Source organism: Rhipicephalus microplus, chromosome 1 (assembly GCF_043290135.1).
Source record: "Rhipicephalus microplus isolate Deutch F79 chromosome 1, USDA_Rmic, whole genome shotgun sequence".
NCBI lineage: Eukaryota > Metazoa > Arthropoda > Arachnida > Ixodida > Ixodidae > Rhipicephalus > Rhipicephalus microplus.
In genome coordinates, this window is record NC_134700.1 from 113,367,677 (window position 1) to 113,439,765 (window position 72,089).

The following is a 72,089-nucleotide window of genomic DNA, read 5'->3' on the forward strand; positions in this document are numbered from 1 at the left end:
CTCTGCTTTCTGAATGCCATGTTGTTCATCGCAAGACCACGGCATGGCACCCGCAGACTAACGGGCTCACGGAAAGATTTAACCGCACCCTTGGCAATATGCTCGCCATGTATGTGACATACGATCATACTAACTGGGATCGCATTCTTCCATTCATCACGTTCGCATATAACACCGCGGCACAGTCTACCACTGGATTTTCACCTTTCTTTATTCTTTATGGACGCGAACCATCCCACACCATCGACACTCTCCTTCCTTACCGTCCTGACGCATCCAAATGCCCATCTGTGTCCGAAGCTGCCCGAAATGCGGAAGAGTGCCGTGAACTCGCACGCACCTTTACGTCACAAGAACAATAGCGCCAGAAAGAAAACAACGCCGACTCTTCACAAAGCCCCAGCTTTTCCCCGGGATCACTTGTATGGCTGGCTGTTCCTTACCAAACCCCCGGCATTTCCACAAAACTCGTTCCAAAGTACGAGGGCCCATACCGCATTTTGGAACAAACCTCGCCGGTGAATTTTCTCATCGAGCCACTTTCCCCATCTGACGACATGAACCAGCGTGGACGTGACATAGTCCACGTTGCCCGCCTTAAGCCATATCATAGCCCTCTGCCTCCAGACTCTTAGGTCGCCAGGATGGCTCTTTTTCGGCGGGGGCAAATTGTGAAGAAGAAAACGCATCGTTGGCAAGCAATATCGCAAATCGTCGCCAGCCACTCCAGGGACAGCAGTCCGCTGGCACTGCTGCCCCTATGGCCCCGCCGGCGGCCACTGCTGTTCCTGAGACCCCGCCTGCTTCAGCTGCCACTCTCGCGGCCCAGCCTGCTGCTGTTGTCCCCGGAGGCTGGCCTGCTGTGCCCACAGCTCCTGTGTCCCACCTGCTGCGACAGTAGCATTGCCTCCAGCGGACCCGGCCTACCAAATCATCGCCACCCTGCTGCACACCCTGCGGTCTGTGGGAGAGTCACTTCCTCTGGACCACCCCCTTCGAGCCATCTGTTCACAGGCGGGAGGCTCTCTGCTCCCCACAGCCAATCATGGCTAGCTCCCCACTTGGAACGAGCCGAGGCCACCGCCCAAGCGTTCTTCAGTGGAATGTCAAATGGCTGGGGCGGCGGAGAGACGACCTGGCAGAGCACCTTCTGTGGAGCGATTACGACGTGTTTGCACTGCCGGACGTCTATGTCCGGGCGGAGGACCTTCGCCTGCCGGGGTTTGTTGGATACGGCAGCAGGACTGGCTGTACTCTGGCGACCTGCCATGATGCCCCCTGCCTGAACGACGGCCACCAGCAAGGGCGTCCTCGGTGTGCTGTCTACGCCAAGCGGGAGCTCCCGCAGGCAAAGGTGAAGGTGGCTGACCTGGTTGGAGGCCCCTTTGAATGCTGCGCCGTCCGCATTTACATCGGGGGGGGGGACACCACTCTGGTCAGCATCTACGTTGGCCGGGCCAGCCCTGGCACCCCAGATGACTCTGGCAGCTGGCGCATCGCTTGGGCAGGGAGTTCCTGCTTTGCGGGGACGCCAATGCCCAACACCCAGCCTAGGGCGGCCGCAGGACTGACGCTCGAGGCAGAGAGGTGCGTCTTATCCTCCAGCAGCTGGGGCTGGGGATCCTGAACTCGGGTGCCAACACCTTCCTCCGTCGTGGGCACCAGGCCATCAGCACTGCTATAGATCTCAGCGTGGCCACGGAGGGTTGCCAGTACGCCTCGTCGCCATTCCCGGACACCTGGGGCTCGGACTACCTGCCCATCCTGCTGTCCCCCTTCAGAGGTAGGGCTCCACGGGACCGCGAGTACTGCGTGGTAGATTGGCAGGTCTACCGGCGGCTACTCAAGCAGGACACGAGCAGCGGGGACCTGTTGCAACTGGTGGCCTACAGTGCGAGGGCAGCAACAGTCAATGCAAAGGTCCAGCAGGGGCAGCCCATCCCGTACATCCGGCACCTGGCTCTGAGGGCGGCGTGGCGACGTGCAAAGTGGCAACCCCTGAACAAGGCCCAACCGGAGCTCTGGATGGTCTTCCGGAGAATCGATGCCGTCTGCAGACGCCACGCACGCAGGCGCCGGAATTAGGGCTGGCAGGGCGTGTGCATCTCAATCAACCGCTCGCGTGATGGAACCATGGCCTGACACCTGCTGAAGTGCCTGCTGATGGTGCCCCAGGCGTTGAACCAGGGACTGTCCCTGGCTGTTCACCTGTCCATCACGGCTGAAAACCTGGCAGAACGGCTGGCTGACCAGTTTGCTGCCAGAGACATAGCCCAACTGCCTGCTGCACTACTGCCTGCTGCCCTCCCTTGCCCTACCTCCTGCCATTATCCCAGATGGGTGTGTGCACAGGTGCGGGAGCTGTGCGGAGAGCCCATAGGGATACACGAACTGGTGGCGGCCCTCGAGAGGACCAAGCGACGAAGTGCTCCAGGGGCCGACGGCATCACCTTCCAGATGCTCCGCAGCCTGGATGGAGGTGGCCGTCAACGACTCGTGGAGTACTACAACGATGTCTGGTGCAGCGGAGGCTTACCCGAGTCCTGGAGAACTGCAGTGGTGGCGCCAATCCTGAAGCCCCGGAGGAAGGCCACGGCTCTCTCCTCGTACCGGCTAGTCTCTCTCACCTCCGCGCCCTGCAAGGTGATGAAGAGGGTGGCTCTAGAGAGACTGGAGTGGATTGCCGACCACCTGGGCTTCTTCCCGGAACAGCAGACGGGCTTCAGGCGACACCGGTGCACGGCAGATTCGATCTCGGACGCCGTCGCTACCCTCGAGGACGCCAGGAGCAGCGGGGACGTGGCCATGCTGCTGCTGCTGGACGTGGAGAGTGCCTTCGACGGACTCCCACACGTGGCGGTCGAGGCGGCCCTGGACTGCTTCGGCATCAGCGGGAGCCTCCGAGGCTTCGTGACCGCCTTCCTGTCCGGGAGGACCTTCCGTGTCCGTGTTGAAGGGGCAATCAGCCAACCCAGGGACATCACTGCTGGTGTCCCACAGGGTTCAGTACTGAGCCCCTTCCTCTTTAACATGGCATTAGCAGGACTTTCGGCGTCCCTTCTAACAGACACCAGGTTCCCGGCCCGCTGCTCCGTCTACGCAGATGACGTGGCACTCTGGGTCCGGAAACCAAGGCGGTCCATCCCAGCCATCAGGAGATCACTGCAGGCGGCCCTCGATGCAGTGATAACCTACCTCGGAGGCATCGGGCTTAAGGTCTCTGCCACCAAGACCGAGGCCCTGCTGATTAACCCGCTGGCGGCAACTCGCACCCACGTGAGACGGCTGAGGATTGGCAACCGCAGCCTGCCTTGGCGGCTGGTGATGAAGTGCCTGGGGCTCACCATCGACCACCAGCTCACGTGGATCCCGGCTGCCAAGGTTGCAGCCACCAAGGTGCGGCGCACCCAGGGCGCCATCAGCAGGCTGCAGCTGCGTGGGCGTGGCTGCTCCACCAAGCGGGCCCTCCGGCTCAACCAGGCTGCGGCGTCCTCGGTCCTCCGGTACGCCTTCTCGCTGGTGAACCTGACACCGACCAGGAGAGGCCTGCTGGAGCGACTCCACAGGGGTGCATTGAGGGCCATCCTGGGACTTCCCAAAAACTCGCCAGTGGCAGCGACTCTCGCGGAGGCGGGAGAGTGGCCCCTGACGTTACGTATGCTCCAACGTGCGCTGGGCTACATCAACCGCCTTCACCACTCCACCGATGGCAGGGTCCTCCTGGAGCGTCTCCGCAGTCAGCCAGGATCACGGATGGGAGGCCTCTGTCTGCTGTACCACCAGATGGTCCACCTCTGCTTGGAAGGGGCAACCAAGCGACGAATGCCTGCGTTCCAGGAAGCTCCAGGAACAACTGGAGGGACGGCTGCAGGTGTTCACGGACGGATCTGTGATGCCGGAAGGGACCGCAGCGGCCGCATGAGTAATCCCGTCCAGAGCCAACATCAGGTAGTGCAGGCTACCCTTCCCGACGAGCTCCACGGCTGCGGAACTGGCTGGACTCCATCTCGCGGTAGACCTGTTGGCCGAGGACATCCCCCTTGAACCGGCCGCGGTCCTGTGTGACAGCAAGGTGGCCCTGCAGACCCGGGCCAACTTGCGCTGTGCTGGACTGACGGCCTGCCTCCTGACAGCCAAGGTTCGGGCCCTCACCGACGCCGGGGTGTCCGTCTCCTTCCACTGGCTGCCCTCCCACGTGGGCATCGCTGGAAACAAGAAGGCGGACACACTCGCCAAGGCTGCCCAACAGCCTGGCACCCCCTACTCCTGTGCCGTGGTGGCCAGAGACTATTTGCAGGCCCGTCTCAAGAGGCTCCTCGTCACAGTCCACCCAGACCTGAGGGTGGCCAGCGGGCGAGGACCAAAGCCTCTCCCAGAGACGGGCCTCACCAGGAGAGAATGGGCCTCCCTGTTGCGACTGCGGACCGTCTGCGTGTGGACAGCGGCCCGCCGCCACGCCAAGGGCCTCTGTCCCTCCCGTCCTGTAGCCGTTGCGGAGACCCAGAGACCCTCGAACACCTCCTCTGCGCCTGCCTGGCTTAGCACAGGAACACCTGAGGGCCTACGCATCCTACAGGAGACAGGGTCTGCCCGTCTCCCCCCTGGAACACCTGCTGTTCCCGTCTCGTTCACATCTAGCAGCACTCCGCAGCCTGCGGAGTTCGTGGAGGAGTCAGGAATCGCTGCCTACCACTGATCCCAGGAGCCGTGCTGCCCTTGCCCTTGCCTATGGTCTGCTGCTCGCGCTGAAGCGGACCGGACATCCCTCCTTACACACCACACAATATTTCTCCTATCCTCTTTCATCCCCCACCACCCCACCCCAAAGGCACTGCGCCGTGTTGCCTGTAGGCAGACAGAAATTAGGTCCCTTCTTCCTTTTTCTCAAGAACCACTAACAACACCCGCTGGGACGCGAGTGGGTCAAGTTGGCAGTCTGTGTAGGGTGACACTTTACAGGAGGGGGGCTTATAGGAGAGGGCCTGGTCCGGCCGAGCACGGTCGTGGTCAGGAGGCAGCGCGCAACACCCGCGGCTCACGATGGGCTACTCATCCCCAGCGGGGCCACTGACAGCGTCGTCCAAGTCTCGGGTGCACACCGGGGCCAACACGCCAACGGGTGTCTGGGAGGGGGCTGGGGGGCCCCACGTTGCTCAAAAGCCCCGGGAAGCTCAGGCCCCCATCTCGTACCGACGGGGGGACGAACGGCATAGACGGGGACGACCGTGACGAAATGGCCTCGAGGTTGCCCGACGCCGCCTCCGGCGACATGGCGGCGGCACCGCCAGTCATCCCGGGCCCAAGCCCTCCCATCCGGCGGACGAATCCGCCGCAGCGCCCCACGTGCGCAAGACGGTGTCCGCCCCGCGGCCCTGGGGGGAGGGAGGCCCCGGGGGGCGCGGGCCGCGGTCCTGGGCACGGGCACTTGCAAGCGAGAGGAGGGCCCGCCCGGCCTCTGCGACGGGGAGCCACCCGGCCGGACCGAATCCGACGCGAGGTCCGACAACGAGGGAAACGCAAGAGCGGCCCACGCACAAGGGCGCCTCCCAAAACACTCCTTCGTTCCACGGTGACCCCCACAACGCCCACATTCGGCTGAACAGCCCTCAGCTCCACGACCAAAAGATCCGCATCGCCTGGTGCGGAGCATGGTGCGGAGCACGCGGTCGCCACGCGGCCCACCCCACCACATCGCGCGCACACCCGCCCTATGCCTCCACACTCGAACACGACCAGGCGCCCCGCAACGGCCGCAAAGTTGGGCACCGGCCCACTCACCTCGACCTCCACGACTCTGACGCCGTTCAACTTATTTTGCCGGGTGGCCACAGTAGCAAACGATGTGCCCCGCACCTTACGGTACTGTGCTAGGGCGTTGCCAAGTATCTCGTCAGAGAGGTAGGCGGGGTATCGGTAGACGTTGACGTACGTGACCGGCGGCCCAACGGCCTCAACCGGTATGCTTACTCCATTAACCTTGAAACCTTCCGCCACCATTAACTTTGTTGCCTGGCTGGCGTTACGTGTACAGACGAGAAACTTGGCCCCGCCCATATGCTGCCTAACAAGAACACTATCATTACCAGCTTCTAATTCAATAACGTCTATAAGGTCATCAAGGGATACGTCGCCGTCCGGCGCTGTGAAGAGGAAGCAGTTCTCCCGCACTGGGAGGTCAGTAGTGGCCGCCAATTTGGAGGGGCTGTCGCCAGCAGAAGGAGCATGACTTGTAGAAAACTAGTAGCATGCAGTCGAGCTGCTTGCTGGTATATCTGCGGCTAAGCCTGCGCAGACGCCGCTCGGGAACAGGTGGAGTAGGGTGGGCTGCAGGTGGGCTCCGGGATAGTAGCGTGCACCGGCAACCGTGCTCCTCCTGGCATAGGGGTGGGGGCTCCGGGCTTGAAGGCCCGCGACCCAGAGGTGACAGTCACTCGCACGAGGCGGCGAAGCCAGCAGGACCTTGTCTGACCTTGAAAACTGGGGCCCCAGAGAGGGGGTCAACGTCGGCGCGCGCGAAGTGACCCCTAACAGACTCGTGACTCCATTAAACACACTTGAACCTTTGGTCTTACCCAAAAGCCGAGAAGCGGTCACGCCGGCACCAGGGAACTATGCCAGACAACGGGTCGCACTCGGTCAGCACCCATCGCGGCGTCTTCTGTCATTCTGATGAGGTGCAGACGACGGTCGAAGATTACGGTTTGCTTCTTGCATATTTTAAGGAGCCATTTGAATAAACAGTAATGACCCACTAATATGCGTTGGCCTGTTAAATAAAATTGAACGTAACTCTGATTGAGGATAAAAAAATCTCAAGTTTGATCAAATAAACAGCAGTTTTAGCACAACAAGCATTAATCATCTTTACGCCTCCAGAGACGCTACCGCTGCGGCCAAATAACGGATGGCACACGTTTTTTCCAACGCTATTCGTCTTCATGCACTTGTGCATGTATTTTCAGCGCCACATTATGACGTTCCAGTCAATAAAGAAATTACAGCGCAGTCACTTTCCATGCGCAGGCTTCGCATAACATCGACTGCGAAGGTACATGCGATCTACTAATTGTTTTTTTTCTGCGATTCGGGAAAGGATGTTTTGCATATTTGTACATTTTGATAGACCATTTTTTGTTAGTCGAAGGTATTTCTTTTTTATGGAAAGCAAGTAGCGAGTTAAAACGCACCCGTCCTCTCGCGCTTATGATACCTTTGTCTTGAAAAAAAAACTTCGTGGGCGAAAGCCTACACGATTTTACAGACTCAGCTGTGTATAGAAAACTGTCATGTGAAAGCTCAGGCAGTTTGAAGACACTGTGCGCTTTCATGTTCACACATCGTTTTCGGACGCATCGGTTTGAACACTTTCAGCTCCTAGCTTCATTCTAGCTTGTGTTTGTTGTGAATAAGTTTACATGCTGAGGGCATAGGAGGTCTTCTACAAGTCTAAAGTTCGCAGCAGCCCATACAATTATCTAGTAAATGTGCATAAATGGAAGTGACGAACTAAGGCGCTGAATGCTGATGCAGCAGCAAGCAAGCTCTCTTCATATTTGAACCCTCTCATGAAAACTTTTCAGCGTTTCTGTTGTGGATCTCAAGCAGGGTGACAGCGGGAATCCTCAAATGGCCACGACTACAATTTCCGATTTAATTAGACCGAAACGCGCGTGCACGCAGTCTTTGCTTAGGTTAAGAATCTTGGTGGTGGAATGAGAAATTTTTTGTTGTATGTATTGATGGTAGATATCATACGAGCGAAAATTTTAGAATAACTCAAACGACAGTGAATTCCCTTGAAAACATTGAAAACACTCGACAATTAATTGCGGGTAGAGTTGGACAGCTAAAAAAGAAGAAAAGCAAACATTATAGAAGGTTCCTAACTGAAACGTTCTAAAACACCTAAAGCACGGACGTCTACTGACAAGGTATGTTATTTTTATAATAAAATTCGTTTCCGTAGGCTGCACCTACCGACATCAACACTTTATTGATGTCAGGCCATTGCAGTACCAATACTAGCGATTTGTTACCTGACATTGAAATGTCAGGTAACAAAATTTCAGAAATAGGCGCTTGTGCGTCACCAAAACATTCAAAGAGGGCGCTTGTGTGTCGCCAACCTATAGATGAGCCACCAGGATTTCTTCAATAGGATAGGTGGGGGGGTGAGCAAGTGAGTACATCCGGGGGCCGTATCAACCGCTATTGTCCACAAGCTAGGGTCCTTACTTATAGAACCGCCCCTGCGCTAAAGTGCGGAGCGGGCATTGCTGTTTACGTCACGATATCTTGCGTAAGCATTTGAAGAGAAAATTTGGACGTCACAGCACACTCGGGGTGCATTTGAAAGATAGAGTTGTTTTAGAAGATAGTATGATTCGATAAAGCTTGTGAAATTGAGCTTGTTTGTGTGTTATCACGATTAAATAGAAAAAAAGTGTTTAAGTGAAGGACAACCAAGACCGCATTTTAGGTACTTTGTATTAAATTTGCACCATTTCTTTGCAAACTTTGGCGACTTTAAGGGTATCTATCTATCTGGCCGCTCGCGTTTGTGTGTTCTCGTCCGAACACGGGGTCTGGCACCAAATCCCGAGGATTCAGAATCAGATTCCAGCTACCTGCCTTCGCTTTTAGGTGCCAGGGATGGAATCGTCAGCCATCACAATTTCACATTATTTTACCTAATTTTCCGTCCACCAGGAGCAATGGTAGGCACTCTTCGCAGCTCGCAACCGGGAATACAGCTCGGGATAGTGAGCTGGGCGAGAAGGGTCGCCGAAGCACAGCAATGTGCGGCCATCTAGAGCGGCCCGAGGGCCCGTCGTCATCCTGCTTCCACTTTCCCTGCCACACCTTCCCTCAAGTGATTCTTCCGAGGATAAATAATGTCCCTTACCTACCTCAGGCATATCTTCTTCACCCACAATGTGAAGACATAATACGAATAGAGATAGCGCAAAAACTTCGAATATCGCAATTTTCTCTCCAAATGCAGCCTTGGGCAGGTATATTTTGAGGGCTCTGAGCAACTCTCACTTAATGCAAGAAAACGACACATCGGAAACCATATCGGAGAACCCCGTTCTGAGTAGCTTGCACTACTGAGAACGGGGTTCTCAGTAGTGCACAAGTGTTTCAGCGCACAAGTGTTTCAACGGGGGTATAGATCTTCCTTTGGATTCTAAAATAGGGGGAGAGCGCGAACGCAGTCCCCCACTACCAAAAATTGCGTGCCCCATCTGCCCCAGTTTGGGGAAGTGGCAGGGGTCAGCACGAGCGCAGTGCAATGCCTGCGCCTCTACCTGGGGGCAACAAATAGAACTTTATTGACTTCTAACCAAGGACAAAGTACATGACAAAAACATCGAGCTTCACAACTACAAAGGGCGCATGTACAATCAGGAAAGCACCACTACCGAGGTACAATGTATGTGGGGGAATGTACCCCTCTATTTACTGTACAGCGCGTGGCTCTCCAGCAGGCTTAATCATGCGCGGCGGTAGGCCTTCTCACCACGCGGTTGGTGCAAGTAGCGACTTAGCGCTGTACAACTCTAAGTTTTATTTCTTTTTTGTAGGCTGTAACAATGCAGCTTTCGAACACGGTAAGTACATGCCCGGAAGTAGATAAGAGGCCTTGAGGCTGGGGGGCGACGGGGGTGTTACAAGGGAGCGGGGGGGGTCTCTTGTCTCCCCCGAAATAAGGGATCAGCAATAATCTGCGCGTAAAAACTCACTGAAGGCGCCAATCAATGAAAAAGGCGCTATGCAAAAATTAACTCAACTGTCGACCCTCACACTTTGCCCGAATCGATTACGAAGAGCAACGACAATGGGGTGAGGAAATGAAAATGGCGACACACACACACACACACTATATATATATATATATATATATATATATATATATATATATATATATATATTATATATATATATATATATATATATATATATATATATATATATATATATATATATATATATATATATATATATATATATATTGTTAGATGGCGTCCAGTACCCTCAAGACTCTTCTTTATTGTCTCGCGTATGTGCCCCACAACCTAAACTGGAGTGGTGATGATGAGTATGTACAGATGTAAAGATGGAACGAGTAATGATGCTCACATTTATTTTCCCCGCGCACTTGATTGGCCGACCCGGCCGAGACTTAGGCGGGAAAGGCGTGAAACGTGAACTATCTCGGATGCACGGTAAGGACGGTCCGAGGAACCGTCGACGGGAGTGACAAGGTAATTGACAGATGTTCGTTCACTAACAACGTAAGGTCCGAGAAAGCGTGACTGAAACTTTTCACACCATCCGGCTGTACGAACAGCCGTCCAAAGTAGTACTTCATCTCCAGGACGGAAGGTGACGTCTTGACGAATGCTGTCATAGCGTTGCTTGCGGTCTGGTTGACTGGCCTCCGTGTTCATTTGAGCACGTAGCCGTGCGTCAGTGAGCCTGGAGACGAAATTTTCTGGCGTAGTCGTGGACGTTTTTTCGTTACATTGAAGAAAGAGGCGTCAATAGTGAATGTCGGCACACGACCATAGACGAGGAAGAAAGGTGAATACCCGGTGGTTAGTTGAACAGCGGTGTTGTGTGCAAACGTTACGAACGGCAAGATTTTGTCCTAGTTATCGTGGTTCGGTCCGATGTACATGGATATGATGTCGATTAGAGTCCGGTGGAATCGCTCTGTCAGGTCATTTGTCTGCGGGTGGTAAGCGGATGTGGCCTTATGAACTGTGCCACAAGTTTTTAGGATTTCGTCCAGAATTGTCGACATGAAGGCCTTGCCCCAGTCACTCAACAACGTGCGAGGTGCACCATGACGCTGCACAATGGCTTCTAAAAAGAAGGCGGCAACGTCTGAGGCAGAGCTAGTGCGTAGAGGAGCGGTCTCCGCGTATCGTGTGAGGTGGTCGACGGCTGTGACGATCCAGCAGTGGCCCGCTGGCGTTACAAGAAGTGGTCCGACGAGGTCTATTCTCACAACGACAAGAGGTGTATTGGGACATGGATTGGGTTGTATTAATCTAGCAGGAGCAGAAGTTCGTCGTTTCCGGCATTGACACAGTGCACAAGAAGCGACATAATTAGCCACAAAGGTAGAAAGATCAGACCAGAAGAAACGGCTCCTAACGCGGTTGTAGGTCTTCTGAAATCCCAAGTGTCCAGCTGATGGATCGTCGTCGAGTGCTTCGAGAACTTGTTTTCACAGTGAACGGGGAAGTACTGGCACCAACCGATGCCCATCCGCATTGTAAGTGTAGCGCTGCAGGACATTGTTGTCTAGCTTGAGCTGCCGTAGCTGACGACGTAGTCTGGGATTAGGTGGAGAAGGCGAGACATTCAAGTACCCGATGATGCGGTTACAGTATGGGTCGTCACGTTGGCACGCGGCAAACTGAGCGCTGCTGTTTAAAGATAGTGGCCCAGAAACTGCCAAAGGTGATAACGTGAGTGCAGAGGGAGCCGCTTGATCACGTGAGGGGCATCGAGGATGCGTGGTTGGAGATAAAAGTGGCAAAGGGCAGCGAGAGAGAGCGTCGGCATCCTGATGCTGTTTGCCAGACCTGTACACAACGTTAAAAGTGTACTCTTGCAAACGGAGTATCCAGCGACCGAGTCGCCCAGACAAATTCTTCAGTGAGGACAACCAGCATAGGGCAAGGTGGTCGGTAATGGCAGTGAAGTGGCGTCCATACAGATAAGGTCGAAACTTCTGGATGGCCCAAACGACAGGAAGACATTCCTGTTCTGTTGATTGATTGATTGATTGATTTGTGGGGTTTAACGTCCCAAAACCACCATTTGATTATGAGAGACGCCGTAGTAGAGGGCTCCGGAAATTTTGACCACCTGGGGTTCTTTAACGCGCACCCAAATCTGAGTACACGGGCCTACAACATTTCCGCCTCCATCGAAAATGCAGCCGCTGCAGCCGGGAATCGAACCCGCGACCTGTGGGTCAGCAGCCGAGTACCTTAGCCACTAGACCACCGCGGCGGGGCTCCTGCTCTGTTGTCGAGTAGTTCTGCTCTGCAGGTGTTAGTGCGCGGCTGGCATACGCAACTACTCGCTCACGTGAAGTGTCGTCGCGCTGGAGAAGGACGGCACCGATTCCGTGGCCGCTGGCATCTGTGTGAAGGAAAGTGGGTGTGCTCTCATCGAAGTGCCGGAGGACGGGGTCCGATGTCAAAGCACGTTTAAGGGCTTCGAAAGCACACTCGCACTCGTCAGTTCAAGTGAAGGCCGTTCCTGACGCCAGAAGCTTGTGTAACGGCCCCGCAATGGCAGCAAAGTGACTGATAAAGTGGCGGAAGTAAGACGCCAGGCCCACGAAACTTCGCAATTGTTTTTGATTGCCCGGACGTGGAAAATTAATTATGGCAGCAACCTTGTCGCGGTCGAGTCTAACGCCATCTTTGCTGACAAGGTGACCCAATACTTTGATGCTCCTGCTGGCGAAGTGGCACTTCTTTGTATTGAGCTGAAGCCCAGCGTTCGAAATGCACGTAAGAACTTCGTCCAAACGCTTAAGGTGCTGAGGAAAAGTAGAAGAATAAATTACGATGTCGTCCAAATAGCATAAGCAGGTTTTCCCCTTTAGACCACGTAAGACAGTATCTATCATGCGCTCGAATGTTGCTGGAGCGTTGCATAAGCCAAAAGGCATGACGTTGAACTCGTAAAGCCCATCAGGCGTTGCAAACACTGTTTTCTCCTTGTCTGCTTCGCGCATAGGTATTTGCCAATACCCGGAGCGAAGGTCAAGGCTGGAGAAATATTCTGCGCCTTGTAAGGAGTCCAGGGCATCATCTATGCGTGGCAACGGATATACATCTTTTTTCGTTATCTTATTTAGCGCTCTGTAATCAACATAAAAGCGGACAGAGCCATCCTTTTTCCGGACCAACACCACTGGAGACGACCAAGAGCTGGATGAAGGTCGAATAATATCCCGTTTGAGCATGTCGGCGACGTTTTCCTCAATCATTTGCCGTTCCGCCGAAGACAGACGGTATGGGCGGCGGCGCACAATGGAGCTGCCTTCGGTTTCGATGCTGTGCTCTGCAACAGATGTGCGGCCCAAAACTTTGGAGTGTACGTCGAACGAAAAGCTGTGCTTTTGGAGAAGGTCTAAGAGGTCTCTCTTTTGATCACCAGTGAGGTGAGGATTTAAAGCAGCAGTGGTTGCCTTGGTATCGGTTGTAGCAGGCGAAGGCGCTGATTCTGCGTGCAGAGGAACCAGCGAAAAGGGCTCGCTGTCAGCGAAGCTGCTCACAGCAGTGCCCTGGGGCAGCATCACTGGCGATGAAGTTGGGTTCAAGGCGGTGACCAATGCCTTACCATCGTTAAACCGCAGAAGGCCGGGTGCAATGGTAAGCCCCGCAGGTTTGGAGGGAACTGATGAAGAAATGAACACGTCACCGTTAACTATAGTATCCGAAGCGATCGTGAGACTTCGTTCATCTCCTGGCAAAATGAAACAATCCACGGCAGCAATGAAACGGAAGCTGTATGGATCGACATCAGATGAACTCTCCGTAGCTGACATATGAATTACTCGCTGACGACACGATATGAAAGCTGATGCCGAAGAAAAGTATTACCATCCAAAAATGACTGTGTGAGTGAACAAAGGAAGTACAAGAAACTGAATGTGATGAAGGATGCCATCTATGGAAACGCGGACTGTACAAACACTTGAAGGCTGAAAAGGGACTCCATCTGCGCAACGAAGGGGAGGGCCATCGTATGGCGTCCTAACTTTTTCCAAGCGGGCACAAAAGTCTGCACGAATTACGGAAAGTGATGCGCCTGTGTCTACTAGCGCCTCTGTCTGTATACCTTCAACATACACCAATAAAAGATTTGATGGGCGGTCTGGAGGAGTTTGACGCACTTCGAAAGATGCAGCTTTCCCTCCCGAAGCTGCACTGTTTAGTTTTCCAGTTGGCGTTCGGGAATCGAAGTAAAAGGTCGAAGGGGAGAGGAGGGACGCCGCATCGGTGAAGGTGAGCGATGACGTGAGAAACGGGAACTGCCAACTGAGGCAAAGTTCTGCGGTGACGGCGACCGGCATGTGCTGTTCTGATACTGTCGGCGATAGGATGGTCCAGTTGGGTAGAAGTCGTCCCATTCATAGTCTCCGTACCTTCGTCTTTCGTCTTGTTGACGGCGTCGGCAAAACCTTGAAATATGACCACGGATGCCGCAATAAAAGCAAGTTGGTCGTGTAGTGCGCCAGGTGTTGTAAGGCTGGGAAGATGGTCGCGGTGCGAGCGAGTTGAGCGAACCATGCACATCGGGCGCTGGTAGCTTCATTGGGCTTTGCTGTGGTGCAGGTGTCCTAGCAGCAACCTGAGCATAAGTTGGCATGGCCACCGGATAAGAGGTCGGAACAGGTGTGACAGTCATCGAGGCCAGGCTTTGGTGGGGCGCAGGCGTCGTTGCAGCAACGTGAGCATAACTTGGCATTGGCACGGGATTTGAGCTCGGAACTGGTGTGCCTGTGATCAAGGCCAGTTCCTCCCCAACGACGTCGCGTAAACTAGCAGCAGGTGGCGTCGTTCGAATATCAAGGTGGCGAGGTGAAGCCTGTGCATGAAGTTCCTCGCGCATGATAGAGCGGATCAATGAACGCAGCTCTGTTGTGTCATGACTCGAGTGGGATCAGGCATATCAGGTTGCACCCGAGTGGTTTGAAGCTCCTCGAGGCGCTGACAGGTAGCTACACCATCAGCGACGGTCTGGGGATTTTTTACCACAAGCGCATTAAAACGACCGTCGCAACACCTTTCAGCAGGTGGCGCACGCGGTAGTTTTCCGCCATATGGTTGTCGTTGCGACGGCAAAGGGCGCGAACATCTCCAATGTAAGAAGTGTAGGACTCGCCGGGGCGTTGAAAACGTGCACCAAGCCTTTTCTTGGCAATATCCGAGCGCACTGACTGGTTGGCGAAAATCTGGCGGAGTGGTCGCATAAAGGCAGGCCATGTCAAAAAATCGGTAGCGTGGTTTAAAAACCACGTTTATGCGACGCCGCTCAAGTAGAAAGCAACGTGGGTGAGTTTCGCCGGCTCATGCCAGTTGTTGATGGCACTCACGCGGTCATACTCCTCAAGCCAGTCTTCCACGTCCTCACCCGGAAGCCCTGCGAACAGCGGAGGATCCTTTTGAGGGCTGGTGACCAGGTGAGAAGGGTTTCTTGGCAGTGGGAGCGGTGGCGCAGCTGCTGCGCTGGGCTGTACGGATTGCGACATCACCGAACCCAGGTCGTTTAAGCGGCGGCCTGAACGGAGCTCCAGGGATGTGTTCTAGAAGACGTTAGGGTTGTCCGAGAGCGCGAGAGGACGCGGGAATCGGGTAGCACTCTCCACCACTTGTAAGATGGCGTCCAGTACCCTCCAGACTCTTCTTTATTATCTCTCGAGTATGTGCCCCACAACCTAAACAGGAGTGGTGATGATGAGTATGTACAGATGAAAAGATGGAACGAGTAATGATGCTCACAATATATATATATATATATATATATATATATATATATATATATATATATATATATTGTAGTAAGCGAGACTGACACAACGCCCGTTAGCCGGGCAAGCTGTTTATTCCGCCTCTTCTTCCTCGCTTTTTAGCCCACGGCCCACAGCTGCCACGCCGCTCTTCGTTACATTCGGCCACACTGCGGACCTGACAACGAAAAAAAAAAGAAATTAAAGTTCATTGGACCTGAAGCGGTCTGACTGCTTTTTTCAAGCGCGACACATGCACGGCAAAGTTTTTTCTTTTGCGTTTATCCAGAGTGAAGTTCGCATCTGAGGTGTTCACACGCCAGGTATTTTCTCCTACACGCGGAGTAATTATGAATGGCCCGTCGAACTTAGGGAGTAGCTTCTTGCCAGGCCCGCTGGTGCCCCTTTGCACCCAGACCTCGTCACCGATGTTGTAAGGAGGAGCGGGTCTACGGCGTCTGTCATAGTGGCGCTTTTGATTTTCTTGTGCGTGGGTGGCTTTCTTGATCGCCTAAGTTCGGATCTTCTGACAGGCCGCTTTGCGATCGTTGGCACGTGGAATTATAATGGGAGCATCCAGACTGAGGACCGCTTTCAGCTGTGGTAGTTTTCCATAAACAATTTCGTAGGGCGTTTCCCCGGTAGATGTCTGCAGTGCCGTGTTAATCGCAAAAGCGGCTGACGGAAGGTGGACGTCCCAGTCGGCCTCTCCTCTTGTCCCTGCCTTCGTATATTCAGCGAGTCGTGCCTGGATGCTCTGGTTGGTTCTCTAAGTAAGGCCGTTTGCTTGAGGATGAAACGCGGATGCGAAATGGTGCTGCACGCCTGCCGTGCCAAGGTACTTTTTCAGTTCCCCGCTACGGAACGTTGTAGCCCGATCAGATATTAGCTTTTTTGGTAAGGCATGTCTCCATTCAAATCGGTCCTTGAGGAAGTCGATTAGGTAAGTGGATGCAAGAAATGGCACGGCCTCAACTTTCACGTATTTTGACAGGTAGTCTACTGCTACAATGACGTAATGATTTCCCACAGTGGTGGTGGGTAGACGTCCCATGTAATCAATGCCAATCGTGTGGAAAATTGTTTCGGGTATCTGGATTGGTGTTAGTAATTCAGGTTGACACCCAGGGAGTCGCTTAAACTGCTGGCAAATTTTGCAACTGGCGACATACGAACGGACGCTACTTTGCATCTTCGGCCAACAAAAACGTTCTTGTAGTTTGCGGAGTGTGGCTCGTTGGCTGGTGTGTCCGCCTTCTGGGGAGTCGTGAATGGCTCGTAATATTTCTGACCTGTGGGATTTCGGGATCACTAGGAGGTAACGTTCTTCGGATCGGTCCGCTCGCTAGTGACGCCGGTACAATGCGGCATTACGCATCACAAAAGTACTGTGATTTCCCTTGTCAGTAATAGACGCAATAATGGATGCCGAATCTTTATCCTCCTGTTGGGCTCGGGATATATCCATCTGGGCGAAAACAATGTGGGTTTGCGTGGTTTGTTGCGCGCAGTCAAGAGGGTTCCATGAGAGTGCATCGGCGACATTGTTTAGCCCCCAGGCGCGGCACGTCAAAATCAAAATCGTATTCTTACAGCGTGATTATCCACCGGGCCAATTTGTGCTCAAGTTGCTGCTTGGAGAACATCCATGCCATAGCAGCATTATCAGTCACAACAGTGAATTTCCGCCCGAAAAGATAATGTCAATACTTATCATCGACGCTCCATACCACTGCAAGACATTCAAGCTCGTTGGAGTGACAGTGGCGCTCGGTGTCTGAAAGTTTTCGGCTGGCATAAGCGACCACGTGTTCCGTGCCATCTGGATCACGCTGCACTAACACAGCTCCTAGGCCGACTTGGCTGGCATCAGTGTGCACTTCGGTGGACCAGTCTTCATTGAAGTGACTTAGTATGGGGCAAAAAGTGAGCTTTTGTTTTATAGCTCGAAAAGCATTTTCTTGTGAGACGCCCCAATCAAACCAAGCGTATTTTTTAAGAAGACCGCTCAAGGGAGCTGCGATCAAAGCGAAGTGGGGAATAAACCTTCGCAAATACGACGCCATACCCAGAAATGACTGAACCTGCTTCAAGCAGATTGGTGTGGGATACTGCGACACGGCATCTATTCGCTCCGGGAGTGGCTGAATGCTGTCAGGAGATATATTATGTCCCAGGTACGAAATCTTGGACACCCCAAACTGGCATTTCTCTTTGTTTTGTTCAAACGAAACCCTGCTGCATAGAGTCTGTGTAGTACTTCGTCCAAATTGAGAAGGTGTTCATCCTCCATCCTGCCAACGACCAGGATGTCGTCTAAGTACACCACACAGGCTTGGTTTTTCAATGGTCCGAGCACTGAATTCATCGCACGCTGAAAAGTGCTAGGAGCCGTTCTTAGTCCAAACGGCATGCGGTTGAATTCATACAAACCGAAAGGTGTGCGGAAGGCCGTTTTACATCGATCTTCCTCCGCGACGTTAGTCTGCCAGTACCCTGTGCGTTAATCAAGTGTCGAAAAGAACTTGCAGTGACGTACTGTATCAACAGCGTCATCAATGCGGGGTAAAGGGTAGGAGTCAGGCATTATACACATATTGAGCTGCCTGTAGCCCACGCAGAAGTGTACTGATCCGTTTTTTTGCGAACAAGGACGACTGGCGCTGCCCACGGACTCGATCACGGCCTAATAATGCCCGCGGCAAGCATTTCATCCACTTGTTCTGCGATCACTGCCCGTTCTCGTTCAGCGTATCGTCGCAGTGGTACGCATATTGGCGGATGATCTCCCGTTGGTATGCGATAGAGCAGCGAATTAGTGCCTGGCAGTTCTGCTGTATTGCTAGCGAATACTGGCTGATGGCGAGCCAATATAGAAGATAAGGTAGGTGGAGTGGATGGCTCACCTGTCGGTGGTGGCAGGATTGTGGCGGTAGTCCCAGCTGTCGAAGACCAGAGCTCGACGTGGCCGCGATGTATGGTGATCTCAATGTCATCGATAGCAAGAAGTCAGCACCAAGGATCATGTCGGAAGGGAGGTTTTCAAAGACGGGAATGGCTGGAAGAACTTTAGTGCCCGTTGCCGTCCGGACTGAAATATCGAGCATTCCGACTGGCATGGCACTTTTTCCAAGTCCGCAGAGGGGAGGTTGCGTCCACGGTCGGATAGTGTCCGGAGCATGACGTCGGTGTAGCGCCGTTCATTCCGCACCGGTTTCCACCAGAGCAGATAGGTCACCTATTCCCTCAACATGAATGGACATCCGAGAACTTTGACAAGCTTGGTAGTGGATTCGGGTCTGAAAAGGTTGACGACACTCCTTGGCGTTGTGGCCAATGCGACCGCATCCGTACTTGAAGCATCCGTGTCGTGTGGAGGCGTAAGTCGAACGGACAGTCGGTAATGTGTCGATGCTAAGCCGACAACGAGAGTTTTGCTGAAGTTCGGCTGCCTTTTGAGCGAAAACCTGGGGTGACGCTTCAGGTGACTGGAAAGATAAGATGGCAGCATGGGTAGGGTCAGCCAAGCCATCAACGACATACTGGCGGGCAGCCGGAGAGATCCATGTAATGCCACATTTGTCGAGAAGCCCGAGCTTATCGTAAACGTATTTACGGGCGTCTTCCGATGGAGCCTGCCGACGCGATTGCATGCGCATGAAATGGTCGTCGTATGCGGATGGAAGTGGTGGGAAGGCCGTGACGAAGGCTGTAGTCCAGTCACTCCAGGATTTGTACTTGCAGCCATCGTATTGATGCCACGCTTTGGCGGACTCGCGCAGTCGGCTTACGGCTAACGATAGCGTCACGTCGTCAGTCCATGCATGTCGACCGGCCAACGAATGGATTTCATCTAGCCAGACGGTTGGGTCTTGATCAACGCCAGTAAAGTCAGGAATTTCTGCCATAGACGGAGGAGGCAACGTGGTGCGTGCTCAGGCTGCTGAGAAGGCAACAGTGGCGTCTGCAAGACGCTGGCTCGAAGTAGCGATGGTCTGCAGAACCATGCAGAGTTCACTGGCGGCTACAGGCGAGGAATTACGCCTGTCTTCTGGCGACGGTACCGACGTTGCTCCAGGAATGGTACCTGAGGCGAAGTCCAAGGGAGCGTGTACAGCGTCCCTGGGCAAGGAGGCCGTTTGCGAAGCCAAGTCAGTAGAGTTGCCTTGTGGTTTGGCAAGGACGCCTGCAGGCAGCGCGCTGGCTTCGGTACCCGCGGTCGCCAGGTCGGATGCCATGGCCACGGTAGTAGGAGCCTCGGGCTGCTGGAGAGTGCGTCCGCTCCGTAGGACGGTTTCTTCACGCGGGTCGTCGCACACAGGTTCATTGAAAGGCTGCACCAATGTAGTAAGCGAGACAGACACAACACCCGTTCGCCGGACAAGCTGTTCTTTTGTTTGTTTGTATCCTCTAATCCATGGCTCGTACCCACTCTGGGGGATTGGCCAAGAGAACATATAGTCTCATATGGACGATAACTGCATTATTGCTTACAACAAAAAAAGAGGGGGTTGTATAGTGAAGACAGTATGTTAAAAAAAGAAACCAAAGATTTAGATAGTGAGAAAAAAGAGTCGACAACAAAGTAGACACTAATAGCTATGTCTTGATTTTGTGAGCCGACCAGACAGCTGGTTTTGCCAAACCCGATTAATTTGGCATGTCACGGATTTATCCAGATTTGAAAATTACTTTTCGACCCGTTTTTTTGAGTACCTGTTAACGTGGGCTTTATGTAGAAAAATGTTTAGAGACTTGAATAAAATTACACACCGCATCGAATGCATCTCTGTGGCAATTTCCCAAAACAGAGGCACCAAAATTTAGAACATTTTCTGTGGTTAAATTTAAGCCTAGCTCCGTAAATGGAATATCTAAAAGTCGTTTCCTAATTAATGCATAGTTACGACATGAGCCAAAATAATGTTCAATAGTTTCTAATTTTTCGCAAAACGAACAAAGGGGGGAAAGTGTCAGACCAGCTCTCTGTAAATGAAAATTTAATCGGGGGACACGGCACCGGAATCTGGAGATTATATTTTCAAGTTTTTTGATGGACTCCCCTGGCTTTACTATGGAAATTTGAGGAGCTGATAATCTGTCCATTGTGTGATATTTTCTAAACTATCTGTAAAAATAGCGAATTTCATATATCTAACCCCTGATAAGTATTCTAACTTGGGAAGTACTCAAAAAACTGGTCCATCGAGTGATGCTCGTGCCAAAGCATCTGCCAGTTCATTTAATTGTAATCAGCAGTGACCTGCGACCCACACTAATTTGAGAAGTTTTAAATGCGGCAGTGCTAATGAACGTTGCTAGGGCACGAGATTGTTCAGAGGTTGTCAGAGCTGCACACACCGAAAGTGAGTCTGTTAGGATTATTGCACTGGTCTCGGTCGTAGGAATTTTACGAAGAGCTAAAATAATAGCTACTAGCTCGGCTTCAAATATAGGAGTGAAATCTGGACGCCTTACTGCAAAAGACCAGCCGAGGAAATCAGACGCAATTCCTACGCCTGCCTTTTCATTGTTCACAGAAGCATCTGTAGCTATGACAATTTTTGTTTCTACATGTATCAAGTAATTATTTATTGTAGAGGTCAAAAATCTAAGAGATTGAAACTTGGCTTGTGGGGGGAAGATTCCATCGTACTCTATTCTAATATTGATGGTTGAGGAATTAGTTGCAATTACTGTGCTAATGTCTACATTTATGCAATCCAGTTTCTTTTTAATGAAAATTATCTGAGGGGTATGAAATCGAGGCTAATGTGCAAGAAAGAAAGAGTCAGGCTTGCTGATAACTGCGTACTCTGATCTTCGCGCCGGTAAACTGTAAAACTTTAAGAAGGTTTGAACCGTTATAATGCGGAATCGACAGAGGAGTGTTGGCAATCGCGCTTCTTTCGCCTTCTTCGGGCAGCTTCTTCGGGCAGCTACTTTTCGCCAGTAGCTGCCCGAAGAAGCCGTTCGTACTGCACCTTGAGCGAGGCTAGGTAATCTCGTGTACAGGAGGTGAGAGTGTCAGCACTCTGAATGATACGCATTCTGCGCAGTAACTCGTTCATCTGGGACGTCAAGCGCTTTTTACGAACCGGAGATGAACCCCCTTTAAAAAGGGGTTCGTCTCCGATCTTGTTACTGGCGCGTACACGTTCACAAACCAGACTTTCCGCTCATTGATGAAGATGTCAAGCTTTAATGTGAGGCCGTCAGCGCCAAACAAGCAATGGGCTTTTTGCCTAAACCTCCCGGTGACGAACACAACCCCAACCCCGCATGACTTGGTCCTCGTTAATGAGAAGAAGGCTTCGACGTGACAGAGGCTGCGACGGCGAGCGACATCGAGGGGGGATCAAAAATTCGTCTCCTGGACGAACAACAAGTCGATGTTGCGGGCTTTCGCAAAGGAAACGACCGCGGTTTGTTTCGTCGTGTCGAGGAACCCGCGAACATTCCAGGTGGCGAAACGGATTCGATCAGCCATCAGTCGAACTACGGTGGAGTGGAAACGAGGGGGGGATGTGAGCGTGTGGAAGGGAGGGGTGGGGGCCATGGGAGGCAGCACGTGGGGGAGGGAAACAGGAAAGGGTAAACAGCGGCTTTTGTTATGGATCTCATGCAGGGTGAAAGCGGGAATCCTCAAATGGCCCCGACTACTATTTCCGATTAAATTATACCGAAAAGCGCGTCCAAGGTACTCGGTACAAGTGTTGCAGTAGCGGCAATTGCATTGCAGTCTTTGCTTAGGTTAAGAATCTTGGTGGTGGAATGAGAAATTGTTGTTGTATGTATTGATGGTAGATATCATATGAGCGAAAATTTTAGAATAACTCAAACGACAGTGAAATCGCTTGAAAACATTGAACACACTCGACAATAAATTGCTGGGAGAGTTAGACAGCTAAAAATGAAGAAAAGCAAACATTATAGGAGGTTCCATACTGAAACATTCTAAACTACCTAAAGCACGGACGTGTACTGACAAGGTATGTTATTTTGATAATAAAATCCATTTCCGTATGCTGCACCTACCGACATCAACACTTGATTGATGTCAGGCCACTACAGTACCAATACTAGCGACTTGAAGTGGCAGCCTGGCTATTGAAATGTCAGGTAACAAAATTTCTGAAATAGGCGCTTGTGCGTCAGCAAAACATTCAAAGAGGGCGCTTGTGTGTCGCCAACCCATAGATGAGCCGCAAGGATTTCTTCAATAGGATAGGTGGAGGGGGGGATGAGCAAGTGAGTACATCCAGGGGCCGTATGAAGCGTTAGTGTCCACAAGCTAGGGTCCTTACTTTTAGCACCGCCCCTGCGCTAAAGTGTGGAGCAGGCATTGCTGTTTACGTCACGATATCTTGCGTAAGCATGTGAAAAGAAAATTTGGACGTCACAGCACTCGTGGTGCAGTTGAAAGATAGATTTGCTTTAGAAGATAGTGCAATTCGATAAAGCTTGTGAAATTGAGCTTGTTTGTGTGTTATCACGATTAAAAAGAAAAAAAGTTTTAAGTCAAGGACAACCAAGACCGCATTATAGGTACTTTGTATTAAATTTGCAGCATTTCTTTGCACACTTTGGTGACGTTAAGAGTATCGATCTATCTATCTGGCCGCTTACGTTTGGGTGTTCTCGTCCGAACACGGCTGCTGACATCAAAGCCCGAGCACTCGGAACCAGGCTCCAGCTACCTGCCTTCGCTTTTAGGTGTCAGGGATGGAATTGTCAGCTATCACAATTTCACAATATTTTACCTAATTTTCCGCCCACCAGGAGCAATGGTAGACGCTCTTCGCAGCTCGCAACCGGGAATACAGCTCGGGATAGTGAGCTGGGCCAGAAGGGTCGCTGAAGCACAGCAATGTGCGGCCATCTAGAGCGGCCCGAGGGCCCATCGTCATCCTGCTTCCACTTTCCCTGCCACACCTTCCCTCAAATGATTCTTCCGAGGATAAATAAAGTCCCTCACCTACCTCACGCATATTTCTTCATCTTCTTCACCCAAAACGAGAAGACATAACACGAATAGAAATAGCGCAAAAACTTCGAATATCGCGATTTTCTCTCCAAATGGAGCCTTGGGCAGGTATATTCTAAGGGCTCTGAGCAACTCTCCCTTAACGCAAGAAAACGACACATCGGAAGCCATATCTAAGAACCCGGTTCTCAATAACTTACACTATCCTCCACCGCGCGAGTGTTTCAACGGGTGTGTAGATCTTCCTTTGGATTATAAAATAGGGGGAGAGCGCGAACGCAGTCCCCCACTACCAAAAATTGCATGCCCCATCTGCCTCAATTTGGGGTAGTGGCAGGGGTCAGCACTAGCGCAGTGCAATGCCCGCGCCTCTGCCTGCGGGCACTGTCATCTTGACCACGGTTACCCCGGCACCAGGTAAGTATGCCAGGTAACGGGTCGCACTTGGTCAGCACCCATCGCGACGTCTTGTGTCATTCTGGTGAGGTGCAGACGACGGTCGAAGATTACTGTTTGCTTCTTGCATATTGTTACGGTTGAATTAAAGGATAGGTGGATTTATTTACAGAGTGAGGATGATGTTCGGCTGTCGCGGTAAAGATGGAGCCCTCAGGCCGCACCAGATAACGTCGTCTTCCTCTTCTACCTCCCTGGCACATACTACAGCCCGGCTCATACCGAAGCAATCCCCCGTTCACCGACGAAGCCCGCTGGGCGAGTTTATGTCACTAGAGGGATGAAAATTCTTGAAGCGAGCCACGTGCACCAACTGCGTTCGATTTGACCGACGAGAAAGTGTCGTCTAGCGTGCCACAACGTACATCAAGTCAGTCAAGCGATCTACAATGACGTAGGGGCCTGTGTACTGCGGTAAAAACTTCTGACATAAACCAGATTTTTGTTGGGGCGTCCACAACTACACGAATTCACCTTTGCGGACTGAAATGGCATCATGGCGTTGATTGTATCGTTGCTTGGAGCGATCTTGTGATGCCAGTGTTCGCAAGCGAGCAATATGGCAGGCTTCTTCAGCCCGGCACAATGTTTCGGCCACGGACTCATCGGTATGGAGCTTTAATGGGAGGAATGTATCAAGGGAGCTGCGTGGTGATTGAGCGTAGGTAGAAGGGCGGGAAGTCCGTGGTCTCGTGCTTCGCTGTATTGTATGCATAAGTAATAAATGGTAAGATCTCATCCCAATTTTTGTTGAGTGGACGCGACGTACATTGCGAGCATGTTAGTGAGAGTTCGATTGGTACGTTCTACAAGACCATTCATCTGGGGATGGTATGGTGTCGAATGTCTGAACTGTAAAGTGCAGAGGCGAAGCAATTCTTCCACAGCGTCCCCGATGAATGGGCGACCACGGTCACTAACGATTACTTGAGGTGGATCATGGCGAAGAACAACGGAGCGTAACAAAAAGGCAGCGACGCCATCAGCTGTAGAAGATGGTATCGCGGCGGTTTCGGTGTATCTGGTAAGGTGGTCGACGCACACTACTATCCAGCGGTTGTTGTTCGAAGATCCCGAAAACGGGCCCAATAGGTCGATGCCCACTTGCTCGAAAGGCGTAGTAGGTGGTTCTACGGAATGAAGAAGGCCGTGCGGTGCATTGGTAGGTCGTTTGTAGCGCTGGCAATTCTCGCAGCTCGAGACGTATTGTTTTGTAAAAGCTCGTATTCGGGGCCAGTAAGAACGCTGCTGCACTCGATGCAGGGTTCGAATGAACCCAAGGTGTCCTGACATTGGATCGTCGTGCATAGTACGGAGAACGTCGCATCGAAGACTTTGAGGTACAATCAGTAAATAACGTGCGCCGGTTGCTGAGTAATTTGTTTTGCACAACAGTCCATCACGAATGCGAAAGCGACCACTGCCTTTGAGATTCCGAGCGTCAACGAACAATAGGCTTAAAGACAAATCATTCAATTGTTCTCGTTTGAAGACATTTGTGTCAGAAAACGTTTGAGAGACCGCAGCAAAACAGATGTCAAGGGTATCTGCACTGTCCTCCGTCATGGTCATAGGTAGGCGAGAAAGGCAACCGAATGACGTCGTCCTCTTTTGTAGGAAAAGCTGAAGTCAAATGCTTGAAGGCGTAAAGCCCTTCGAGCAAGGCGGCCAGAAGGGTCTCGGAGGGTAACAAGCCAACATAATGAATGATGGTCTGTCACAATCCTGAATGGACGACCGTAGAGGTAACATCGAAACTTCTGAATGGCAAATACAGCCGCTAAACATTCTTGCTCTGTCACCGTATAATTCATTTCAGCCTTGCCCAAAGATCAACTCGCATAAGCAACAACATGCTCTGCATTATCATGGCGCTGAACAAGCACACCTCCGATGCCAATTCAACTTGCGTCACTGTGCGCTTCTGTAGGAGCAGAAGGATTGAAATGACGAAGAATAGGCTCAGATGTTAGTAAAAATTTCAGTTCAGAAAAGGCGGCATCCCAATCAGGTGTCCATTCGAATGGGCTGTCTTTTCGCAACAAGCTCGTCAGTGGGTGTACTACGTCCGCGAATCGGGGCACAAAGCGGCGAAAGTAGGAACATAGGCCCAAGAAGCTGCGAAGTTCCTTCAGTGTCTCAGGTGGTTTGAATGTGCCGACTGTTTCGATTTTGCGGGGATCCGGCCTGACACCATCTTTGTCAAGTACGTGACCAAAGACTAAAGCTTGTCGTTCACTAAACCGGCACTTCTTAGAGTTCAAAATCAAGCCAGCCTTTCCGACACAGTCTAAAACAAGGCTTAAACGGACGTTGTGCTCTTGGAAGGTACGCCCAAAAATGACGACGTCATCCAGGTAGCAAAGCACACCTCCCATTTAAGACCACGAAGGACAGAGTCCATAAACCTTTAAAAGTGGCGGGGGCGTTGCAAAGCCCAAACGGTATCACATTGAAGTGGTACAGTCCATCAGGCGTCACGAATACGGTATTCTCCTTTTACGAAGGGTGCATAGGTATCTGCCAATATCCTGATTGTAGGTCTATTGAAGAAAAGTACGAAGCCGAGTGTAAGCAGTCAATAACATCGTCCATTCTAGGCAGCGGATATACATCTTTTTTGGTCACGGCGTTGGGTCTTCTGTAATCAACGCAGAATCGCCAGGCACCATCTTTCTTCTTAACCAAGACGACTGGTGCTGCCCACGGGCTACACGACTATTCAATAACACCCTTCTTCAGCATTTCCTGAACCTGGTTGGCAATAACTTTTTGTTCTGATGACGACACTCGGTAAGGCTTTTGTCGAATCGGATGGGCAGTGCTGGTGTCAATCCTATGGTGAGCGCGAGAACATGGTAAAGGTAGTGGCCTCTCCTCTTGGCAAAAGTCAAACACAGAAGCATGTCGCCTCAACAGAAGGCGTAATGTTTGCCGCTCGTGTGACCGCAAAGTGGCGATAATCATGCCTAGGATCTGCGACTCGTAATAGCAACTGCTCTTGCCAGAGGCTGTACCTTTCTCGCTTTCATCGTTGTTTACGACCGCTACAGAACCTTCAGTGGAATCATCGAAGACGCCAAGCTCCATTCCTCGAGGGAGCACAACCAGCATTGGCGAACAGTTCAGTGCCCACAGAAAGGTTGCTCCTTCATCAACAGATACCAAACTACGAAGGACGAGTATGCCTTTTTTAGCACATTGAACGATGGCAGGTTCAACGATGGCGTCAAAAGATGTGGCAGATTCTGGGGCGAACACCGCAACTGACCTCATTGACCATGGCGGCACTGTCAGCTCATCGGAGCATCCTTCGCGGCCTACGGCGCCTCATCGACGAGGGCAGGAACAATGTCACCGCTGACGGAAAGTTCACAGCTTCTACAGTTGACGAAAGCGCCACATCCTTGGAGAAAGTCAAGACCGAGAATAACATCGTGGGTACAATGTTGCAGCACAAGAATCTCTGTTGGGAACACCTTTCCTGCCGATAAGACATTGACGGCACAAACTGTGACAGGATGAAGTACTTCCCCACCAACACCACGAAACCTTGTTGATTCGCCCCAAGTAAACATAACTCTGTGGCCAATGCGACTTTGGAAAGACAGACTCATAACTGATATTGTAGCACCAGTGTCCACCAAAGCACTTGTACAAAAGCCATCTATTTCCACACGTATCTTGTTCTTGGACATTATATCTGGCGGAAGCATCTGAGGCAAATCCTGTGTTGCGACCTCACCTCCATCGGTCGCGCTGGCTAGTTTCCCGGTGGCGGCGTGATGACAGGCGTCGTTCCGGCGAAAGGGAACGATGCAGTCGGCCAGATGGAGGCGTCAAACTACGGTCAGAAGTGGGAGAACTGCCACGGTGATTTCGGCGCCGTGAGGTACTCCTGGAATAGGCGAGTCGATGACCATTGTTGTGACCAGTACCCGCTGGCGGAAACTCTGATGGAGAACAATATTGGAATGTTGGCTCTCTCTGTCGACGACAGAACCGAGCTATGTGCCCGGCGATACCGCAGCGGTAGCACACAGGGGCTTGGCGGTATGCATTGTACTCCTGGAAGGCATTGCGCTGACGTAGTGGTGGTACGGGTGCATCTTCGTTCGGGTCGTAATAGAAGTTGGCTGGCTGATGGGGGTAACTGAAGTGGTCTTCGTACCTCGGCAGCGGGTAGTTATTGCGCTGTGACTTCGGTGGTGAGGGTGGTCTGTAGTTGCAGTCATCGTTGCCTGCTGCGGCGATTGACACGGAAGGGCGATAAGGAAGCGGTGCGGGTGTAGGCTCGTACGGCGTCGGGCGAGCATGTCGAGTGAGCTCTTCTCGAACGATCTGGCGTATTGTCGACGCGAGATCAAGCGGCGTGTATTTGTCAACACTTGCCATGGTGGTTACACTCGTTAAACGACCGTACTTGTGGGTGATACGTCGCATCTTCAGGGTCTCGAATGTGCAACAGTGGCTTATGACGTCGGTCACCGTAGCAAGGCTGCCTTTGCTGATGAGGAACTGATACACGTACTCGGCAATGCCCTTCAACAGGTGGCCAACTTTGTCTTCCTCTGACATAGAAAGGTTGACAGTCTTGCAGAGCTTCAAGATTGCCTCGACATAGGTCGTGCACGTCTCTCCTGGGATCTGAGCGCTCTGCAGTAACGTTTGTTCCGCCTGCTTTCTCTTAGCTACGGAGTCTCTGAAGCACGCTCTTATTTCAGAAACGAAGCGATTCCATGACGTGAGGACATCTTCGTGGTTCTCGTACAACACGAGTGCTGTGTCCGTTAAGAAAAATACTACATTGGTCAGCTGGGTCGCCGCATCCTACTGGTACTATTTGCTGACCCGTTTGTAGTGTGTGAGCCAGGCATCCACGCCACCGAATGTGTGAGGCACTATCAGATCCTGACGCAACCAGGGACCAGCCACACGTGAACCTGGTACTAGCGGTGCTGCTGGGACTGGTAGAAGGTCTGCAGCTGCGGGGATCGGGCTTTCTTCCTCACCGTGAGACATCTCAGCTGCCAGCGGTAACGGGGGCAGTCCAGCAAAGTGGCGGCTTCGTCGTAGATCAGGCGCTTGAAGCGTCGTGTTGCTTGGTTGATTACCAAGCACCTCCACCACAAAACTGTTACGGTTGAATTAAAGGATAGGTGGATTTATTTACAGGGTGAGGATGAAGTTCGGCAGTCGCGGTAAAGATGGAGTCCTCAGGCCGCACCAGACAACGTCGTCTTCCTCTCCTACCCCCCCGCACATACTGCAGCCCGGCTTATACCGTAGCAATATTTTAAGGAGCCATTTGAAGAAACACTAATGGCCCACTAATATGCGTCGGCCTGTTAAATAAAATTGAACGTAACTCTGATTGAGGATTAAAAAAAGCTCAAGTTTGATCAAATATAACAGCAGTTTGAGCGCAACAAGCATGAATCATCTTTACGCCTCTAGAGGCGCTAGCGCTGCGGCCAAATAACGGATGGCGCACGTTTATTCCAACGCTATTCACCTTTATGCATTTATGCGTGTATTTTCAGCGCCACACCATGACGTTCCAGTCAATAAAGAAATTACAGCACAGTCACTTTCCCTGCGCAGGCTTCGCATAACATCGCCTGCGAAGATACGTGCGATCTACTAATTGTTTTTTTTTCTGCGATTCGGGAAGGGATGTTTTGCATATTCGTACATTTTAATAGACCATTTTTTTTATTCGAAGGTATTTATTTTTTATGGAAAGCAAGTAGCGAGTTAAAACGCACCCGTCCTCTCGTGCTTATGGTACCTTTGTCTTGAAAAAAAAACTTCATGGGCGAAAGCCAATACATTTTTACTGACTCAGGTGTGTATAGAAAATTGTCATGTGAAAGCTCAGGCAGTTTGAAGGCACTGTGCGCTTTTATATTCACACATCGTTTTCGGACGCATCGGTTTGAACACTTTCAGCTCCTAGCTTCATTCTAGCTTGATTGATTGATTTGTGGGGTTTAACGTTCTAAAACCACCATATGATTATGAGAGACGCCGTAGTGGAGGGTTCCTGAAATTTCGACCACCTGGGGTTCTTTAATGTGCACACAAATCTGAGCACACGGGCCTACAACATTTCCGCCTCCATCAGAAATGCAGCCGCCGCAGCTGGGAATGAAACCCGCGACCTGCGGGTCATTAGCCGAGTACCTTAGCCACTAGACCACAACGGCGGGGCAGCTTCATTCTAGCTTGTGTTTCTTGTCAATAAGTTTGGATGCTGAGGGCAAAGGAGGTCTTCTGCAAGTGTAAATTTCGCCGCAGCCCATACAATTATCTAGTAAATGTTTATAAATCGAAGTGACGAACTGAGGCGCTGAACGCTGAAGCAGCATCAAGCAAGCTCTCTTCATTGTTGAACCCTTTCATGAAAACCTTTCAGAGTCTTTTGTTGTGGATCTCAAGCAGAGTGACAGCGGGAATCCTCAAATGGCCACGACTACTATTTCCGATTTAATTATACCGAAAAGCGCGTCCAAGGTACTCGGTACAAGTGTTGCAGTTGCGGCAATTGCATCGCAGTCTTTGCTTAGGTTAAGAATCTTGGCGGTGGAATGAGAAATTGTTGTTGTATGTGTTGATGGTATATATCATACGAGCGAGAATTTTAGAATAACTAAAACGACAGAGAAATTGCTTGAAAACATTGAACACACTCGACAATAAATTGCGGGCGAAGTTGGACAGCTAAAAAAGAAGAAAAGCAAACATTATAGGAGGTTCCAAGTTGAAACATTCTAAAACACCAAAGCACGGACGTCTACTGAGAAGGTATGTTATTTTAATATTAAAATCCATTTCCGTATGCTGCACTTACCGACATCAACACTTGATTGATGTCAGGCCACTACAGTACCAATACTAGCGACTTGAAGTGGCAGTCTGGGTATTGAAATGCCAGGTAACAAAATTTCTGAAATAGGCACTTGTGCGTCACCAAAACATTCAAAGAGGACGCTTGTGTGTCGCCAACCCATAGATGAGCCGCCAGGATTTCTTCAATAGGATAGGTGGGGGGGGGGGGGGATGAGCAAGTGAGTACAACCAGGGCCCGTATGAACCGCTAGTGTCCAAAAGCTAGGGTCCTTACATTTAGCACCGCCCCTGCGCTAAAGTGTGGAGAGGGCATTTCTGTTTACGTCAAGATATCTTGCGTAAGCATGTTAAGAGAAAATTTGGACGTCACAGCACTCGTGGTGCAGTTGAAAGATAGATTTGCTTTAGAAGATAGTGCAATTCGATAAAGTTTGTGAAATTGTGCTTGTTTGTGTGTTATCCCGATTAAAAAGAAAAAAAAAGTGTTTAAGTCGAGGACAACCAAGACCGCATTATAGGTACATTGTATTAAATTTGCAGCATTTCTTTGCAAACTTTGGCGACATTAAAAGTATCTATCTATATATCTGGCCGCTTACGTTTGGGTGTTCTCGTCCGAACACGGCTGCTGACACCAAAGCCCGAGCACTCGGAACGAGGCTCCAGCTACCTGCCTTCGCTTTTAGGTGCCAGGGATGGAATCGTCAGCTATCTCGATTTTATATTATTTTACCTAATTTTCCGCCCACTAAGAGCGATGGTGGGCACTCTTCGCAGCTCGCAACCGGAAATAAAGTTCGGGATAGTGAGCTGGGCCAGAAGGGTCGCTGAAGCACAGCAATGTGCGGCCATCTAGAGTGGCCCGAAGGCCCGTTGTCATCCTGCTTCCACTTTCCCTGCCACACCTGCCCTCAAATCATTCTTCCAAGGATCAATAAAGTCCCTTACCTACCTCAGGCATATTTCTTCATCTTCTTCACCCACAATGTGAAGACATAATACGAATAGAGATAGCGCGAAAACTTCAAATATTCCAATTTTCTCTCCAGATGCAGCCTTGGGCAGGTATATTTTAAGGGCTCTGAGCAACTCTCACTTAACACAAGAAAACGACACATCGGAAGCCATATCGGAGAACCTGGATCTCAATAGCTTGCACTCTCCTCCACCGCGCAAGTGTTTCAGCGGGTGTATAGATCTTCCTTTGGATTGTAAAATAGGGGGAGAGCGCGAACGCAGTCCCCCACTACCAAAAATTGCATGCCCCATCTGCCCCAGTTTGGGGTAGTGGCAGGGGTCAGCACGAGCGCAGTGCAATGCCCGCGCCTCTCCTTGGGGGCACCGTTTAAGAGAATTTTATTTCCGGATATATCTTACCCAGCTTATGTGCACACATAAAAATGGACAATGGTGAACAATGCGTATGTACAATGGAAGCTGTTATATACAGCGAAAAGAACTTATTGCATATGCAGTGACGTACAATGCGAACTTGTACATCAGAGACTGGACATTCTTGACATCGAGATGACTAAACTTAAATAATCAGTAAGGCTATATGAACAAACAAGGGGAGGTCATTCACAGTGTAGCGTGATTTTTTGCATTCACCTTTGAGGACAATTTGCTCTCGCGCTCAAGAATAATATTGCACAAAAGGACATGTTTGTAAAGAAGAAAAGAAAAATACACACTGTAATGTCACAGTGGTACAAGCTCTAGCCCACTTCCTCAGTAGGGGAGGAAAGGCATGGACACTCTGTTGTTTTTTACGATAATAAATCGCTTAGACCACCGTCGAAGGAAAGCCTCCTCTCCCAGCATGACTAGTTCTGCGTTAAGAAGCATAAGCAATATGTTTATTAGCCGATGTAGTATGGGAACCATGGCGTAGTAGGGGAAACATGGCTCTCTGGTGGCGTCCCTTCAAGCAGGCCAGTCCCTTTTGTTTCCATAAGATGAAGGCTCAGATAGCCATTAAGAGTACGACTAAGTTATCCCTGTGGCTAGACGTCCACTGCATACTTGTTTGGAACATCCTGGTAACCACGTGCCAAAAGTGCCGCGCTACTATACATTCATGGAAGACATGGTTCAGTGTTTCGACGCGACCGCATTGCGGGCATGTGGTGGAGGGCGCCACGCCCCAGGCCGCAAGGCGGTCGGCCGTTGGTAAAGCCCCCCATTCCCTGAGCCAGTTTAGGTCACGGACCTCAGAGGGGAGAGACGTGTTTGTAAGAGCCCAGCGTCTTTTCGCCCGGCATTTCCGGCGTTGTTCTTCAGATAGGCTTTTGAATGCTATTAATTCGCTCATGTCGGTGGGGGACATTTCCATAAGTTCTTGAACTGGAAAATCGTTTCGCCATTGTTGCAAAGATTTTATAACATGTGTGTAATACGCTGGTGGCTGCTCAGCAGCTGGTCCCGTGTCGTTTGCTAAACCAAAAAGTCTTCTAGAGGTTCCTAGCAGATACACTACAAGTTGCCTGCCTTGATACGATGATTTTTCCAAGAGTGCCCAGGTGTTTTTGAGAGCCAACATGCGGAACATTACATCAAGGTTGGGTACACACAGCCCTCCCCATTTTACTGGTAGGTGGACCAAGGCTCTGGCAACAGCTTCGGCGTGGCCATCCCAGAAAAAGGAGCCGCACGCAGTAGCCACTCTCAGCAAAACCCATCGAGGTGGTCGGGATATTCTAGCTACATAAAGCAGTGGCACTGTTATGCTGGATTAGTTAGGCAAGCTCTTTCAGTAAAAGGTAGTTGAAACATTCTGGCGACTTCAATGCATCTGTCCACTTTGTGTTGGATTTCTTTCCATGGGGTGAGGGCTACCTCACCAGTCGAATGGAAAGTTACACCTAAGACTTTAACGCCTTGGACGATTTGGACGCTGTCAGGGAACTCTTCAATGTGCACCCCAAAGCACAATGCCTTGCTTTTTCCGGGATAAGGACGTGCTCCCGACAAGTAACTATACGCGTGGAATATTCGCAGAAAGGCTCCGTAGCTATCTATGTTCCGAATAAACAACGAGATGTCATCGGCGTGTGCCGCTACTTTCACTTCGCCCAAGCCTGGAAGAGGGAAACCACGTATCCAAGTGCAGTTCTGGATTTGTTTCAATAATGGATCTATGCATGATACAAATGGAATTGCGGAGAGGGGACAGCCTTGTCGAATGCCCCTACTTGCTGCAATAGGTTCAGATGTAAAGCCATTCACTACTAAAGACGTTTCTAAGTCTGTGTATAGTAAGCGGAGGTTGTCGGTTAAATAGGCTGGGAAGCCATTACACTAAAACACAGCGAAGAGATAATTCCATTCTACGCGATCAAAAGCTTTTTCCTGATCCAAGGAAAAAAAAAGCCAGATATTTGTGTTCTTGTAGCGTACGTGAATAAATCGCGAGTCAGCGCAAACGAGGAATAGATCGTATGACCTGGGACACAGCATCTTTGTATGTCGCTTACTATTTTCGGTAGAATGGTTGTTATGCGGTTTGCAAGGATGGCTGTCAATATATTATAATCCGAGTTAAGTAGCGAAATGGGCCTCCATGCCCTTGGATCGGACGGCTCTCCCTCGCTTTTAAGCAAGACTATAACTCTGCTCTCACAAAACGTATTCGGTCTGATTCCGTCAGCAAGGAGCCCATTCAGCCTACCCAAAAGGTGGTCTTGTATTTTTTGAAAGAAGGTTTTGTAGAAACTCAAAGGTATCCCGTCAGGGCAGGCGGCGGCGGTTGTGTTCATGCGCTGAAGCACGATGCGCAATTCATCCAGCGTTACTGGGCTGCACAGACCATCGCGAAGCTCCTCCGGTACGCGGGAAATTCCCTCGCAAAACTCATTAACTATGGTGGTATAGTTCACGTCGTTTGCGTTCTCCGCCCTGAAAAGATTCCAAAAATATCTTTCATAGACCCTCATTATGTCTTCTGCTCGTGTAGACTGTTCGCCGTCGGCTGCTGACCCGCAGGGCGCGGGTTCAAATCCCGGCTGCGGCGGCTGCATTTCCGATGGAGGCGGAAATGTTGTAGGCCCGTGTGCTGAGATTTGGGTGCACGTTAAAGAACCCCAGGTGGTCTAAATTTCCGGAGCCCTCCACTACGGCGTCTCTCATAATCATATAGTGGTTTTGGGACGTTAAACCTCACATATCAATCATCAAGACTGTTCGCCGTTCGGCAACTGAACGAAAGGGACATGCAATTGTTCACCGAAGGAGCCGTTGCGAACACTTTGAAAAACAGCTGGATCTGAAACCGATCGTCCGTTGATAAAAGACTGCGCAGCCGTGCGCGAACTAAGACGTAACAAAAGTTCATACCGCGCCTTTAACTGATCGAGATAGTCGTGCATTGCGAACGTCAGCGTCTCGCCTCTGCGTACAATGCGCGCTTTTCGTAGCGTGTCGTTTATCTCTGTAGTCGGGCGCGCTTTCCTTTCGTGCCCCGCTTTGATAAGCTCGGCGCACCAACTGTGTTTCAATGCGTCTCAGTTACGTGGTTCAGGCGGCCTTTTGCATGCTTGCTCTAGTGGATTGCGCAGCAATACCATGACTTCCGGGCCACGCACGAGTGTGGTGTTCATCCTCCAACGGTTTCCAAATGTGGTGGATTGTTCAAAGAAAAGTTCCACAGACACTGGAAAGTGGTCTGCAATGCATGGAACGTCCGGTGGGAAATGCAAGACCTCGCAACTAAGGACATGTGTATCCAGCACTTCTGGAAAAGAGAAGCGGTCCAGCCGGGCCATGCCGGGACCCCACTGTTATGCCGCGACGAAGCCACTTCCGTGAGTGTCGACCCACGCATCCCTGAGCCTGAAATCGGGGATGAGCCGCCGCAACGCGCCAACTCTGCTATATTATCTGCCTTGTCTGCACCCGCGCGAACCTCTGTCGGTGTCCTAACACAGCAAAAAGACCCTACTAAGAAAGTAAGGCAGCTGTGAAACAAAAATGAGTCGAGTGAAATGAAAAAAAAAATCGACCGCTCCCCCACGCCGAGCCGGGGCACATACCACGAGCGCCCCCACTCGCCTGCCGTGAAGGTCCAAGTCCACCGCCAGTGTGCGGCCGTCAAAACCACAAACACAGTGTGCTCCTCGACGCCACGCCGGTGTCAAGAAAACAACTCCGACTCCGCACATCCCCGAATCAGTGAGCGAAAAAAAGGCTTCGACTCCAAATTGTGAACAAAAGGACTGCACATCAAAAGGGGTTCCAAAATCACATTCCTGCAAGAAGAGGATGTTGACATGACGCGACAATGCCAAGTGGATGACTTCTCTCTGCCCATCCTGGCATCCGAAACTTCTGACATTTAAGGAAAGAAAATGCACCGCAGCCGTTTTATAAAATAGGAGAGTGCGCGCAAACTTCAACGAAACCCCTTGCAGAGGGGGGGGGGGGCGAGCGCTCAACGTGTGAACATGATTAAAGAGAGAATTGCTCTGTCGACGTCAGAGCATTAGCGAGTTTTTGGGGCTTACTACTGTCCGTAGAGCCCTCAGAGTTCGTGGTCGGTGGGTGGGCTCATTTGGTGGCTGCACGGTCTATTTCCATGGCGCTGGCACCGACACTCGCACCGGCGGCCACACCTGTAATCTGGTGAATGGGGTTTGAAAGGCACAGTTTGCGGGTCTGAGCCGAGTACTTGCTGGCGCGGGCGCTCGTCGTTGTCAGTGGCATAATCACTGTTGTGGTCTTGTCTGAACCGATGATCGGAGTGTCTGCACGTCCCGTTGTTCGGGTGCCGCGTCCCATCGAAGCTCTCGGCGCCTCGGAGCTACTGGTGGTGCCAACTTCGTCAGAGCTGTAGCTCTCGTGGTCTCTGCTAAGGACGGCCACTCGGGCTTCGGCTTTGGATGAGCTGTGTTCTTCATAGGCGTCCGGCGAGAAGTCGCTAGTCTCGGACGGGGCGTGAAGGGTTGACGAGGCTTTCTCAGACAGGGGAGGCAGGTTTCCTGCGTCTTGTGGTTCAGCATGGGCGTCAGTGTCGCTTGTGTCAGTGTCGCTCGCAGGCGCGAGCGCCGGATAATCATCTTGCAATGCGGGCGTGAGGTAGGTGCACGCTTGTTCTTCGGTTGCCGCTGCTGCAGCCACTGCGAAGGACTTCGGACGTACGCAGTCAGCTGTTGCAAGGCTGCCCGAGAACTTGCGGCAAGGTTCTGCGCATCCCTCTGTGGCATGTCCAAACACGTTGCAGCCCGTGCACCGAGGCGTGGCACAATCTTTGGCGATGTGGCCAGTATTCCTGCACTTAGAGCAAACTTTCTTGACACCCTGGTAGTCACACTTGACATTGTTGCCTTGAACTGTCGGAAAGTTCGGTATTTGGCTTTTCATTTCCACTCGCGCCACACGGACACCTGTGCCAACCCCAGGGCGGCCCTTGAACACTGGCTCCTGGATATGGTGCACGGTGGCGTAGGCGGAGAGAGCAGTCGCTAGGGCTGCGTCGCCTACCCACAGCGGTACCCGGAAGACTGTGACGGGGACTATTTCAGGACCTGCGCTGACTAGTGGAACTGATTCGCCGCTCAAGAGAATGGCACGCCGGCTCTTCAGCTTGGTGGCTGCATGGACGTGTGCGGCTACTGCGCCGAACTTTGCACCTCCCATGTGGACACCGGCTGAGCCGGTTACTCCTTCGAGGGCATCTATGATGTCGTCGACGATGCTCCCCTCCGGAGCACTGAAGTTAAAGCAACGAGCTTTCGGCGGTGGCGCTGCGAAAGCCATCACACATCCGTCCTGGCCCTGGCTCCCACGGCATGCGCTATGATGCCCGGGCGTCGGCTCACGATGAAGGCCTGGACAGCGCGGTAGTTGTCCAGGACTTCGCTTGATGCTCGATGAGATGGGGTTGGCGACTGGCAGCGTTTAAGAGAATTTTATTTCCGGATATATCATGCACAGCTTATGTGCACACATAAAAATGGACAATGGTGAACAATGCGTATGTACAATGCAAGCTGATATATACATCAAAAAAACTTATAGCGTATGCAGTGACGTACAATGCAAAAATTGTACAACAAAGACAGGATATTCATGACATTAGTTTATTTTATTAGTTTAGTTTTTATTTGCAGGAAAAAAAAATACAAAAACTTCCCTGCGGGAGGCAAAGACTAAAGGCTAAATAGCCTGACGAGGTCTTGACCTCCTGATACAGTCTGCATCAGTGCCATATTACACATATTCACACATCAGTAACATACATATACAAATAAGTGACATTATACAAATCTTATTTAGTTACACAGCTTATTTCTACATGATATACATTCAGAATATGTTTTACATAAACAGGAAACAATTTTGGTATCAAACGATTCTGTTTAAGTATCATTGTTCACAGTAAGAAAAAAAATCAACTCAGTATACAAGTATTCCTAAATATAAAAGCCTATGGATCTACTATGTCTTTAGTCAAAAGAAGAAAGGATTTATGATGACATTTAAATTGTTTAGTTTTCAGAGTAAAGTCTATATTCGATTCGTGAAGGTTTAGCAATTGTATGATCTTATAATCAATAGCCTGCTTGCCATAGTTCGTGCGTGTTTTCTTAGTTTTGCGGGTAGAATTTCTGAAGCCATATGTTGTTGATACAGTGCGTGGAAAGGAATCCTGTAGTTTATGTTTGTGGATGTGTTGCATCAGTTTAAGATTATATACTTTCCTAGCAGATAGAATTCCATGTTTAAGAAAAAGCGGCTGAGTGTCTAAGTCCTTGGGGTGACCTTTATATTTTTCTATTACACGGAGCGCGCGCTTTTGCAAGATTAATATTCGATCGTAATTGGTCTTAGTTGTTGTTCCCCATACAAGCATTCCGTATAGAAGTTTGGAGTAAAACATGCTATAATATAATGATTTACATAACCATGAAGGGAGGAGGAAAGCAATTTTACTCAAGCACCCTACAGAACGAGCTAGATCTACCAAGAGACTATTTACGTGCGGTGTCCATGTTAAGTGCTCATGAAACCAGACTCCAAGGAATTTTTGTGTGCTGACTTGTTCGAGTCGCTGATTGTCAAACAAGATTACTATATTATCACTGATGTGCTTGTTAATGGGCCTGAACATAATAAATTTTGTTTTTTGTGTGTTTAATTTTAGTTTGTTTTTTGTTAGCCAGCCTGAAAGTTTCGAGAGATATACATTTGTCGAAGCTTCTACTTCCTGAATGGTGGAGCCTGTGAAAAATATACTTGTGTCGTCAGCGAACATTTTAATTTCGGGTGTATACTGAACCTCTGTAATATCATTTATATATAAAAGGAAAAGCACGGGGCCTAAAATGGACCCCTGCGGAACTCCTTTCTTTACGCTTAAATAGTCTGACTTTTTACTGTCTATGCTAACAAATTGTTGTCTGGATGATAAATAGCTTTTAAATAAATCAGAGACTATTCCACGAATTCCATAGCGGCTTAATTTCAACAGTAAGATATTATGGTCAACAGAATCGAACGCTTTACGCAAGTCAAGGAAGACACCTAACGTGAACATTTTATTTTCAATATTTTCTATTATGCGGCTTTTTACATCAATTAGTGCCTCTTCCGTGGTTTTATTTTTGCGAAAACCATATTGATGCGGTGATAAGATATTGTACTTCTCAAGATATTTCATAAGGCGCGTATTTATACATTTTTCATAAATTTTTGAGAATACAGGTAATACGGATATCGGACAATAGTTTGTTAATTCAGTAGTGTTGCCACCTTTATGAATGGGTGTAACTTTGGCCACCTTAAGTTTTGTTGGAAAGATTCCAATAAGAAAGGAATAATTTACCAGATATGCTAATACGGGGCTAAGTATAGATGCGACAGCCTTAACTGGAGCCACCCTTACGTCATCATAACCACTCGCAACGTTTGTCTTTAGTTCTTTTATATATCGGTAGACTTCCTCGGGTAATACTTCGTGTAGTACGAGAGAGTTCATGCAACTACTTGTTTCATCTTCATATTGTGTTGAGTCTTCATCACAAACAGCCACATTTACAAAGTATTGGTTAATTGCGTTCGCCAGTTCCTTACCCTCCAGAATGATATTGTTGACTTTTACTTGTTTAGGTGTATTTGACGTTGCTGTTCTCCCAGTTAAGGAAATAACTTGTTTCCATATTTTTGCCGGTTCTGATTTTATACGTGAGAAGGTGGCTTCATAATAGGCAAGTTTAGCCTTCCTAGTGTCACTATTTAGTTTGTTGCGGAATCGCTTGAATTCACGCAATATTGCAATATCTCTAGTAGCAAGAAACCTGTGAAAAAGCGCGTTTTTCTGCTTGATTCGTTTCAGGAGGTCACTGTTTATCCATGGTTTTCTGTTCTTACCCTTTCGTGTTCTGATCTGTTGTATCGGGAAAGCAATATCGTAGCACTCAAGGAAAATAGCTAGGAAAGTATTATATGCGCTATCTGGATTGCATTGCACATACACAGGTGACCAGTCAGCACGTTCAATTAATTCGGTAAACTTAAGCAGTGATTTGTCATCAATATATCTATACCGCGCGATATTTGGACATTTAATTTTATGCTGCAGGTTTTGTGTAGAAATGTAGATAGGTAGGTGGTCACTTAGGTCTGAGCACAGTATGCCCGAGGTGTAATCGCAGCTATTCAGGCTTGTTATACAGACGTCAAGTGACGTGGAACTATTGTGAGTAATACGGGTTGGATATATAATGGCATTCCGACATCCATATGATGCTACAAGGTTTTTCAAGTCAAGCGCGTACAGCTCTTCACTCATCATATTAATATTTACATCACCCATGATAAAATATGGTTTTTTTATCTCATTAAAACAATGCATGAGGTTTTCCATATGACTGAGAAAATGCCTCTTATATCCAGTTGGGGGTCTATACACCACGGCAAGTACAAAAGAATTTGTTTCTATTGCTAGGCACTCTATGTGTCGATGATTAACCTAAATAAACAGTAAGGCTATATGAAGAAACAAGGGGAGGTCATTCACAGTGTAGCGTGATATTTTGCATTCACCTGTGAGGACAATTTGCTCTAGCGCTCAAGAACAATATTGCACAAAAGGACATGCTTCTAAAGAAGAAAAAAAATACACACTGTAATGTCACAGTGGTACAAGCTCTAGCCCACCTCCTCAATAGGGGAGGAAAGGCATCGACACTCTGTTGTTTTTTACGATAATAAATTGCGTAGACCACCGTCGAAGGAAAGCCTCCTCTCCCAGCATGACTAGTTCTGCGTTAAGATGCATAAGCATTATGTTTCTTAGCCGATGTAGTAGGGGAAACATGGCTCTCTGGGGGCGTCCCTTCAGGCAGGCCAGTCCCCTTCGTTTCCATAAGACGAAGGCTCCGATAGCCATTAAGAGTACAACAAAGTTATCCCTGTGGCTAGACTTCCACTGCATACTTGTTTGGAACATCCTGGTAACCATGCGCCAAAAGGTGCGCGCTACTATACATTCATGGAAGACATGGTTTAGTGTTTCGACGCGACCGCATTGCGGGCATGTGGCGGAGGGCGCCACGCCCCACGCCGCAAGGCGGTCGGCCATTGGTAAAGCCCCCCATTCCCTGAGCCAGTTTAGGTCACGGATCTTGGAGCGGAGAGACGTGTTTGTAAGAGTCCAGCATCTTTTCGCCCGGCATTTCCGGCGTTGTTCTTCAGATAGGCTTTTAAATGCCATTAATTCGCTCATGTCGGTTGGGGACATTTCCATAAGTTCTTGAACTGGAAAATCGTATCGCCATTGTTGCAAAGATTTTATAACATGTGTGTAATACGCTGGTGGCTACTTAGCAGCTGGTGTTTTTGAGAGCCAACATGCGCTAGATTACATCAAGGTTGGGTACGCTGAGCCCTCCCTAATTTACTGGTATAGGCGGACCAAGGCTCCGGCAACAGCTTCGGCGTGGCCATCCCAGAAAAAAGAGCTGCACGCAGTAGCCACTCTCAGCAAAACCCGTCGAGTTGGTCGGGAAATTCTGGCTACATAAAGCAGTGGCACTGTTATGATGGATTTAATTAGGTAAGCTCTTTTAGTAAAGGGTAGTTGACATGTTTTGGCGACTTCAATGCGTCTGTCCACTTTGTGCTGCATTTCTTTCCATGTAGTGCGGGCTACCTCACTAGTCCAAAGGAAAGTTACACCTAAGATATTAACGCCTTGGGCGATTTGGACGCCATCAGGGAACTCTTCACTGTGCATCCCAAAGCACAATGCCTTGCTTTTCCGGGATTAAGACGTGCTCCCGACAGGTAACTATACGTGTGGAATATTCGCAGAGAGGCTCAGTAGCTATCTATGTTCCGAATAAACAACGATATGTCATCGGTGTATGCCGCTACTTTCACTTCGCCCAAGCCTGGAACAGGGAAACCGCGTATTGAAGTGTATTTCTGTATTTGTTTCAATAATGGATCTATGCATATTACAAAGATAATTGCGGAGAGGGGACAGCCTTGTCGAATGCCCCTACTTACTGCAATAGGTTCAGATGTATAGCCATTCACTACTAATGACATTTATGTCTCAGTGTATAGTAAGCGGAGGGTGTCGGTTAAATGGGCTGGGAAGCCGTAACGCTCAAGCACAGCGAAGATATAGTTCCATTCTACGCGATCAAAAGATTTTTCCTGATCCAAGGAAACAAAAATGCCAGGTATTTGTGTTCTTGTAGCGTACATGAATAAATCGCGTGTCAGCGCAAGCGAAGAATAGATCGTACGACCTGGGACACAGCATGTTTGTATATCGCTTACTATTTCCGGTAGATTGGTTGTTATGCGGTTTGCAAGGATGGCTGTCAATATCTGATAATCCGAGTTAAGTAGCGAAATGGGCCTCCACGTCCTTGGATCGGACGGCTCTCCCTCGCTTTTAGGCAAGAGTATAACTCTGCTCTCACGAAACGTATTCGGTCTGATTCCGTCAGAAAGAAGCCCGTTTAGTCAAAAGGTGGTCTTGTATTGGTTCAAGGAAGGTTTTGTAGAAACTCAAAGGTATCCCGTCAGTGCCGGCGGCAGCGGTTGTGTGCATGCGCTGAAGCACGATGCGTAATTCATCCAGCGTCACTGGGCTGCACAGACCATCGCGAAGCTCCTCCGGTACGCGGGAAATTCCCTCGCAAAACTCATTAACTATGGTGGTATAGTTCACGTCATTTGCGTTCTCCGCCCTGAAAAGATTCGAAAAATGTCTTTTAAACACCCTCATTATGTCTTCTGCTCCTGTAGACTGTTCGCCGTTCGGCAACTGAACGAAAGGGACATGCATTTGTTCACCCAAGGAGGCGTTGGAAACACTTCGAAGAACACCTGGATCTGAAACCGGTCGTCCGTTGATAAAAGACTGCGCAACCATGCGAGAACTAAGACGTAGCAGAAGTTCGTACCGCTCCTTCAAGTAATCGAGATAGTTGTGCATTGCGAACGTCAGCGTCTCGCCTCTGAGTACAATGCGCGCTTTTTTTAGCGTGTCGTTTATTTCTGTCGTCAGGTGCGCTTTCCTTTCGCGCCCCACTTTGATAAGCTCAGCGCGCCAACTGTGTTTCAATGCGTCCCTGTTACGCGGTTCAGGCGGCCTTTTGCATGCTTGCTCTAGTGCATTGTGCAGTATTGCTACGCTTTCCGGGTCGTGCACGAGTGTAGTGTTCATTTCCTAATGGTTTCTAAATGTAGTGGATTGTTCAAAGAAAAGTTTTACAGACACTGGAAAGTTGTCTGTAATGCATGGAACGTCCCGTGGGAAATGTAGGACCTCGCAACTAAGGACATATATTGCTAGCACTTCTTGAAAATAAAATTGGTCTAGCCGGGTCATGTTGGGACCCCGTTTCTATGTTGCAAAGAAGTCATTTCCGTGAGTGTCGACCCACGCATCCCTCAGCTTGAAATTCGCCATTTGCGGAAAAGCGAGCGCCACCTGCCGTCTAAACAGGGAAGCAGCGCTCGCGCTTTTGCTTGGAAAGGCATTCGTGAACTGACATGTGCTAGGCAGCGTTCGGCGGCTCGCGTGCGCTTGTTTTATTGATTTAGTGTTGTTTCTTTGCCGGAAACGTGCGCTGCTTACGGAAACAACATGATAGAAGAAGAAAACATCCCGTTTGCGTTTGTGGAAACGGGATGGAGCGAGGATTTTTCGCGTTGCAGCCTGAGCAACGACGACGTGTGGCGGTACCTACAATCCGCTACTTCGACCGTTCGCCAGGCTCATCGCGGCTGGTCCTTCAAGGAAGAATGATACGTCAAACACTTGAAGTTGATCCTCCAAACATCTGATGACGAACTAGGTCTGGTGAGAGCGGCGTGCGCACCGTCCATGAAGTCCGGCGTGTATGTAACAACGGCATGGTTCGTCGTGGCTACCGGTCGCATCGTTGGAGCGCACTGCGACTGTGTTGCTGGGTGAGATATTTTGATTTTACTAGCGTCTGTAGTGCAAATCACCGATTGCCAAAAATGTGTGTAAACAAATGTCGCGCCTATGCGCTTGCGAGTGTAATGGGAGCATGCAGTTCCCTTATCGGAACATTACGTTCTCTTCATAGGACAGGAGTTTACCCCAGTGCTTATACCTGCTGCAGCTCCCGCTTTTGTGATTATAAACGACCCGTGCTACTATATCAATCATGATTTGCGCTTATACATCGAAGCGCAGCCTCGCGCACTAATGGCAGCTTTTTTTGCGAACCGTTACAATGTACGGATATACGTGAGACTGTGTGCTGCCGTGGTACACATTGTTGCATTCACAAGGTCACGTCTATCGAGTACTTTACCTCATTGCGGTGCTACCTAAAAAGCTCGATGTTTCAAGACGCGGGCTTAGCGTCTGTAAATACATGTTCGAGGTTGTCCGTTGATTTTGTGAACAACAGTTTTTTTTTTCTTTCAGACTTAGTGAAACCTGCCAACATGTAGCAGGCCTGCTGTTTAGTGCTGCCGCCATAGCTGAACATGCACCGTCCTGCACGGACGTACCCTGCAAGTGGATAGTCCCTGCTGAAGGTATTACTCCACCAATGCATGTCCTTAACGATCCTGTGTTGCCCATCTTGCCACTAAGAACTTCGTGTTTCAGCTAAGTATATACCTACAAAGTACCCTGTGCAAGCATATTATGATCGCGATATATTTTAATGGCACAAAAGCAGCTCAGCCATACAGTGCCGAGCACAAAGCATATTGCATGACACAGTGCAGGTCAAATACGAGTTCGAAGGGTAGTAGGTTTTAGCATGTTAGTTAATCATGGTTGCAGAGAATACATAGCGCAGTGTAAACGCAGGACAGCGCTTGTCCTGGTACTACCCGTCCCGTGTATTTCATACTACAATGGAGACCGCTTTCAGAAACCTTTTAACAGCCGGGAATCCAAGCATAATAAATGGTTGGAGACGCAACTTGCACTCCAGGATTCGTGTAAGCAGTGGATGTTCAAACCAGTAAATTACCGCTATTGTGAACATGACGTTGCGTTCACATACCATTATGTGTCATTCACAAAATATACACAGAGAAACAGGCTCGCAGCGTTGCATTTTCATGCCTGCTTGCTCAGTCATGCCAGTTTATTAATAAACAGTGTTACATCATTTACACACCACAAAGCACAGTACACGAACAAACACACTTCCTCATGTGTTGAACAGCCATGCTTGTGCACGTGCATATGCTCCCTTTCTCAACACAAATGTACTTATCACTCACATGTGTGCTCTCTTTAGCAGCATAACTGAAGTACCCTATTTTCTGTTTACTTGCAGCAAAGAAACCAGTGGCAAGAAAGCCTCTGGGTGAAATCAGATTCCAAAAGTATTTCATAAACAAGCCTACACGTGGGAAACGGAAGCGCGATTATGACCCCTGTGCTGATGGCCCACTTCCTAGTCCACATGCCATTCAGTCACTGAGGGATAAGCTGGCAACCGCCTGTCCCGATCTGCATGCTCTGCGATACATGTGCCACGATAAAGCCGAGCCAAAGCCACCATGCAACATAAAGAAGCCCATAGAGGACAGCGATGACATCTGGGGCGAGGCTGCAGCAACTGAGGTACAATCGTACATGAAAACAATGAAGCCACTAAGCCAGACAGAGAGGGATCTGATATGCCACCAAACAGTCGGCCAAGCATCTAACAAGAAGTGGCATGCAGAACGCGTTGGACGGCTAACAGCATCGATGTTTAAAAGGATCTGCCGGTGTACAAAACCGGACAGTTTGCTAAAGGCACTACTGTACCCTTGGGACAGAGCCACTTCCGAAGCAATCGTATATGGCAGACAGCACGAAGCAGATGCCGTAGCTGCTTATGTGAAACTGTTGCAGGCCAGAGACTCGAGCGTGGCAGTCCGGGAAACTGGACTTCACGTCCACTGCCAGTACCCCTTCTTAGCTGCTTCACCAGACAGAATTGTTGTTGTAGATGGAAAAGAAGGCCTACTAGAAGTGAAATGCCCTTTTCCAAAAAAAAAAAAGGGATAACGTGTGAGGACGCCTGCAGTGACAGAAACTTCTGCTGCAGACTCACCGAAGAAGGTGCGGAGCTGAAGCGGGACCACGCCTATTTCTATCAGGTGCAAGGCCAGATGGCAGTAACGGGCCTTAACTGGTGCGATTTTGTCATATGGACTGAGGGAAACGCACCAGGAGACCCCCCACATCTCCATGTTGAAAGGATAGAGTTCTGCGAAAAATTCTGGGCTCAGGAAGTACTGCCAGGACTCTTGCACTTCACTAAGCATGTACTTGTACCCGAAATCTTGACACGGCGTGTCAAAAGGCTTGGGCGGCTTTACACGTCTGAAACATACGTGTCTTTCGAAAAATTCAAGGCTGGATTTTATGTCTGCACGCGTCTAGATGGCCTAAGCATCAAAATAAAAAAATTGAAGTAAGACGCCTCCCTTTATTTATAATCGCTCTCTTCTGGGGAGAAACAGTCTCATGCTTTTTTTTCAGTTAACTTTTCAAGGAGTGCACTGCAAAACTCTGTGAAATTCATGGCAATCGTGGCATAATCATGTGTAGACTGTCCAGCTATACTTGTGAAACCAATGCATGGCTCTTATAGTCTGAAAGTAACTAAGTAACAAAGGCTTATTGTGACTTATGTAAGATGCGACAGTGTAACACAGGCAAACAACCTGTTTCGTTATTTGTGACTTAGAGTAAGGCAAATGGGGCTTGACGTGGCTTCTGAAAGCTGTCGTGGAAAGCGCGAGATAAATTCCAACTATATGGGGCTTCAGTAGCGTCGGTCTATTCAGCACAAAGGTGAATATAGCTACTGTGATATAACAAGATTGATTGAAAAATGTTTCATAGTTACATTTATTGGTTACAGCAAGTTTGGTAAAACATTCAAAATGGCACATAGTCCAAAAACAGCTGACTTCTGTTACTGCCTTGGCTGCAGCCACCAAATCATTTCCTAACTCTAGCCAGCTCAGGCCAATTTCAAACTTGGCTTCCTTTTGAAAACTGTGCTCGTGCTCTTGCAAATCCTAATCTACCTCTCGAATCAAAGGCAGCCTGTAGTTGCTCAAGAGGCAACAAACTTCAAAAACCTGCTCAGCAATGTCTATCATGGCGATAGGAAAGGGCCTATCCAAAATATGAAAGCTTTTAGCTCTTGCAATGGCTCTTTCAACGTGCACCCTTGCAGAAGCGATGCGCCTGGTTTCGTCAACTTTATTTGCATGCATCTGCTTTTGGTGAGGCTCTCGGAATGAAGGCCGATAAACTGTTATACCTGCTGGCAAGTAAGGAAATGTAAAACCTTTATCAACCATTATTGCATCTCCTGGCTCCAGCTTGTCAAGAAGACCACTACTTTCCAAGATTGCTTTACCCGAGCTAGAGCCTCCCCAGAGGCGAGACACATAAGTGATGTATCCATCTGGTGTACATCCAATAAGCGCCTCGTACGTGTTGTAATGCTTGTATGGTGAGAAGGTTTGGCGCTGTGCGCTCAATGACGAAGGCCTCTGTATTCTCACCTCTGTGGCATCGAGAACAAGACGGGTGCCGGGAAAATCAGAGAAGCACTTTGGTAGGTGGGATCTTATGTCATCTAAAGTAGGTAAGGGTGTCAAGTGCCGAAGCTCTCGTTGTAAAAAAATAATCCATGTGGAAAAAGTGTGACTAACTAGACTTTCTGACATCAGGAAATTCCTGGCCAGTTCTTGCCCTTGCATACCTGTCCTGAGCCGAACTAACACCATGAAAAATTCTGTGGCCAGATTGCCATTTTTTGTTGCCACGAGGGTCATTATGCCGTTTTTTATCTGAGCCCCAGTACAACATTTCTCTAGCGCGTGGTGGAAAGTATTCAAGCAAAATATTGAACACTTCAACATTCGGCAATCCTGTGTAGTACATGCAGTCCTTTGGAGTGGCTAGAGTAGTCAGGGTGAGACACCTTGACATGGCTGCATCTAGCTGCACCTCTAGCTTTGCATTTTGTTTCTTCAACTGGAGGATAAACTTCTGCGAATTTCCTATTTCTTGCTCCAGGACTTCAATCTTCTTAGAAGCACAGGCTTGACAGCGGCAATCTGACCAGATGTGCTCCTTTATACCTGCAAGTGGCACAGAAAAAGCGCTCGTCAAGCACCTTAGAGCGCCCTCTGCAAGTCAATGTTACACATATGAACATACGGACTAGAAACAAGCTCTACAATAAGCCTATAGCTGAGGAGTTTCTATCTGCAAATGCAAAAAGCAGTTGCAGCATTGGCATCATGGTACGGGAAAAAGCCGAAAGGAGCATTGCACTCTGCAAAGTGCATACAAACTCACCATTTTCGGGTTGCTGCAGCTCCATCGAGTCCTGATCAGGTACATCATCCTTTGTAGCATCCAAGCCTTCGTCAGGATTCTCTGCAAGCAATGCAACAGCATGACATCTAATTGCTTTGTATGAGTGTGTTACTGCAGAAATGGGCCACATGCAACAAGCAGCGGCAGGATTCACATCGTGGTATGGGGAAATGCTGAAAAAACATTCAACTCTGCAAAGTGCACACAAACTTACCATTTTCCAGTTGTTGCAGGTCCACCGAATTCTCATCTAGTACACCATCCTGTGCAGCACTAGTGTCCATGTTGAGATTCTCTGAAAGCAACACATCAGCTGACCATTATCCCCTATATGAATGTGTCTGCAGAATCAAGCCAGCTGAAATCTGAGCAATCACATGATGCCACGGGAAGAAACTCAAAACAGCACTTAAGTTTGCAAAGTGCAAGCAAGCTCACCATTGGGAGGATCCTGCAACTCTGGCGTGTCATTAGGAGTAGCAGTAGTGGCTGTCGTATCAAGCTCCCCTGAAAGAATGGTATCGTGGTTATGCACAGGTCATTTGCTGACAATAAGCACCTAGGGTGAGATATGCATAACAGCCACATATTGGGTGTCTAAGAAATAGTGACAATCAGGGACATGGCTGAGCGGAAGAGTTGTTTGAGGGGTTCAAACCCCCGAAAATTTTCAGCTTTGCATGTGTATATATTACACGCACACATACCAACGCACACACGAGCATAAAGTATGGTTGAATCCCACCACCGAAATATGTCTGGCCACCCTACTGGTGACAAAGGCATTGCATGCGGCATTCACAATACGACTTCACAACCTAAAAACACGCTGTAAATGCGGGAAGCAGCGGCAAAAATGATCGAGTGGGCAATAAATCTATACAAGTGCTCTCACGGTGCCGCAGGCACGAGAAACCTCGCAAGCACTGCCTGTCACACTACACTATCCACTGCAAATCGCCTCGAAAGTGGTTGTTTTCTCGTCTGGCCTCGCCCATGATGAAAGCAGTCACAAAATACCAGACGGGAGCGATGCAGTACAGCCGTCCAGACGATAGCCTAGAGTGCTCGAACGGCTCACTAGAGTGGTACCGGGCTCGAAGCAAGTGTTTATTATACATTCACATATCCACTGACTGTGCTTTAGACCGTACATCTTTAAAAGCTGGAGTGAGTCCGGAAAGCAAGAGCGACCTTCGTAAATGCACGACAGAACTGACCGTTCACGCGCTCAGACAGATGTGTGGTTGCCTTCACGAACATCTGCTCCTCTATTCTGCATTAGCAGTTTTTGTCCCAGTAAATATAAACTGAGATTGTAGCGCTTACCTTTCTGTCGCTTCCACCATCGGCTATGGCGACGCACAGCAGCATCGCCGCGACTTCTCACGTAGGTGAACACACTGGGGACGAAGTCAGGATGGTTCTTCAACTTTGATGGCCGTCCTGCAGTAAACGTGATTTCTGATTGCACAAACCAAGTTATAAGCACTTAAAATTACCGTACCTGTTATGAAATGCGCGCTGCAGATCCGAGAATGTTTGTTGGGCGCCCACGGCGAACCGTCGGCATTCTGTCTCCTCACAGCAGCTACCCAAGCATCTCTCTTTTCGGCACGTAGCCTCGCGGACGGGAACCTGTAAAAATGCGTGCTTCCTTTCTGAGTAAAATAATTCGTGCAGCCGTAGGCCACACAGTGCGCTGGCATTTCTGTACGCTGCTAAAGCGAGGCGACTTAGTTCAGTGATGGCACAGAGATGCACGAGTGACGGCCGGCCCGGCTCGTGTTTTCCAACCAAAACCAAAGCGCCCATAGAGGGCGCCAGCTGCGCCGTTACCACGCATGCGCAGAAGCTTTTTCGCAAATGGTCAATTGCGGATGAGTTGTCGCAATGTGCTAACTCCGCTATATTGTCTGCTTTCTCTGCGTCCGCGCGCATCTCTGTCGGTGTCCTCAACACAGTTAAAAACTCCTAATAAGAAAGCAGGGTAGCTCTCAAACATAAATGAGTCAAGTGAATTGAAAAAATCGACCGTGCCCCCACGTTGAGCTGGGGCATATATTACGAGCGCCCTTACTCGTCTGCCGTGGAGGTCAAAGTCTACTGCTAGTGTGCGGCCGTCAAAGCCATAAACACAGTGTGCTCTTCGACGTAACGCTGGTGTCAAGAAAACAACTCCGACTCCGCACATTTTTGATTCAGTCAGCGAAAAAAAGGCTTTAACTCCAAATTGTGAACAAAAGAATTGCACATGAAAAGGGGTTCCAAAAACATTCCTGTAATAAGAGGATGTAGACATGACGTGACCTTGCGAAGTGCATGACTTCTCTCTGCTTATCTTGGCGTCTGAAACCCCTGACGTTTAAGGAAAGAAAATGCACCGTAGCCATTTTGAAAAAGAAGAGTGCGCGCAAACTTCAAAGAAACCCCTTGCAGAGGGGGGGGGGCGCGAGCGCTCAACGAGTGAACATGACTAAAGAGAGAATTGATCTGATGTCGTCAGAGCAATAGCGAATTTTCGGGGCTTACTACTGTCCGTAGAGCCCTCAGAGTCCGTGGCCGGTGGGTGCGCTCGTTTAGCGGCTGCACGGTCTATTTTCATGGCACTGGCACCGAAACTCGCACCGGCGGCCGCACCTGTAATCTGGTGAATGGGGTTTGACAGGCACAGTTTGCGGGTCTGAGCCGAGTACTTGCTGGCGCGGGCGCTCGTCGTTGTCGGTGGCCAAATCACCGTTGTGGTCTTTTCTGGGCTGATGACCGGAGCGTCTGCACGTCCCGTTGTTCGGGTGCCGCGTCCCATCGAAGCTCTCGGTGCCTCGGAGCTACTGGCGGTGCCAACTGTGTCAGAGCTGTAGCTCACGTGGTCTCTGCTAAGTACGGACACTCGGGCTTCAGCTTTGGATGAGCTGTGTTCTTCTAAGGCGCCCGGCGAGAAGTGGCTGGTGTCGGACGTGGTGTGAAGGGTTGACGAGGCTTTCTCAGACAGGGGAGGCAGGTCTCCTGTTTCTTGTGGTTCAGCATAGGCGTCAGTGTCGCTTGTGTCATTGTCGCTCGCAGGCTCGAGCGCTGGATAATCATCTTGCAATGCGGGCGTGAGGTCGATGCACGCTTGTCCTTCGGTTGCCGCTGCTGCAGCCGCTGCGAAGGTCTTCGGACGTGCGCAGTCAGCTGTTGCAAGGCTGCTCGAGCACTTGCGGCACGGTTCTGCGCATCCCTCTGTGGCATGTCCAAACACGTTGCAGCGCGTGCAATGGGGCATGGCGCAATCTTTGGCGGTGTGACCGGCATTCCTGCACTTAGAGCACAGTTTCTTGACACCCCGGTAGTCACACATGACATTGAACCCTTGACTGTCAGAAGGTTCGGTATTTGGTTTTTCATTTCCACTCGCGCCACACGGACACCTGTGCCAACCCCAGGGCGGCCCTTGAACACTGGCTCCTGGATATGTTGCATGTTGCCGAAGGCGGAGAGAGCAGTCGCTAGGGCTGCGTCGTTTACCGACAGCGGTACCCGGAAGACTGTGACGTGGACTATTTCAGGACCTATGCTGACTAGTGGAATTGATTCGCCGTTCAAGAGAACGGCGCCCCGGCTCTTCAGCTTGGTGGCTGCATGTACGTTTGCGGCTGCGGTGCCGAACTTTGCACCTACCGTGTGCTGGAGGGACTTGATACCGGCTGGGCCGGTTACTGCTTCGAGGGCATCTATGATGTCGTCGACGGTGCTCTCGTCTGGAGCGGTGAATTTAAAGCAATGAGCTTTCGGTGGTGGCGCTGCGAAAGCCATCACACATTCGTCCTGGCCCTGGCTCCCACGGCTTGCGCTGTGGTGCCCGGGCGTTGGCTCACGATGAAGGCCTGGACAGAGCCGGGGGGTTGTCTAGGGGTTCGCTTGATGCTCGATAAGATGGGGTCGACGACTGGAAGCGTGCCTGGTCGCGGGAATCCCGGCACCAGATAAGTATGCCAGACAACGGGTCGCACTCGGTCAGCACCCATCGTGACGTTTTGTGTCATTCTGGTGAGGCGCAGACGACGGTCGAAGAATACTGTTTGCTTCTTGGATATTTAAAGGAGCCATATAAAGAAACTCTAATGGCCCACTAATATGCGTAGACCTGTTAAATAAAATTGAACGTAGCTCTGATTGATGATCAAAAAAGCTCAAGTTTGATCAAATATAATAGCAGTTTTAGCCCAACAAGCATGAATGATCTTTACGCCCCTAGAGGCGCTAGCGCTGCGGTCATTTAACGGAGGGCGCCACGTTTTTTCCAACGCTATTGATGTTCATGCACTTGTGCGTGTATTTTCAGCGCCACATCATGACGTTCAAGTCAATAAAGAAATTACAACGCAGTCACTTTTTATGCGGAGGCTTTGCATAGCATCGACTGCGAATATACGTTCGATCTACCACTAGTTTTTTTTTTTTTGTGATCCGCGAAGGGATATATTGCACATTCGTAGATTTTGATAGACCATCTTTTGTGATTCGAAGGTATTTTGTTTATGGAAAGCAAGTAGCGAGTTAAAACGCACCCGTCCTCTCGTGTTTACGGTACGTTTGTCTTGAAAAAAAAAACTTCATGGGCGAAAGCCAATGCGGTTTTACCGACAGACTCAGCTGTGTCTAAAAAACTGTCATGTGAAAGCTCGGGCAGTTTGAAGACACCGTGCGCTTTCATAATCACACATCGTTTTCGAACGCATCGGTTTAAACACTTTCAGCTCCTACCTTCATTCTAGCTTGTTTGTAGTCAATAAGTTTAGATGCTGAGGGAAAAGGAGGTCTTTTGCAAGTCTAAATTTCGCAGCAGCCCATACAATTATCTAGTAAATGTGCATAAATCGAAGTGACGTTCAGAGGTGCCGAACGCAAAAGCAGCAGCAAGCATGCTCTCTTCATCGTTGAACCCTCTCATGACAACTTTTCAGTGTCTTTTGGTGTGGATCATGAGCAGGGTGACAGCGGGAATCCTCAAATGGCCACGACTACTATTTCCGATTTAATTAGACCGAAAAGCGCGTCCAATGCACTCGGTACAAGTATTGCGTTAGCGGGAATCGCATCGCAGTGTTTGCTTAGGTTTTGAATCTTGATGGTGGAATGACAACTTTTATTGCATTTATTGTTGGAAGATATCATATGAGTGAAATTTTTAGAACAACTCAAACAGTGGAATTGCTGAAAAACATTGAACACACTTGACAATAAATTGCGGGTAGTGTTGGACAGCTACCAAAGAAGAAAAGCAAACACCATAGGAGGTTCCAAAATGAAACATTATAAACAGCTAAAGCACGGACGTCTTCTAACAAGGTATGTTATTTTGATATTAAAATCCATTTTCGTATGCTGCACCTACCAACATCAACACTTGATTTATGTCAGGCAGGCCACTACAGTGCCAATCCTGGCGACTTAAAGTGGCAGCCTGGCTAATGAAATGTCAGGTAACGAAATGTCTGAAATAGGCGCTTGTGCGTCACCAAAACATTCAAAGAAGCCGCTTGTGTGTCGCCAACCGATTTCCTTAATAGAATAGGAGGGGGGGGGGATGAGCACTTACGGCAAGTGCGTTCATCCAGGCGCCGTATCAACCGCTAGTGCGCACAAGCTAGGTTTCTTACTTTTAGCACCGCCCCTGCCCTCAAAGTGTGGAGCGGGCATTGTTGTGGACGTCACAATATCTTCCGTAAGCATGTGAAGAGAAAATTTGGACGTCACAGCACTCGGGGTGCAGTTGAAAGATAGACTTGCTTTAGAAGATAGTGCAATTCGAGAAAGCTTGTGAAATTGAGCTTGTTTGTGTGTTTTCACGATTAAAAAAAAACGCTTAAGTCAAGGACAACCAAGGCAGCATTATACGTACTTTGAATTAAATTTGCAGCATTTCTTTGCAAACTTTGGCGACTTTAGGGTATCTATCTATCTATCTATCTATCTATCTATCTATCTATCTATCTATCTATCTATCTATCTATCTATCTATCTATCTATCTATCTATCTATCTATCTATCTATCTATCTATCTATCTATCTATCTATCTATCTATCTATCTATCTATCTATCTATCTATCTATCTATCTATCTATCTATCTATCTATCTATCTATCTATCTATCTATCTATCTCTCTATCTATCTGTCTATCTATCTCTCTATCTCTCTATCTCTCTATCTCTCTATCTATCTGTCTCTCTATCTATCTATCTATCTATCTATCTATCTATCTATCTATCTATCTATCTATCTATCTATCTATCTATCTATCTATCTATCTATCTGTCTATCTATCTATCTATCTATCTATCTATCTATCTATCTATCTATCTATCTATCTATCTATCTATCTATCTATCTATCTATCTATCTATCTATCTATCTATCTATCTATCTATCTATCTATCTATCTATCTATCTATCTATCTATCTATCTATCTGACTGCTTACGTTTGGGTGTTCTCGTCCGAACACGGCTGCTGACACTAAAGCCCGAGCACACGAAACCAGGCTCCAGCTACCTGCCTTCGCTTTTAGGTGCCTTGGATGGAATCGTCAGCTATCACAATTTCACATTATTTTACCTAATTTTCCGACCACCAGGAGCGATGGTAGGCACTCTTCACAGCTCGCAACGCAAAATAAAGTTCGGGATAGTGAGCTGGGCCAGAAGGGTCGCTGAAGCACAGCAATGTGCGGCCATCTAGAGTGGCCCGAGGGCCCGTCGTCATCCTGCTTCCACTTTCCCTGCCACACCTGCCCTCAAATGATTCTTCCGAGGATCAATAAAGTCCCTTACCTACCTCAGGCATATTTCTTCATCTTCTTCACCCACAATGTGAAGACATAATACGAATAGAGATAGCGCAAAAACTTCGAATATTGCAATTTTCTCTCCAGATGCAGCCTTGGGCAGGTATATTTTAAGGGCTCTGAGCAACTCTCACTTAACACAAGAAAACGACACATCGGAAGCCATATCGGAGAACACGGATCTCAATAGCTTGCACTCTCCTCCGCCACGCAAGTTTTTCAGCGGGTATATAGATCTTCCTTTGGATTGTAAAATAGGGGGAGAGCGCGAACGCAGTGCCCCACTACCAAAAATTGCATGCCCCATCTGCCCCAGTTTGGGGTAGTGGCAGGGGTCAGCACGAGCGCAGTGCAATGCCCGCGCCTCTCCCTGGGGGCAGCAAGGAGAAGTTTATTGACTTCCAACCAAGGATAAAGTACATGACGAAAACATCGAGCTTCACGACTACAAAGGGTGCATGTACAATGAGGAAAGCACCACTACCGAGGTACAATGTATGTGGGGGAATGTACCCCTCTATTTACTGTACAGCACGTGGTGCTCCAGCAGGCTTAATCATGACTGGCGGTAGGTCTTCTCAACACGTGGTTGATGCAAGTAGCGACGTAGCGCTGTACAACTCTAGGTTTTATTTCTTTTTTGTCGGCTGAAACATTGCTGCTTTCGAACACGGTAAGTACATGCCCGAAAGTAGATCAGAGGCCTTCAGGCTGGGGGGCGCAGGGGGGGGGGGGGTACATTTAGCGGGGCGGGGGAGGTTTCTTGTCTCCCTCAAATAAGGGATAAGCAACAATCTGCGCGTAAAACCTCACTGAAGGTGCCAATCAATGAAGAAGGCGCTATACAAAAATAACTCAAGTGTCGACCAGCACACTTTGCCCGAATCGATTACGAAGAACAACGATAATGGATTGATGAAATGAAAATTGTGATACATACAAACACACACACACACACACACACATATATATATATATATATATATATATTCAGCAGGAAGTTCAAGGGGTCTGGTACGTATAAAGAACACAAGCGAGTACACGTACGAAAGAGCAATACTTTTATGCCAACGTTTCAGCCGTGGCACGGCCTTCGTCAGGGAATAAAACGCGTTCGATGCTCTAACCACTGAGCTATTACAGCGGCACTCCCTCCATCCACTTTTTTGGGTTTATCTGTGAATTTAGAAGTAGGAGCGACAGTCAGCGCCAGAGCATCGAACGCGTAATTCGAAGGTCGTAGGTTCGATTCCTGCTTACAGTTGGTAATTTTTTCATCCACTTTTCTTTCTTCTTATTTACATTCCATTAATGTTAATAACTTCCCCTGTACATTCCTTGGCATTACTGTCTGTTATATCTCATTATTATTGTGTTAAAAACACGGAAAAACGAGCCCTTAGGTATACACTTCTTTCCCTTATTTCATTGAACGAGGGTCTCGTACTGGCAGACTTGGTGTATTTAGGTTGTATAAGAGGGACAATTAATCAGCTGCCCGCTCATAATAAGTTCACGTGCTACGTGACGCCAAACATGCGCATAAGAGTGTTTTCACACTCGTTGTTTGGCTTATAGATGGCGCTGACTGTCGCTCCTACTTCTAAATTCACAGATAAACCCAAAAAAGTAGATGGAGGGAGTGCCGCTGTAATAGCTCAGTGGTTAGAGCATCGAACGCGTAATTCGAAGGTCGTAGGTTCGATTCCTGCTTACAGTTGGTAATTTTTTCATCCACTTTTCTTTCTTCTTATTTACATTCCATTATTGTTAATAACTTCCCCTGTACATTCCTTGGCATTACTGTCTGTTATATCTCATTATTATTGTGTTAAAAACACGGAAAAACGAGCCCTTAGGTATACACTTCTTTCCCTTATTTCATTGAACGAGGGTCTCGTACTGGCAGACTTGGTGTATTTAGGTTGTATAAGAGGGACAATTAATCAGCTGCCCGCTCATAATAAGTTCACGTGCTACGTGACGCCAAACATGCGCATAAGAGTGTTTTCACACTCGTTGTTTGGCTTATAGATGGCGCTGACTGTCGCTCCTACTTCTAAATTCACAGATAAACCCAAAAAAGTGGATGGAGGGAGTGCCGCTGTAATAGCTCAGTGGTTAGAGCATCGAACGCGTAATTCGAAGGTCGTAGGTTCGATTCCTGCTTACAGTTGGTAATTTTTTCATCCACTTTTCTTTCTTCTTATTTACATTCCATTAATGTTAATAACTTCCCCTGTACATTCCTTGGCATTACTGTCTGTTATATCTCATTATATATATATATATATATATATATATATATATATATATATATATATATATATATATATATATATATATACAAGTCCCCTTCTGCATGTGCTAGGTAGCGGGAGGGGGGTCACCAGGTAGTGATTGGGGCGGCTAGCTTGCCATTCCTCAGAAAAAGGAATTTTCTATGCCAGCGACGAAGGAAGTTTTCCTCGCCGCTGGCCTCGAGTTCGCCGGATAGGTAGGGCCCATAGCAACCACCGGATACGCGAGACTACAGGAAACGCGCTCCGGACAGGCTTTCTACGCGCCTCCGCTAGCGATCTCCTTTGCCAAATAGCTAGCATCGTGAAGATCAGCACAAGTTGGCAGAAGGCACCTTTGTTGCGCTTGTGGTGGGGAGGTGGGCGGATACCAAAGGAGTGGGCTACCATCCGCCACACGGGTTTCACCGCCACGCATTGGAACAACGCGTGATCCTGCGATTCAACTGCGTGACAGTTCGGACAACGTGCATCCGGTACTATTCCAAATTTATGCAGGCGTTGTCTGGTGGGGAGGACGGCCCAGGCCTTTATCAGGAGAAAATCCTGTGCATCACGGGGGGTGCCGCAACGGAGCGAGAGTAATTCGCGCTTCGCGCGCTCGGCTCGTTTTTGTTCAGTGTCGCTCAGCTGTTTCCGCGTGATGGCTTCAACGATGCGCGCTGGCTGGTCCTCATCCACATCGCCTTCGGGCATTTCTTGCCTCAACATGCGCCAGGTAGCCGACGCCGTTTTATAGAAGGGCGCGGGTGCCTCAGAAAAGGGCCCAATGTGGTGGCCTGCATCCAGCCAGTCGTGCTTCACTCCACTCCAGTAGAGGAGTAGGTGTCGCCCTACGTAATCGCTCGCGCGCGCGAGCATGCGGGCGGTTTTCAGGGCCAGGACTCTGCTCGTAGTCAACACATGTGGCAGCCCGAGACCCCCTTTTGACACTGCCAGTTGTAGCAAGTTTTGCTTCAATGATGGCGGTTTCCCATCCCAGAGGTATGCGTTGATGAGTTTGGTCCACTGGCTTGCTGTTCTTGTGGCCATCACCGCTACTCGGCTCGCATGCGAGGCTAGGGCGCAAATGGTTGTGTTGACAGCTACGGCTTTCTCGCGTAGCGTCAGGCCTTGTAGACTAGCGCTCTTTGACACTTGTGCAGCTCTTTCAACGACTCGGGAGCACGTTGAGGCCGACACTCCCTCGCGGGAAAAGTATATACCGAGGACCTTAACGGCGGCGACTACCTCAAAGTTGCCAATCACCTGCGCCGGGAAATGGCTGAATAGGAGGGCTTTCCACTTCCTCTCATTTAGCTGCGCACCTGATGCTAGGGCGTATGACGCGAATACCTGCTGAAAGCGCTCGAGACTGCTTGAATCTCTCACAAAAAGGGAGATATCGTCAGCGTATGCGAGGACTTTCAGGTCCGCAGTTCCTGTGAGAGGAAGGCCCCGGATGTGCGCGTCACTTGCGAGGGATGTAAGTAGCGGCTATATCGCGAGTACAAAGAGGGTCGGGCCAAGCGGGCACCCCTGCCTGATCCCTCTCGTGTACTGGAAGGTGTCCTTCGTGGAGCCATTTACTACTACGTGGCACCTGAGGTCTGAGTACACGAGCTTTATCACTTGTACAAAGCTTGCCGGTAGGCCAAACTCTCGCAGGGTTTCGAACAGGTAGGTGTGCCTGACCCTATCGAAAGCCTTGGCCTGATCAAGTGAAAAAAAGGCTCCAGTGATTCTTTTCTCCGAAGCGTACTGCAACACGTCCCTTGTCGTGGTCAGATTTGCGAACATTGATCTGCCCGGGACTGCGCAAGCCTGGTGTGGAGCGATAATATCCGGCAGAAAGGTCTTTAGTCGGCTGTTCAAGATTAACGCCACGATCTTGTAGTCTACATTTAACAACGTGATGGGCGCCAAGAAGCAGGCTCGTTCGGCGGTGCACCTTCTTTAAGAATGAGGATTACGCGCCCCATGCCGAAGGAGGCAGGTTTCGCGTGTCCCTCGAGGACCGTGTTGACTACGGCTAGGAACAGTCCTCATGGGTTCTCGAAAAAGTTGGCGTAGAAGCCCGCTGTGAGGCCATCTGCACCGGGAGCCGAGTTTGGTGGCATTGACTGGATAGCGGCCCTCAATTGCTGTAACGTCACTGCGCCGCAGATGGTCGGGCATTCATCCTCTTCCAGATGATTAAGGAATTTACACAGCTCCGACAGGGACGCTGGCTCCGAGGCAATCATTGTGGCGTCCGGCTCGTGAAAGGATGTCTCGAAGTGGTGCAAGAAGGTCGCCTCGATCTCGACCGGGTCTGTCGCGAGGGTACCATCTGGGCGCTTTACCTCTGCAATACGCACAGAGCCGTTTCCCCTTACTTCGCGCGAGACTACCTCTGGCCGCTCGTTCGAGGTGGCCCAAGTAGCGCGCTTTTCGCCAGTAGCTGCCCGAAGAAGCCGTTCGTACTGCACCTTGAGCGAAGCTAGGTAATCTCGTGTACAGAAGGTGAGGGTGTCAGCACTCTGAATGATACGCATTCTGCGCAGTAACTCGTTCATCTGGGACGTCAAGCGCTTTTTCCTTTTACGGCCTTCGTCTTGGAGGAGGACCTTCCAGGCCTCCTTGAGGTCGTCCCAGGTAGTAGATGTTACGGGGGGGGATGCTCTAATCGAGGCCTCTATGAGAGTCTCGATCTGTGGTGCAGACACCGGATCCTTTCTTCAGCAGTGCAGAATCCAGGCGCCACGATGGGTCGGCTGGTTTGGGGCCAGGCTTTGCACGGAGGGTTGTTAGCAGTGGCGCGTGATCAGACAGAGCGGCCAGAGGGGGTGGCAGCGGGACCACCTCGCACGCTGTTAGGGATGGAAGTAGGAGCTCCGGTAAGTACGCGCGGTCTAGCCGGCTAGCGGTGGCCCTCGACACGCGGGTGGGGCCGAAGTCGTCGTCGTGGAGGCGGACCCATGCGTCTGAAAGTCGGAGGCGTTCGAGAACTTTGATCAGTTCTTTTGCACGGTAGGCTGAGCCTCCGCAACCCGGTCCCCAGATATCCCTCGCAGTGTCGACCACACAGTTGAAGTCTCCAAGGACTACGTGCGGGAGGGGGGCCAGCAGGTACTCACCAGGCTCCCTGAAAATGGGGTTCGTCTCCGATCTTGTTACTGGCGCGTATACGTTCACAAAGCGGACTTTCCGCCCATCGATTAAGATGTCAAGCATTAATTTGCGGGCGTCAGCGCAAACACGCAATGGGCTTGTAGTGCCACCATCACCATAATCGTTTCTCAATCACCCTCCGCGCCTCTCGCGCAGCTGATGCTAGCTCGAGCTGCGCGAAGATTCGAACAAGCTAGCGACACTTGGTGTGTCGGACGTGGAAAGCCACGCGGCTCCGCTTCAGGCGTGGAATAAAGTGGTGAGAGAACGACACGACCATGTTGGCCGCCGTCCCGTCTTCCTCTCTTGCTACATTGGTGACCCGGAGAACACGCCCTTCGCCGAGCGGCCCGCTGCCATGTTCCCGCAACTCTGCCCGCCAGTGCCGCCGTTCCAATCGACCTACCCCAAGGTATGGTTCATGCAGCTCGATGCCGTTCTTGCGTTGAATGGCGTCACGGACCAGCCGCTGATGCACGCCATTCTTCAAGACGCCCTTCCGGTAGAGTTGCGTCATCTCTCTGCTACTTCAACCTCCAGCCAGCAGCCTTACGATGACCTCTGCTCTGCGGTGCTTGCCAGCTATGGCCTCACGTACCGACCACTTCCAGGGACCCGCGACTTTCAGGTTTTTCCTGCGTCGCAGCCTGCTGGACCATCCGGCCCGAAGCTCTCATCTGACTGCAACCTACCTTCCCCGACAATGTCTTCCTCCACCTTTGGTCCGGCCACTAGCGCAGTGATTCTCGCACCCGGTCACAGATCCGACGAGGTTCTTGAAGTCGTTCCTGCTGCCGACAACCTGATCATCACGAAGTGCGTTTTTTCGAAGTCCTCGGCCGATGGTCCTTCTGGCACGCTTGCTACCTGCACGTTTTCCACGAAAGCGATGGCACGCGACACTGTGGCCCCACTAGACTCCATGACGACCACCTTGCCGTCCGCCTCAGAGTCTGGCACAGGTGACCTTTCGCCCGCTATTGACTTCCCGACCTCGAAGCTTTCGCCTTCAACAACGTCCGATAAACGAGACTTATTCTCTCGTCTGGCCACTAGCGACGCATGTCCTGTGCCCGACATCCCATCCGCCAAGGTTCTCGACATTTGGGCTAAATGCAACCAGTCAGCCACGAGGTTTGTGTTTTCATCGTCCTCGGCCGACAACGCTGCAGGCATGCTTACACCGGCTCGTCTCGGCCGACCTCCATGGCTCACAACACGGCTGACACGTCAGGTTCTACGACGGCAACATCACTGATCGCCCTGGTGGCTACCATGACTATGGGCATTTTCACGCCCGCTATTCACCTCCCGGTTGTGGAACCTTCACCCTCCCCGATGTTCGAAGGCGACTGTCGACCTGCCTCAATGCTCTGCACGTCCTGCCAGCAACGACCACCATCGTCCTCGCAGTTTCCCGCAGCTGAAGTTAAAGCTACCAGCCATCAACCACGGCCAAGCTTCCAAGACGCTGCGACTATGACTGAAGCGCTTGAGGACGACGTGCCCGGTCCGTTTCAGACAGGGCTCACCAGGCACACCACGCCTGCGGTGGAGCAATCTAGGGAGTGTTGGCTAGAGGCAGCCATCAATTAGGCAGACCTGCACACCAACCCTCGTGTGCGGACTACCGGAGGTCATTACGCGAGCACAGGTGTCCCGTCCAATACTCCGGGCGAGCCCACGCTGACGGGTTCCACAACCACCATTCCCCGGAGCCTTTGCCTCCGGACGGCAACAACCAGACGTGTGTCCACAAGGCCAGCTCGTGTGTCACAACCGCGACGACGCTGAAACCTCATACGTATCTACCACCCATTACCCTACGTCGGCGACGACAACGTGCTTGGCATCACACATTGCGGCAACTTTTGAGCCGCCCTGCTACGCAGCCACGAGTTGCAGTCACAGCCCTGAAGACGGCGCAAGTACCTACTCGGCTTATCCGACGCAATGTCCCACCACTAGTCGTGTACCCGACTACCCACCGTACACTTGGCGGCATTGTTAGAACACGTTCCTGCGTGCGTCGGCACGTCTATCTATACCGGCACGTCAGACGCCGCTTGACTTTGAGGTCTGTGTTGCGTCTACCCACCGTCAAAACCCGCACTGCCGACCCTCTGGCGACGTTAGCAGCATGACCTTGCTACACACGGTCCACTCTCAGCCTGTCCGACCAAGTCATCGTGAGACCCGCTTGTCGGCAACCACAGCGACCCAGCACTTCCTTCTTCATCCCTTGCGCTTCTCCCAGAGTCGCCCACCGGAGACACACTGCTTACCGATGGCCTATAAACGTTGACAACCTGGACTTGCCAAATGAATACTTCGTGGATTGTCGTTTATGTATATAGCATTTGTCGCTCTCTTTATTTTTTCATATGCCTTCAAATCGCGCAAAGCGCTAGGGGGGGGGAGCCCTGTAGTGCCACCATCACCATCATCATTTCTCAATCACCCCCCCGCGCCTCTTGCACAGCTGATGCTAGCTCGAGCTGCGCGAGGATCAGAACAAGCTAGCGACACTTGGTGTGTCGGACGTGGAAAGCCACGCGGCTCCGCTTCAGGCGTGGAATAAAGTGGTGAGAGAACGACACGACCACGTTGGCCGCCGTCCCATCTTCCTCTCTCGCTACCGGCTTTTTGCCTAAACCTCCCGGTGACGAACACAACCCCGACCCCACATGACTTGGTCCTCGTCAATGAGAAGAAGGCTGGGACGTGACAGAGGCTGCGGAAGCGAGCGACGTCACGGGGGGATCAGAAATTCGTCTCCTGGACGAACAACAAGTCGATGTTACGGGCTTTCGCAAAGAAAACGACCATGGTTTGTTTCGTCGTGACGCGGAACGCGCGAACGTTCCAGGTGGTGAAACGGATTCGATCAGCCATCGGTCGAACTACGGTGGAGTGGAAACGAGGGGGGGGACGTGAGTGTGTGGAAGGGAGGGGTGGGGGCCAGGGGAGGCAGCACCTGGGGAAGGGAAACAGGAAGGGGTAAACGGCGGCGCCAGCGCGCATGGGCACTGCCATCTGTAACGAAGCGAAGGTCTTATCAGATCGGCTCGCTGGCTTTAGGGGGCAGTTTCCCTTTGCCTGCGGCGCTTTGGCCGAGCTTCTGCGTCTTCGCCTTCGGTGGGGCATCGCTGTCGCTCGCCATCGCTTATGGCCCAATTCGGCGTTGCCGCGCCTCTCTGCTTGTGGCTCTTCTCTCGTTTCTTTCATGTTCTCCTCTCCCTGGCGTCGGCGCGAGCGCGAGTGAGCTCTCTGATCGCGGCCTGGCACCCGCTGGGACGCGAGTGGGTCAATTTGGCGGTCTGTGTAAGGCGACACTCTACCGGAGGGGTGCTCATAGGAGAGAGGCTGGTTTGGTTGAGCATGGTCGTGGTCATCAGGAAGCTCGTCATACCCGCGGCTCAGGATGGACAATTCGTCCCTGGCGGGTTCATTGGTAGCGTTGTCCAAGTCCTGGGCGCACACTGGGGCCAACACGTTAATGGGTGATTGGAAGGGGGTTGGGGGGCCTCAAGTCGCTCCAAAGTTTCGGCAAGCGCTGGGAAGCTTTGGCCCTCATTTTGGACTGACGGGGAGACAAATGGCATATAGTGGGGCGACTGGGCCGAAACGGTTTCTAGGTCGCTCGATTCTGTTTCCGATGACACGGTGGTGGCATCGTCAGTCTTCTCGGGCTTGTCTTCCTCTTTGGCGGATGAATTTGCCGCAGTGCTTCCTGTGAGCAAGCTGGCATCCGTTTCGCGGTCTTGGGGGGGAGGAAGGTCTTGAAGGAGCGCGCGCCGCGGTCCTGGGTACGAGCACTTGTAAGCGAGAGGAGGGTTCACCTGGCTTCTGCGACGGGGAGCCACTCGGCTGGACCGAGTTCGACGCAAGGTCTGATACCGAGGTGAACCCACGAGCGGCTGACGCATAAGAGCGCCTCCTAAAACATTCTTTAGTTCTGTGGTGACCCCCGCAACGCTTTCATTCGGCTGAACAACCCTCAGGTAGGTAGGTAGTAAACTTTATTCAGTTGACAGGAGAGAGTTGGGGACGGCTTTAAGGGCCGGCCCCTTACAAAATCTAGGAGGAGTCCCTAGTCCGGGACCCCTGTGGCTTCTGCTGCAGCACGCGCTCGGGCCACTAGGGCACGCTGGTCCTCTAGGGTCGAGCAACCGAGCAGGGCAGCCTCCCAGCTCTCTCGGGTAGGGAGGGAAGGGGAAGGAAGTGGCGGGACCGCCGGATTTGAGGGGCATGCCCACACCATATGGAAAGGATCCGCGAACGGATGGTCACAGTGCGGGCATTCCCCAGAGAATGCCGGATTGAAATGTTTGAGTATCGCCGGGCACAATACTGTATTGGTATAGAGACGGAGGAGCCAGCGCTCGTCCTTCTTGGGCAGGCCCGATGCTGGGGGTGGGAAGCGGAGCCTGTTCGATTTGTACATAGCGGTGATTTCTCTGAAAGAGGTAGCCGGAGTGGGTTCTGGAACATCAGGCGATGGAGGGCGAGGCGGGTCCCGGTAATTAAGCGCGCGGGCCGAGGCATCTGCAGCCTCGTTTCCAACTAGCCCCGTATGAGCAGGAGTCCAGATGACGGTGCGTGGATTTGGGCGATCTAGATAATAGCATCGCTTAAGGATTTCGGCGGCGCGATCATTGATGCAACCCCGTGTGAGATTTTGGCACGCCCTCCGCGAATCGGTAATAATTATCCGAGATGCGGGGTCCGCTGCGGCGAGGGCTATGGCGACCTCCTCCGCGTGTGTGATGTCCGGTGCTCGAAAGGTGAGCCCTTGAATAGGTACGTTTTGGTGAACCACAGCGGCCGTGTACCACCCGCCGTGGTGGGGGCCGGATGCGTCCGTGTAGAAGACTCCCGGGCGTGAGCCATACCGTTGCTGTAGGGCTGTAGCCCGCGCTGTACGCCGCCCATCGTGAGTCCCATTTGTCATGTTTTGGGGCAGAGGCGGAATGATCAGTGCACTACGCCAATCCTCGGGGACCGCGGTACGCTCTTCCACCTTGTGGGTGTTGGAAATGTGGAGGCGGTGTAGGAGGTTGTTCCCATCCTGAGACCTACTAAGGCGCAGGTACTGGTTTTTGAGATGAGCCTCTTTAAGTTCCCCGTACGTGTTTGTCATGCCCAGGTCTGCGAGACGTTGGTTCGACGTTGAGATGGGGAGGTCTAGGGCACGTTTGTAAATTTTGCGGAGTATACAGTCTAGTGTATTCTCGTCGCATTTACGCAGACGCAGGTAAGGTGTCGAATAAAGGATCCGGCTGGTCACGAAAGCGTTGGCGAGGCGCAGAGCAGCACGGCTCTTGAGGCCTCCTCGCTTGTTCGAAACCCGGCGGATCATGCGGCCCACCTGATCCCCCACAGTGCGTAGTTTGCGCAGAGTGGTGTCAATTTTGCGGTGTTTGTGTATGAAGAGTCCCAGGACTCTGATTTCGTCGCGTTCCGGAATAGCCCTGTTACACAAGGTGAGTTCAATTTGTGTCGTGTCGTTCGGTTTGGGGCGAAGATGCACGTATTCCGATTTGGTGGGTGAGCATTCGAGACCGCAGCCGCGGGCGTAGCTGTCAACTATCGACGCGGCATGTTGCAGGCATGTCTCGATGCTACCAAGGGAACCCTGAGTTGCCCATAGCGTGATGTCGTCGGCGTACAGAGCGTGCTGCACGCCTGGGACATCGTTTAGCAATGAGGGAAGGTGAGCCATGGCAAGATTGAACAGAAGAGGAGAGAGGACTGCTCCCTGTGGTGTTCCGCGCGTACCGAGGGGGTACGGTCCATGCTCCTTGTCTTGAATACGCAGGTATGTCTGCCGTTCTATGAGGAATTGGCGGACGTACCTAAAAGCATTATGCCCACAGTTTGTTTGTGATAGGTTGGTAAGGATGATGTCATGAGTAACGTTATCGAAAGCTCCCTTGAGATCTAAGGCGAGGACTACCTTGTCGTCACTGGGATGTTCGACCGGTTCGACAATGTCACGATGGAGTTGCAGGAGGATGTCCTGAGCAGAGCGATGTGGGCGGAAGCCGTACATAGTGTCTGCAAAAGTGTGTCGGGCCTCTAAGTATTCAGAGAGCCTGTCCCGGACCATGGCTTCCATAAGTTTCCCTACGCATGAGGTTAGGGAAATTGGTCTGAGATTCAACCCTCAGCTCCACGACCAAAAGCTCCGCATCGCCTGCAGCATGGTGCGGAGCACGCGGTCACCACGCGGCCCACCCCACCACATCACGCGCGCACCCGCCCTACGCCTCCACACTCGAACATGACCCGGTGCCCCGCAATGGTCGCAAAGTTGGGCACCGGCTTACTCATTTCGATTTTTACGACTCTGACGCCGTTCAGCTTATTTTGTCGGGTGGCCACAGTAGCAAACGATATTCCCCGCACCTTACCGTACTGTGCTAGGGCGTTGCCAAGTATCTCGTCAGACAGGTAGACGGGGTATCAGTAGACGTTGACGTACGTGACCGGCGGCCCAACGGCCTCAACCGGTACGCTTACTCCATTAACCTTGAAACCTTCCGCCACCATTAACTTTGTTGCCTGGCTGGCTACGTGTACAGGCGAGAAACTTGGCCCCGCCCATATGCTGCATAACAAGAACACTATCATCACCAGCTTCTAATTCAATAGCGTCTATAAGGTCATCAATGGATACGTCACCATCCGGCGCTGTGAAGAGGAAGCAGTTCTCCCGCACTGGGAGGTCGGCAGTGGCCGCCATTCTGCAGGGGCGGTCGCCAGAAGAAGGGGACATGACATGTAGAAAACTAGTAGCGTGCAGTCCAGCTGCACTCTGGTAGATCTGCGGCTAAGCCTGGGGAGACGCCGCTCGGGGTCAGGTGTAGTCGGGTGGGCTGCAGGCGGGCTCCGGGATGGTAGCGTGGACCGGCAACCGTGCTCCTCCTGTCATAGGGGTGAGGGGCTCCGGACTGGAAGGCCCGAGACCCAGAGGGGGCAGTCGCTTGCACGAGGCGGCTAGGCGGCAAGACCTTGTCTGACCTTGAAAACTGGGGCCCCCGAGAGGGGCGTCAACGTCGGTGCGCACGACGTGACTCCTAGCAGACTCGTGACGCCACAAAACACAGCTCACTCACATCTTTGATCTAACCCAAAAGCCGAGAAGCGGGTACCCCGGCACAAGCTAACTATGCCGGACAACGGGTCGCACTCGGTCAGCACCCATCAGGACGTTTTGTGTCATTCTGCTGAGGCGCAGACGACAGTCGAAGATTAGTGTTTGCTTCTTGGATATTTAAAAGAGCCATTTAAAGAAACCCTAATGGCCCACTAATATGCGTAGACCTGTTAAATAAAATTGAACGTAGCTCTGATTGAGGATAAAAAAGTAAAGTTTGATGAAATATAACAGCTGTTTTAGCGCAACATGCATCAATGATCCTAACGCCTCTAGAGGCGCTAGCGCGTTGGTCATTTAATGAAGGGCGCACGTTTTTTCCAACGCTATTCATGTTTATGCACTTGTGCTTGTATTTTCAGCGCCACATCATGACGTCCAAGTCAATAAAGAAATTACAGCGCAGTCACTTTTTATGCGCAGGCTTTGCATAGCATCGACTTCGAAGATACGTGCGATCTACCAATAGTTTTTTTTTTGCGATTCGGGAAGGGATATTTTGCACATCGGTACCTTTTGATAGACCAAATTTTGTGATTCGAAAGTATTTTTTTTATAGAAAGCAAGTAGCGAGTTAAAACGCACCCGTCTGCTCGTGCTTACGGTACGTTTGTCTTGGGGAAAAAAACATCATGGGCGAAAGCCAATACAATTTTAAAGACTAAGCTGTGTATAGAAAACTGTCATGTGAAAGCTCAGGCAGTTTGAAGACACTGTGCGCTTTCATATTCACACATCGTTTGCGGACGCATCGGATTGAACACTTTCAGCTCCTAGCTTTATTATAGCTTGTTTGTAGTCAATAAGTTTAATTGCTGAAGGCAAAGGAGGTCTTCTGCAAGTCTAAATTCAGCAGCAGCCCATAGAATTGTCTAGTAAATGTGCTTTAATCGAAGTGACGTACTGAGGCGCCAAACGCTGAAGCAGCAGCAAGCAAGCTCTCTTCATCGTTGAACCCTCTCATGAAAACTTTTCATACGTGTGGCCCCGCTGTGCACAAGTGGGTTCCACACGACACTGCACTGAAGCCTTTGACAATTATTGGTTACAATTCCGTGCTCATTAATGAGGTTAGACACACGTTAGGCTTGGATTTACCACAGTTTTGTTTCACATGCCACACATTGCGCCTCTCTTGATCACGGTCATGGATAAGTGTAATGAGTGGTTAAATGCGTTCTCGAACCACAGGTCGTCACAGACGTCACCGTCAAAACCTAAATGCCACTGGAGAACTTCCCAACAAAAGCGGGCGTTGACCCCGGCAAACGCAATCCCGTAATGATCATGTCGATTCTGTCGTGCCTGCAACGGCACTTACTCGGTGCGGCGTTCTTGCAAGCGTTCCACATCGCGAGTTAACTTGGTGGCGTTATTTGCAGGATCTGCCTAATGCTAGAGGCTTTAGATCCCCCCTCCTCCAGCGCTTGCATTTCCATTCGTGTTTCAGCGTGCCAGATCATCCATACGCGGTAGCTGCTGGCACTCGGCCTCCCGGGCCTGGTTCGTCTCCGGACTGCACCATAGGCCCAGTGAAAACAAGCTCTCACGTGTTTACACTGTCGGAGTTCTCCGTGGCTTACCCTTGTGGAACGTTTATATAGAACCTGATGTGCACGTGCATGACGCCCATGCTGCGACGGGATGGACGTCACTCACAATGCAGCCAATGGCGCGCGTGCTCGGGTACGACGCAAAGAATGACATAACTGATAGTACAGTCAATGGAGACCACTTGTGATGGTGATGCCGAACAGACTTTCGTTTTGAAACTCGCCCAACCAACTCGCGCAATCAACCATATAGACTTTCGTTTCTCCTCTTATAGGCATATGCAGCTTTCGCTGTAGAAATAGGCGAATTTTTTTCACATGCAAAAGCGACAGCTGCATTGTATGCCAGAACTACAAGTGGTAGTTTAATTATTGTGGTCTGGTGCTATATACAACATGGCCTCGAACAGGCGCAGCCTTGAGCCGAAAGAAGCGCGCGTGACGTATGCTTCATCGTTGATCGCGGTTACCCTAGCGGCGGCATTTGACCCTGTATGAAACAACGTGCAGAATTTCGTGACGTGAAAATAATTGAAGGACTATGGTAATAGCCAATGTGTGTGTTGAAATGTGGCGTGGTCTAACTTCTGCCGCCACCTCTGTTAGAGCCACCCGAAACAGTTCACTGCGCCCTGTCGGGGTGTCCCTGCCCGCTAGAGGCTTTTGCTTAGTTAGAGCTTTGCGAATTGAACAATAGTGCAAAGCATCGCCGTCGAAGCTATAGCTAGAGCACAGGCCAAGTAATTTCTTTTGGCTTCACTCGCGATCCCCTTGTTGTGGACAAAGCCCGTGTTACGATAACGGTGTTGTTTGCAATACGTTTTAACAGTATAGCACTTCTAGTCATGTTGAGTTGTGAGTATACTATAGCTAAGTGGCAAGAGATGTTGCTTTCTTAAAGCCATACATACAAAAAAACAACAACAACCTTGAATGTTCAATGAGAAGCACCTAAACAATTAGGTATCACGCTTTCTACAAGTTTTGAAGTAGAAATAATAGAATCAGGTCTACAATTAGTTATGGTAAGCTTTCCACCACTCTGAATGCTGATTACAGCATGTCCACGAAAATATCACTAGTGCGCTATAAAACGTTCAAGAGTATTAGCCATATTCGAAAAGTTGGGCTACAAGGCATTCGAAGAATACTATACACATACCGACGCTTTTTCTTGTATGACGCCGTAAACAGCGCTAATTGTTTTGAAACCACACAGTGTTCCAAACCAAACTTGTTGGCGTACCATGAATCATGGCGTCTTTGTCGGTTCAAAAAATTGGGATCTTCGTATGACCTTGCACATTGTTTGTCACGTTCACTCAAGGCAAAAGAGTGCGATGAAGTCGTAATTATATATAATTCTAATTATATATAATGCGTAAAGTTGTCCGCTACAAGCGTTTTCAATTAGGGTTAAATAAATCGGAAGGCAAACAAAGCACTTTACAATAATTCGATGGCACACCGATATGTCCATCGATGGCGGCGCGTTGCATTGAAAAAAGTCCGAGCACGAGGAGTCAAGGTGAGCTGACGTCAGACAATGTCGGCCAGTCTGCTGCCTTTAGTACTGGCAGGCGGTACACAACTAGTAACCTGCGACGGGCTACTTCTGTTTCCAGAAGAGGCATTCTTGGTAGTTTCGCACCAGATACATTCGATGCTTGTGATTGCAGCCGAAGTGCTTCGTGAACTGCGGCATGTGCCTCGCTATCAGGGCAAGCCTGCGTGCGAGGCAAGAAGAATGCTGTCAGGACGTGTTTACCAGTTGCTGTAACAGAAAGTTGTATATCAGTTGTTGTAACAGAAAGAGCATATCGATGATAACAACCAGCGGTAAAGCGTTTAGGAACAGGGCGCACATCCGCACGCACTCACGCACGCTCACGCTCACGGACATGTACGTGTGCGTCAACTCAAAACGTGGCTAAACTTTCCACACACGCAGTTGTTCATATGGCGCCACAGTGAAGTTAGGTCGACCTATCGAAATTTTGTGTGGGCTGTCTTAACCATATTTCAAAAATGTAGTTCGGGTGTAAGTTTCATTTCGCGAGCGTTTTGGAAGCACCCATTCCTACGTATTTTCCAGAGTATCGACAGAATTATTACGACATAGGCTAATCTTCAACTGAAAATTACAGCACACGCCACTTTCGTTGCTAGAAAGAGACAGCCCAATTTAGGTAGCTGGGAGTAAGCAGAATAACATGTTGATTTGAGGCTGCTGTTTTTTCGATTTTTTCGGCAAAATATATAAAAATATTTTGAGAGAAAAGGTCAGTTGCAGCCAAGGTCGGACCGATCAATGCAACAGCAACGTTAGGCGCTAACTCCTTTTTGATCCGAATTCGCGCAAATTTGGAAAATGATGGTGCCAGTGCAGTGAATACAAATGCTCCAAGGAGGGAAG

General features: G+C 50.1%; 2 non-coding genes and 4 pseudogenes across 2 annotated transcripts; 1 reads left to right on the forward strand and 5 right to left on the reverse strand.

Moving 5' to 3' along the window:
• Positions 1-9,197: 9,197 nt before the first annotated feature.
• On the reverse strand, positions 9,198-9,365 carry LOC142771518 (U1 spliceosomal RNA). The gene has a single exon (XR_012885970.1). It is a non-coding gene; the product is annotated as a U1 spliceosomal RNA (small nuclear RNA).
• Positions 9,366-23,798: 14,433 nt separating this feature from the next.
• LOC142771497 (U1 spliceosomal RNA) lies at positions 23,799-23,962 on the reverse strand. Its single transcript, XR_012885962.1, has one exon. It is a non-coding gene; the product is annotated as a U1 spliceosomal RNA (small nuclear RNA).
• An 8,101-nt stretch (positions 23,963-32,063) lies between these two features.
• On the reverse strand, positions 32,064-32,198 carry LOC142771511 (U1 spliceosomal RNA; annotated as a pseudogene).
• An 11,700-nt stretch (positions 32,199-43,898) lies between these two features.
• On the forward strand, positions 43,899-46,772 carry LOC142765633 (uncharacterized; annotated as a pseudogene).
• A 596-nt stretch (positions 46,773-47,368) lies between these two features.
• Positions 47,369-48,198, reverse strand: LOC119178446 (uncharacterized; annotated as a pseudogene).
• A 7,584-nt stretch (positions 48,199-55,782) lies between these two features.
• LOC142771520 (U1 spliceosomal RNA) lies at positions 55,783-55,919 on the reverse strand (annotated as a pseudogene).
• Between the last annotated feature and the right edge of the window lie 16,170 nt (positions 55,920-72,089).